Here is a 72,089-nt window from a genome sequence, read left to right as displayed (position 1 = left end):
TCCCAAGAAGAAGAGGAAGGGGGATAATGAGGGGACGATTAATAAAGACCCCAAGAAACCACGCCAACAACTCCCATCGGCCCAGCAGAAGCTGGACAAGGGCAAGGGTAGAGCCCGTTCGGTTGAAATCGGGGAATTCAGGGACGAGACTGAAGTGCGCCGAGCACCGACCACCTGGTCCCCTGATCTAAAGCTGGACGGCGCACCCATCTCCTGCCAGTCCAGTATAAGGGCGGTTCAACAAGGCCACGCCCACCACCTGGCCGAGGTCTTGGAACGCCCTCTTCTGCTGCCCAAGGACATGGAGACCTTGGAAAAGATGGGCCAGCCACAACTATTCCTCTCACTAAAAAGAGACTTAGCCCTAGTAAGTTTTTCTCCTTTTTTAGGAAGGTTCCACTTTTGATAATATTTATAGGTAAGTTTGCTTTTTTATTATTCCTAACTCCGTCATACTTTGTTACAGGCTATTCAGGAGGTCTTTGTAGCTGAAAAGCTTGTTGAAGACACTCAGAAAGTAGCCAGAACGGAGCTCGAAATCAGGATGGAGACTGAGAAGTCTTTGGGCACAGCCCTTGCTGAGAACGAGAAGCTGACCTCGAAGGTGTCAGATCTGAGGAGAGAGAAAAATGGGGTCGAGTCAAACTTGAAGACCATGAAGACCCAGATAGAAGGACAGGGCAAGCTCCTTCATGCAAGAGATGAAGAGCTCTCCCAAGCTCAAAGGGAGTGCTCGGATCTGAAGAAACAGCTGGCGCTGATGAAGGAAGAAGCCAGCTCCTTCCAACTCTCTCTTCAAGCTGCTAAGCAGGCAAGTTTTGATGAAGGGGTAGCAACCACCGAGGAGCAGCTGACAGAGGAGTTCACGGCTTTATGCCACGAATACTGTCAAAAAGTATGGGGGGAAGCTTTAAACGCAGCAGGAGTTCCCCAATCTTCGGATTTGAGGAAGTCCGAGAACGTTTGGCTTCCCCTAGAAATACAGGAGATTGAAGAGGCTCCTGCTGCTACTCCTACCTCTGAGACAATTCTTCCTGCCCTACCTCCGGTGGTCCCACAGCAAATTCCTAATCCTACAGAACCTTCTGGTTCCAACAAAGAGAAGGAAGGAGGAGGGGATGCAGAGAAGGACTTAAGCCAAACAGTTGAACCCAACGTCCCGCCAACGAAGACAGCAGATAAGGGAAAGCAGATCTTGACTCCCTTTGAGATGGAGTTGAGAAAGACCGAGGGCACTAGTACCTCTCAGCATGAGCCTCCTCCAAAAGCTTAGGACTTAGCTTAGGGCTTCTCTTTTTCCATTTTTGAATTATCTATGTAATGCATATTTAACTGATTAATGAAGAACAATTTCATTTGCTTTTCACTTGGGTTGTATCTGTTATACTTTACTTTACTCTTTTTTTTTGTATTTGTTATAAATATTGCCATTAATACATAACCAAAATTTCTCAGAGTAAACAAATCTAACTCCAAGGATTGCACAATCATAACTTTCACATAATCTTATGTACATCATTAAAGATTTAATAAAAAGTGACATGGTTAATATATTTAAACAATGCCTTGATTAAAAAGAAAAGAGGACTTCATATATGATTAAGCCCTTATAATGCACAACACTGTTTCTAGTAGGATGTAAGATCCGAGGACCATTCCTTACACAAAATTGCTTAACACTTAAAGACATGAAACTTAAGGTCAGAGTTTAATAAACAGTAACGCATTAACATCCAGACGTAATAAGGAGATAACCTTGATCAAAATTGTGGTCCGACGATAAGACTTCACCAATTTTACGTTTGATTCTTTAAAATTATAACTTCAAATGTTAATTTTCCCAAAGTAGGAGGTCCGAAGACCTAACATAACTAAGGTTCTGTTTAACAAATGACAAGACATCAATTTCCACAAGGTTTGTGGTCCGAGGACTGCACTTAACCAAGTTTCTGTTTGATTCTTAAAAGTTGATAACTTCAAATGTTAATTTTCCCAAAGTTGGAGATCCGAAGACCCGGCATAACTAAGGTTCTGTTTAACAAATGACAAGACATCAATTTCCACAAGGTTTGTGGTCCGAGGACTGCACTTAACCAAGTTTCTGTTTGATTCTTAAAAATGATAACTTCAAATGTTAATTTTTCCAAAGTAGGAGGTCCGAAGACCCGGCATAACTAAGGTTCTGTTTAACAAATGACAAGACATCAATTTCCACAAGGTTTGTGGTTCGAGGACTGCACTTAACCAAGTTTCTGTTTGATTCTTAAAAGTTGATAACTTCAAATGTTAATTTTCCCAAAGTTGGAGGTCCGAAGACCCGGCATAACTAAGGTTCTGTTTAACAAATGACAAGACATCAATTTCCACAAGGTTTGTGGTCCGAGGACTGCACTTAACCAAGTTTCTGTTTGATTCTTAAAAATGATAACTTCAAATGTTAATTTTCCCAAAGTAGGAGGTCCGAAGACCCGGCATAACTAAGGTTCTGTTTAACAAATGACAAGACATCAATTTCCACAAGGTTTGTGGTCCGAGGACTGCACTTAACCAAGTTTCTGTTTGATTCTTAAAAGTTGATAACTTTAAATGTTAATTTTCCCAAAGTTGGAGGTCCGAAAACCCGGCATTACTAAGGTTCTGTTTAACAAATGACAAGACATCAATTTCCACAAGGTTTGTGGTCCGAGGACTGCACTTAACCAAGTTTCTGTTTGATTCTTAAAAATGATAACTTCAAATGTTAATTTTCCCAAAGTAGGAGGTCCGAAGACCCGGCATAACTAAGGTTATATTTAACAAATGACAAGACATCAATTTCCACAAGGTTTGTGGTCCGAGGACTGCACTTAACCAAGTTTCTGTTTGATTCTTAAAAGTTGATAACTTCAAATGTTAATTTTCCCAAAGTAGGAGGTCCGAAGACCCGGCATAACTAAGGTTCTGTTTAACAAATGACAAGACATCAATTTCCACAAGGTTTGTGGTCCGAGGACTGCACTTAACCAAGTTTCTGTTTGATTCTTAAAAATGATAACTTCAAATGTTAATTTTCCCAAAGTAGGAGGTCCGAAGACCCGGCATAACTAAGGTTCTGTTTAACAAATGACAAGACATCAATTTCCACAAGGTTTGTGGTCCGAGGACTGCACTTAACCAAGTTTCTGTTTGATTCTTAAAAGTTGATAACTTCAAATGTTAATTTTCCCAAAGTAGGAGGTCCGAAGACCCGGCATAACTAAGGTTCTGTTTAACAAATGACAAGACATCAATTTCCACAAGGTTTGTGGTCCGAGGACTGCACTTAACCAAGTTTCTGTTTGATTCTTAAAAATGATAACTTCAAGCGTCAGAGCTTCTCATAATTTTGAAATACACACTGACAAAAGCTCATTTCATTAATAATAATACCTTCTAAGATTATTTACATTCCATGGACGTGGTACTATTCGTTCGTCTAGATCAGCTAGCCTATATGACCCTATGCCTGCTACCGAGACAATGCGATAGGGGCCTTCCCAGTTTGGTCCCAGCTTGCCCCAAGCTGGGTTCTTAGAAGTGCCTACAACCTTCCTTAACACAAGATCACCAGGTGCAAGTGGTCTTAGCTTCACATGGGCATCATATCCTCGTTTTAGCTTCTGTTGATAATAAGCCATCTGGACCATTGCTGCCTCGCGCCGTTCCTCAAGCAAATCTAGGCCCCTTTCCAGGAGTCCATTGTTATTCTCAGGACTAAAGGAGCTGGTCTTTAAGGTGGGAAAACCAGATTCCAGAGGTATCACCGCCTCGGCTCCGTAAGTCATAGAAAATGGAGTTTCTCCAGTGGACCTGCGCGGTGTTGTCCGATACGTCCACAGAACATGAGGGAGCTCTTCTACCCATCTACCTTTCGCATCATCCAACCTTTTCTTTAGCCCACTGACAATGACTTTGTTAACGGCCTCGGCTTGCCCGTTTCCTCGAGGATAAGCTGGGGTAGAATACCTATTTATAATACCCATGTCACCACAATACTTCCTAAAAGCCTTACTGTCAAACTGAACACCATTGTCCGAGATGAGCGTGTGTGGTATACCGAATCTGGTAACGATGTTTTTCCAGACAAACTTCTTGGAGTCAATATCTCTTATATTTGCCAAGGGCTCAGCCTCAACCCATTTAGTGAAATAGTCTGTTCCCACAAGAAGCCATCTTTTATTGCCAGCAGCTCTCGGGAACGGCCCTACAATGTCCAAGCCCCATTGTGCAAAAGGCCAAGGGCTGGAGAGAGGGTTAAGAACCCCTCCAGGTTGGTGAATATTAGGAGCAAATCTCTGACATTGATCACATTTCCTGGCATAGTCTTGGGCCTCCCTTTGCATATTGGGCCACCAATAACCCTGAGTCAGAGCTCTGTGAGCCAAGGACCTTCCCCCAGTGTGGATGCCACAAATCCCTTCATGCAATTCTTCTAGAAGCCCCTCCGTTAAATCAGGGTGTACACACAACAAGTACGGTCCTGAAAAGGATCGTTTGTACAATTTTTGATCCTCGGACAGCCAGAATCGCGGCGCCTTTCGGCGTATCTTATCTGCTTCGGATTTGTCCTCAGGAAGGACATCATCCCTAAGAAAAGATACGACCAGGTCGATCCAACTAGGTCCAGGCCTTATTAGATGGATACGAGGCGCGTTGGTAATGACTAGAGAGGGCTCTAGCAAATCTTCAACGAGGATAACCCTAGGTAAACTTTGAGCCGAGGACGTTGCCAGCGTGGCTAAGGAGTCTGCATGGGTGTTTCCGCTCCGAGAGATATGAGTCAAGGCGAAGGAGCCAAATTGAGTTTGCTGACGCTTAACCTGGGCCAAATATTCCTGCATCCTTGGATCTCTAGCCTCCATGGTCCCCGTGACCTGTCCGACCACCAGTTGAGAATCCGAGAAGATGTGGATTTCCCTTCCACCCATCCTATGCACCATTTTCATGCCTACCAAGACCGCTTCGTATTCGGCCTCATTGTTAGTAGCCGAGAACGCCAATCTCAAAGATTTTTCGAAGACAATTCCCTCTGGGGACATAAGAACAAGTCCAACACCAGATCCTCTCTGATTAGCCGCCCCATCCACATACATTTTCCAAATCGGAGGCACGGCAGTTGTAATCACATCAACTGATTTTTCTTCCAGTAATGGCTCGGCAAATTCCGCCACCAAGTCAGCGAGGATCTGGCCCTTCACCGAGGTGCGAGGCTTATACTTTACATCAAAAGCCCCCAGGATGGTCCCCCACTTTGCTATCCTTCCTGAGTAGTCGGCGCTACGCAGAACTGCCTTGAGGGGCAATTGGGTCAGAACAACCACTGTGTGGGACTGAAAATAATGGGGAAGCTTTCGCATGGCATGAACCACGGCCATGAGCGCTTTCTCTAAAGGTTGATAACGTACCTCGGCGTCACCCAAAGACTTACTAACATAATATATTGGTCTTTGCACCCCGCTATCATCTCTTATCAGGACAAGGCTGACCGCGTGGACGGCCACTGCCAGATAAGCAAACAAAATCTCATGTGCTTCTGGACGAGAAAGGATGGGTGGCCGAGATAGATATTGCTTAAGCTGTTGAAAGGCTAACTCGCAGTCCTCGGTCCACTGAAACCGTTTCCACTTATTCAGCAGTTGGAAGAAAGGACGACACCGGTCAGCTGACCGAGATATGAACCTGTTCAAAGCGGCAATCATTCCCGTCAACTTTTGAATTTCTTTTGGGTTCCGAGGAGGCTGCAAGTCCTGAATAGCCTTAACCTGCACCGGGTTTACCTCTATGCCTCTATGTGTAATCATGTATCCCAAGAACTTCCCAGACCCCACGCCGAAAGAACATTTTGAGGCGTTGAGGCGCAACTTGTACCTTCTCAGTATCTAAAAAGTGTTGGCCAAATCTTTCACATGTGAGGGGATTGTTTTGCTTTTCACCACCATATCGTCAACGTATACCTCAATGGTTTTCCCCATCTGCTGTTCGAACATTCTGGTCATCATCCTTTGATAAGTAGCCCCAGCATTCTTCAGACCGAACGGCATGACCCTATAATAGTAATTCCCCGTCGGCGTAATGAATGCGGTCTTCTCCTGATCCTCCAGTGCCAAGGGAATCTGGTGATAACCCTGGAAGGCGTCTAAGAAACTCATCCGAGGATGACCGAAAGTGGCATCCACCAGTTGATCAATACGTGGCATTGGGAACGAATCGTTGGGACAGGCCTTGTTCAGATCAGTAAAGTCCACACATACCCTCCACGTTCCATTTTTCTTTTTAACGACAACTGTATGGGCTAACCACTCAGGGTAGAAAACTTCTTTGATAGTCCCAGCCCTTTTGAGTTTGAGCACCTCTTCCTTCACAGCCTCGGAATGTTCCCTGGAAGATCGCCGAGGTGGCTGCCTTCTCGGAATGATAGCCGGGTTGACATTTAGGTGATGACAAATGAAGCCCGGATCCAGGCTTGGAGTTTCATAAGGATCCCACGCAAAAACATCAACATTATCCCTCAAGAACTCTAACAACTCCATTTTCTCTTGGTGTGGCAAAAGTACACCGACTTGGAAGAATCTCTCCGGGTCGTCGGCCACAGGAAACTTCTCTAATCCCTCACACTGTGTCTCATCTCCTGTCACCTCTCCAGATGAGTCAGGAGCCGTTAACTGCTATAAGCCCGTGTTGACCAAAGCTGAAGACTCGGCTTCCGTCTGATGCAGTACCGCAGCCGATATGCACTGCCTGGCTACTGATTGGCTGCCGAGGATTTCCTCAACACATTCCCCCGAGGGGAATTTAATTTTAACATGTAAGGTAGAGGAGACGGCTCCAAGTGCATGCAACCAAGGCCTGGCAAGGATGGCCGTGTATGGAGAGTACGCATCTACGACGATGAAGTCCACCTCCACCGTTTCTGAGCCGGACTGAACGGGCAAACGGATCTGTCCCTTCGGCACAACGGCTCTCCTTTCGAAGCTTATAAGTGGCGAGTCATAAGGGGTAAGGTCTTCCAACTTCAATCTTAACCCCTTAAACAGATCAGGGTACATGATATCTGCACCGCTGCCCTGATCTATCATCACCCTTCTCACGTCATAGTTCCCAATTCTGAGGGTAACCACAAGAGCATCGTCATGGGGCTGGATGGTCCCTACCTTATCCTCCTCCGAGAAATCTAGGACGGGCAAAGTGCCCTTCAACCTCTTCGGCCTGTGACCCATGTCCTCGGTCTGTTGATGGGAAACCGCCATCACCCTAGTGGGACCTGAGCCGGTCCTGCCAGGGGCAGCGAAGATAACATTAATTGTTCCTAAGGCTGGCCGAGATATATTGTTCCTCTGGTTGTTTGAACCAACTTGACTGGCCTGCCCAGTGGGCTGACACAAGTGCTGCTTCAACTTTCCCTCACTGACGAGCTGCTCTAGATGGTTCCACAATGTCCGACAGTTCTCGGTAGTGTGGCCTACATCCTGATGGTACTGGCAAAAGAGATTTTGGTTTCTTCTCGCAGGGTCCCCTGCCATCTTGCCTGGCCACCTGAAGAAAGGCTCTTTACGAACTTTCTCTAGTAACTGATGCACCGGCTCTCGGAACACAGTATTTACAGCCTGAGGTGCTGCCGAGCCGGATTGCCCAAAGTAATCCCTCCTCGGCTTGTTGTTGTGGTATCTATCCGGCCTGAAATCCCTTCTCTCCTGCGGGATAACCTTTTCCTTTCCCTTCCCTTGCTGCTGGTCTTCTTCTACCCTCTTGTACTCATCAATACGATCCATAAGGCGGCGTACACTGCGGACGGGCTTTTTCGTCAAAGAGTTTCTTAGGTCGTGGTCAGTAGGGAGACCTACTTTAAAGGTATTAAGCGCCACCTCATCAAAGTCACCATCTATCTCGTTAAACATCTCCTAGTATCGGTCGGAGTATGCTTTCAGTATCTCCCCTTCCTTCATGGCCATGGATAGCAGCGAATCCAATGGCCGAGGGACTCTGCTACACGTAATGAACCGCGAAGAAAATGCCCTAGTCAGCTCCCCAAACGAGCCTACGGACCCAGATTTGAGACCGTTAAATCATCTCATAGCCACATGTCCCAAGCTGGAGGGGAAAACTTTACACATCAGAGTCTCATTGTGAGAGTGCACCGCCATCCTTTGGTTGAAGTGACTCACGTGCTCCACCGGATCAGTCCGGCCATTATAAATGGTGAAGGTGGGCTGGGTGAACCTCCTGGGGAGCCTCCCCCTCTCAATCTTCCGCGAAAACGGAGATTTAGAGAGTTGGTGCAACGCCCTACTCATGGTATCGTTACCTAAGCCCCTAGAACGAGGCTTCTTACGTCTGCGAGTTGGTTGGCTACCCTCCTCACTGGAGGATGTTGCACTGGTGGGAGTGCGCGACCTTGAGCTGTGGCCAGCTCCCCTATCCTCCTCTGAGGAAGAACTAGACAAGGACGGGGAAGCCTTACGTTTAGCGCGGCGTAACTTCCTCTTCAAACGATCGATTTCCCTCTGCATGGATTTAGAACCCTCATCATGGGTAGTGCTACCCCCTCCATGAGTATGGCCAGCACTTGGATACTCTGTATGGACACTCCTCTCACGATCCCTACGATATTCAAGACGTTGGAAATGATCTTCCAGTTGTGATCCTTGTGACTCTGCATGGTGAGAGCCTAAGCCTGCCATAATATCCCTACCTCTTCTAGACTAGATTTCCCACAGACGGCGCCAATTGTAAGTGCACAATTGCACCTGGCCCCAAGAACAGTTACGGGCTCAGGCCCAACGAGCCTTAAACAATGTAATTTGTAGAGTGTGGGCTTGAAACCCAGGTTAGAAGTGTTTGAGGATTAAATAGCAAGCTCAAGATTATAAACACTTAAAAACAACAAAGAATGCTCTGAATCAATCTGCTCGGACGTAAGCCGAGAACTGTTCTTATATAATTTCTCTCTCTTTCTTTTTCTCTTTCTTTTAGGTTACAAAAAGGGAGATCCCCCTTTCTGTCTTAGATTCCCCCTTAAATACTACTATCTTGAATACCTTTTACACGTGTTGCTTTACCTCCCCTTTAACCTAGATATTTCTTTTCCCAGTGCCTTTGAATAGTAACCAGAAGTTTCTCTTCCACTGTTCAGGTGTCACTTCCCCATCAATGCGGCCAGGGTGGTAGGTGCAGGTCTTTAATGTGGAGGTAGCAGCCTTTATCTTTGACATTTCTTCAACACCAGTGCTTCTGGGGCATTCTAGGGTTTACCCCTTTTAACCATTGGTCTTAACCGTGTCATCCCCTAATCTTTATTGCGAAACCCCGAGTTCTTCGGTGTCCGTTCGAGGATAAGTCCACCCTCGGCTGGATCCTCGGACCCTCGGCGTATGGGCCGACCCATAGTACCAACAAATTCTAAACCCAGTAGCAGGTCGGCCTTCCTTAACACGGCCCAAAAGGCCCACATTCTCATCGGGATCTTTTCGCCCCCCACATGTCTGGTGAGTAAATTTATAATCAAAAAAATGAAAAAAAAAATGTTAAATTTATTTCAAATTATTTGAAACTTTTAGTAATATAATTTAGTTGAATTATAATTTGAAATTTTCGGAAATTTAAAATAGAGTTTAATAAACTATCTTAGTAGTTCATGAAAGTGGGGACACTTGTCACTAATAGAAAATGGTCACACAACTAAGATTTCTAGGACCCAAAGTAAACGTGGTTGATTAAGCATTGTTTAGGAAGGTCTAATAGACATTTGGACCCTTCTTAGAAGAACGAAAATTGATTGTGATATTGTCCAATATATATGTACATATTTCGTATTAAATTGCATGGGTTAATTCTACTGGGCTCACACTCGCTCTGAACACCTCAGTCGTGCTTCTCATCTTCAATGGGCTTCAGCTTTAATGCTATCTACGGTCGTGCTTGTGATTATGAATGGCTGAGTGGCTAAGTTAGCTTAGCCACAGTCACGAAAAATTGGTCCAGTGAAACTGGGCTTGAGTTGCCCTTAAAAGGGTCAATAGTATTGGGTTTGAGAATTGAGGAACTAGAACGACCAACCACGGCTCATGATTTGTTAAGGGCTAAGCTCAATCTACTTATGACACTAGTTATTGGGTGCCTTCAGCTACCCTATCCACCAGTTACAGGTAGACGTTGTTCAGCTGAATCTCATTTTAAGTCCACAAGAATAGCTGTGAGGCTAGTTGTTGTCATAACTTTAATTTTCATATCAATTGAGGTGTTAGCCTCTAGCTAACGCGCGTGTTCTTAGACTCTACTATTTTTTTTAGGTAAAGCTTAATAATTTGTATCTATTATAATTAAATTTTTTTTTTTCAAACAAATAAAAAGGATAAACTTTAGAAATAAACAGTAACTGTAATATCTTTTTTAACCGCGAAGGGAAAAAAATCCTAAATTTTTAGATGTTCTCTTTTTAAATTCAAAATGAAATTTGTTATTTGACATTTATGACTTTATTTCTAAATGAAATTACCATTCATTAATGAAGCAATTTTTGAACCACAAAAAGGTCTAGCTGAAAAAGGAAAATCCTCTTATATATAGTATAGATTATGTTAGAATCCACCACACTGAAAGTAAGAATCCTGTAAAAATGTTAACATTTTGTTATGTTCCTAAACTTTCTTGTTGTTAGGCTTCTTAAGATAGACAACAAAGTTGACCGTTGGTCAACATGTGACACTTCTAGTTACCTTAGTGCAATTGCTTAAGGTAAAATTGTCACATCACTTTAGAATCATATGTGGCATAGTGCACACTAGCACATATATGAAAAAGACAAAACCTCTTCTTTGACTCTTGATTAAGCCTGTCCAACAAAACAGTAGACTCGACCCACCCGGCCAAACTAACCAGACTCGAATCATCTGCTGCTCGACTTGACTACCTGGCGGTTGATGGCAGGTCCTTGCCTTCCTAATACAATTCCGACATGTCGAGTGGTGGGTCTTCCCTTCCAAAACCCAATCTACTCGTCCGGATTGTGATATATAACCCTTACACTCCTCAGTCATCACTATTTGTTTCTCAGTCCTCTTGTTCTCTCTTAGTCTCTAGGATCGCTCTCACTATCAATCTCTCAACACTCAACAGCTAAAACCTCCAGCCCATCACTGATCTGCAAATCTCCATTGCCCATCGCCAAACTGCAAATCTCCTCCATCGCCCATCGTCGATCTACAAATACCTGGCTTAGGTTTGATTTTTAGTCATTTTCTCTCTTCATTTGAGTCACTTGAAAGTTCATATCTGCTATCATCTCTCTCTATTTTTGTTTGTGTTTTGTATTTGTGGGCTACTAGTGTTTGGTTTTGTAAATTTGTTCGTTAATATAGATTTTTTTATTTCAAATTTGTGAAATTTGTACAAAGTTTGGTTCTTGATTTGTGTTTTCTGGTCAAAGTCAGATCCGGCCATCTTCTACTCGAGCCCAATTCAACTTGACTTGCTGTTTTTCACAGTCGGTGGCAGGTTGGTAGTCCTGCAACCCAACAGGGTTGAGCCCAAACTTGAATCGGCCAAACCCTTGGACACCCTTACTCTTGAACTTGATTTATTACTTCGTCTAACTATTATATATGACATCCTTCTCACCCTTATGTGATAGGGATATTACATGCAACTATTAGTCTACTGTACATTTTACCCTTTCTTAATTTTAGCTATCTATCCATAACTATTATATATGACATCCCTCTCATTGGATTTTATTTTATAATTTTTTTAAAATACTAGTCCCATGAGGTCATAGTCACCTAGATGGCTTTTCCTACACTCGAATGTCGGCCAAAATGGACATTTGCCCCTTTCGCCAAAACTTTTTAGCAAAATTCCTCCTATTTGAAACTATTTAGGGAAGTCGAGTTTCAATTTAAAACTCGATTTTTGGACAATCGTGTTATATGGAATTGAAACTTTAAAAAAAAAAAAAAAATTGTGGAACCTGAATTCCTTGAAATTTTTTTTCTAGAACTTGAATTCTTTGAATGGAACTCGAGTTCCAGACGATTTTTTTTTTTCCTAAGTTCAATTTCGCTATAACACGATTGTTCAAAAATCAAGTTTTACATTTGAAACTCGATTTTCTAAAAATCAAGTTTTAAAACAGGAGCATATCCCTAAATAGTTTCAGACATAGGGCATTTTGCTGGAAAGTTTGTGAAAAAGGGGTGTCGGGGACATTTTACGACAAGGGCCAAAAATGTGAGAATGACTCAAATCTCCCCATGGGTTCTTTAGAAGTGTTTATTGTGGAGAATCAAGCCCAAAATTCCAAATATATAATGAAACAAAAGGTTAATGGTGCTTTTACAAGAGAAAATCAAAATGCTAATAACAAAAGTGTAGAAATGTATAAAAACATAATAGGTTTGAAATTTCGACCCACAGTCACCAAGAAGAGGAAAATGAGGGAGGTTGTGAGGAAGAGAGGGAAGATTCTCTTGTACCCCTATTTCCACCTCTACGGTTTGGAATTGTGGGAATGTTTACTGGCTCAGTGGGTTTTTGCTCTCAAGTTTCAGCTCTATGGGGAAAACGTGGTTCAACAGGTCTGAAACTTTGACCCACAGTCACCGAGAAGAGGAAATTGAGGGAGGTTGTGAGGAAGGGAGGGAAGGTTCCCCTTTACCCATATTTCCACCCCTAAGGTTCAGAATTGTGAGAATGTTGATTAGCTGAATGAGTTTTGGCTCTAAAAGTTCAGGTCTGTGGGTAGAACATGGCTGGTTTATTTTGAATTTGATTGGGGCCTTTTGTATTGAACTTAGGGTGCTCTAAGTGACTAGTTTTTGGTCAATAGAAGAGACTTTGGACCCCAAGGTGTCAATCAAAGAGGTTATGATCAGATTTGCTTTAATTGGGTAAGAGAGTTGGCTTGCTTTTTACATAATTTGGGAAATGGAGTGACCTAAATTCATGGGCTGATGTTTCCTAGACATGGCAAGCCCTTGGAGTCTGCATTTGATTGTTGCAGCAGACAAGGCCAGCCACTTAAGTCCAGCTATGTGTTTTAGGCAAAAAATGGTAGAGCATAAAAGTTGGGCCACAGTCGCCCAGAGAAAAAAACTGTTTTGGGGTGAAAATTTTGGATACAAGACCTCCTCCATGAGCTTGAGGTACTACCAGTGTCCCTTACCTACTTGATAGCACACATGGGCTGGGCTCATGCAAAAAGTCCAAAAGGAACCAACCCATACCCTCCAAACCACACTTCCTCAATTTCCCCCATATGTCGCATGGGCTTGGGTCATGCTTTAAAGAATAAATAAAATATAATACATGAATCAAGTTCATAAAGAAGTCGAACTTGGTTGAGTCAGGTTTTCGAAATGTGTTGTGAAAATGGGTATCAACAAGGGGTAAAACCACATTTTGGCCCTCGAATGTCTAACGTAAACAATTAATTTCTTTTCCATTTATATTTCTAACTCTAACCATAAGATAAGTGATTCGTGTGACATGAGTCATGACTATATATGGTTTCGTTTCTACTTTCTAATTTCTATTACTCTTGAGAGCCATATACTCAAAAGAATAGAATAAGTTTTTATAAGATGCGAGGATTCTAAGCCAAAGTTAAATAGTTTATCTTGATCGAAAAAAAAAGTTAAATAGTTTATATGCATTAATATAAGGAATGCGTACAGTATATACTATAAAACAGTAATCTATATCTATATATTACTAAAAGCTGAAGCGTAGTGTTTAATGTTGTTGTCAGCATCCACGTCAGCATCCACGTCATTATCTTTTTTCTTTCCATTTTCTTATAATTATTTTTGATTTTTTTTTATTTCATATTTACACTTCTCCAACTTTTCTCTCTCCCTTACCTTTTCATTTCCCCACTACTTCTCCAACCTTTCTCATTCCCTCACCTACTTATCTCTCCACCTACCCTCTACATTAATATTATTCTTCATCTTTCCCTTCATCTTCCTCTATTTTTGTCTCTTCTTATTCACACCCTCTTACTATAAATTTGTCACTATCTCTTTCATTCTATGCATACTTTTCCCTTTAAAAAAAAAGGTTCTCTCTCTCTCTTTCTCTCTCTCTCTCTCTCACACACACACACACACACACACACACCCACACACAATTTTTGGGTGGATTTTTATCTTTTATTTCTCTTGCATCTTCGCTTTAGGTTGATAATTTTTTATATTCTTTAATCTACTTTAGGTTAATGCAATTTGGTTTTGTTTTTTTTTAATTGTTGTGTTTTTTTTTCTCTCTCTGTGACTGTTAAATGTTATCCTATATTGTGTTATAAATGATTAAATATAAAAATATAATATTGTATTTAATGCTGCTATGCTTACGTTGAGCCACATCAGTATCCACGTCATTATCTTTTTTCTTTCCATTTTCTTATAATTATTTTTAATATTTTTTATTTCATATTTACACTTCTCCAACCTTTCTCCCTCCCTTACCTTTTCATCTCCCCACTACTTCTCCAACCTTTCTCCTTCCCTCACTTTCTCATCTCCCCCACTACACTCTACATTAATATCATTCTTCATCTTTCCCTTTATCTTCCTCTATTTTTTGTCTCTTCTTATTCACACTCTCTTACTATAAATTTGTCATTATCTCTTTCATTCTATGCATATTTTTCCCTTACAAAAAAAAAAAGGTTCACTCTCTGTCTCTGTCTCTCTCTCTCTCTCTCTCACACACACACACAATTTTGGGTAGATTTTTTTTTTTTTTTTTCTTGCATCTTCGCTTTAGGTTGATAATTTTTATATTCTTTAATCTACTTTAGGTTAATGCAATTCAGTTATTTTATTTTATTTTATTTTAATTGTTGTGTTTTTTTTTCTCTCTCTCTCTCTTTGATTGTTAAATGTTATCTTATATTGTGTTATAAGGGATTAATAATAAAAATATAATATTATTCTACTACATAGCATGATTTGGATAATTTAATTTGGTAGCTATTGTAACTTGATAGCATGATCTTTATAGTGCTCAATTTAGATGTTAAACTATGAGATTTTAATCATTTTTGTTTATTTTTTAATCCTTTGTGGTGGACAAAGTACTCTTAATAATTGTATTAGGAGTACTCTATAATGCCATTTATTTAGAGAAAAGCAAAGGTTGGCTAAAAAAAAATTATTGGATGAGAGACAAATATTATCTTTCGCAATTTTACTTTAATTATTATTATTTTATAACTATGCATATATAGAAATTTAATTCTTAGATTTTGCTAATAATTGTTTATTTGATAATATGTTTTGGGTGGATGAAATTACCTTTTTTGTGAAGAAAATAACTTTAGTAGATTAAAAACAACAAATTGTTTTCCTAATTGGTCCAATTAATCATAGTTAAGTTTTATTAATTTTTTTAGTTACTTTTTTTAGTGTTTTGGATTGTAGGCAGAAAAAATAAGTTTGAGAAAGTTTGTTTAAAACTAAAAGAATAATTTCCAAATTTTATATTCTTTTTAATGATTCACAAAAGTTATAAATAACTTTTATTAAAAAATAAAATTTTAGTACGACAAAAATTATTAAATTTATGATTTATGATTATTCCTACATTACATTTATGATTATTCTTATAATAAATAAAATTATAATTACAAAATGCATTACTCTTTATTAAATTAGTTTAAATTGTATAAAAATAATTAATAATTATTATGCGCAACGCGCAGGTTCGCGGCTAGTATTAATAATAACAGATGAGTTGGACTAAGCCTGCTGCTAATTGGTTCAAACTTAATACAAATGGCTCTTCATTAGGCAATCCAAGCAGAGTAAGTGGCGGTGGATTGATAGAGGGACGTGGATATATACCTAGATTCATCCGGAATATTGGCAAGGCCATGATGCGGGATGCAAAAGCGTTAAGAAGCAGAACACGTCTACTTCTAGAAAATAAGAAACAAAACATGTTTGCTTCTGAAAATAACCTCAAATCTATGAAGGTTCCTTGAATCCGCAAGGGTCCTTGAATCCACAATGGTCCTTAAATCAACCAGGAGAAAGGATTCTAGAATCTACTAGAGAAATAATAGAAAAAAGTCTGAATTTTTATTAATATTAATAATGTAGAGAGGGAAATTTTTGACCTATCACAAGCTAACACATCATATTATCAAGTCCATAAAGTACATTTAATTACAAAGTGCCATGTACTACAACTAGGTTCTACTATCACTATTCAGAATCAATAGAAATTTGCCATGTGTTATTAAAATAAAAGCATAAAAGCGTGCGAAAACCAATCACGCATCGGTGCGTGTAAGCAATGACATAAGCAATTCAATCGGGTGTTGACATGTGTCACCTTGAAAATCAAGACATATCGGCCAATCAAAAGATGCCACGTGTCTTGGAGAAAAAGTCTTAAAGGTCCTCCAATCAGATTGTGACACATGTCACCAATCAAACTCCACCATGTGTCGCTCACCCACCCCCAAACTCCTATAAATAGAAGTCTTCTTAAGGCATTTCTACACACCAAGACATCTAGAGCACAAGAAGCATCAAAGAAGATTCAAAAGCACTCAGAAGTACAGAAGCTCTGCAAGAATCAAGCCTCAAAGCCTTCAAGAACTTCAACTTCAAAATTGAAGAATGTTCGAAGCAAAACCATCCAAACTACCTGCTTAGATCTTAAAGTTTGCTGGAATCAAGCTCAAAGCCTCCAGAAACTTCAACAAACCACAAATCAGTGAAGCTCTACGGATTTAAGCCCTAAAAGCTTCGAAGAACTTCCACCATAAATCTTCTAGGACAAAGAACATGTGAAGAACACAAAGATCAAAGAATTTCAAACAAGTTTATAGCCAGAGGTTGATTGTAATTCTGTTTCAAGGGTCTTCGATTCAAGCAAATTGAAGGATATTTGGTGTTTGAGTCAAAATCACATTACCACAATTCCAATCAACAAGTCTTGCAAGGAGATCAAATCAGAGAATCACTCTTTTGAAATTATAGAGAATTGTACCACACATTCATTAATACAAATTCACATTTATGAAACTATTTTACTTGTTTGATTTATTTCAAACTCGAAATTTAGTCGTCTACAAATTATACTTAAAAAAACGTTTATAAACTTAGAAACCTATTTAAAGGCTTTGTAAAACTTGATAGACAAGAAAATATATTCTAAAATATGTCCTAATCAGTACCTAATCATAACAAGAACCAAATTTGACCTAAAAAGCATTAAAAACACCTAAAAACAAGGAAATAAATGTCATAAACCTAAAAGAACAAAAATTACATAAAAATACCAAATATAACTAATTACATAAATTAATTTGAAGATTTTGTCCTATATTAGGCTACTAGTGTTGAGGCTAAGTTATGGGCCCTCAAAGATGGACTCTTCTTGTGCAAAACTTTGAATATGGAGGCAATTAAGATTGAGCTGGATGCTAAGGTGGTTTTTGATTGGGTTGGTGGTATTCATTGTTCAAACAGTGCTCGTGCTGCATTAATTTTTGACTGCAGATTTCATTGTGAAGTAGTTAGAAGGCTTGAAGACTCTTTCCAAGTAGATAAAAAGGTTTGAAGAGACTTGTCGCTCAAATGGATGTAATCACCCCACTCCCTTGCTTTGTAGGTTTATGGGCATGAAAATAAATTCCAGCAATGTCTATATAAGGGGAAGGGTTTGCATGAAGAAAGACAGCAGCATTCAACACACATTAATATTCAACTTCAAGACAACATGCATGTCTTCTTTTTTATCATAGACAAAGGGTTGTTCAGTTCTTGTAGTTCATCTATAAGTAGGATTAGTGTAGTAGTGATCTTATTGTATTCGAGTTTCTGTCATTGTCTTGTTGTTCATCTTTAACATTTGCAATCGACTCTTGTATTATGATCTTCAATTTTATTCAAATGGGGTTTATCAATCTCTTAGTTGTTAAAATTTTGGCATGGTTTTTTGATTCATTATCAGCCCTTTACTCAACACCACTTTTCACTACCACCACAATTACAATCACCTTCTACTATTCTTTTATCATTTAATAGCTTGTAACCCCATACATATGCATGGACATACTTAAAAAATACATATTAAGATGCGAAGTATAATTTTTACATATATAATTTAAATATTATTGCTAGTTTTTTTTTTTTTTTTTTTACTCTTTAAAAAGTCTTGTAAGAATGTTATTAGGTAAAAAATGTAAATTGTCAATTTTTTAAATATTTTTATGTTCATTAATTCTAGACTCTTTCGTTTTTGTACACAATAACTCACTTGAATGGATATTTATAATATGGTCCCACATTTGATTCCAAAATTAAGAAATAAAAACATCTCTAAAAATAAATAATTTAGGATACATGACACAAAATTGGACTTCAATTGTAGAATCTAATTCAATTTTTTCTAAACTTTACCTATATATATATATATATATATATATATGTATATATGACTTATGTGGGGAGTTAAAGGACCTGGGCAGGTATTTGGGCCTTTGGGCTCTGTTAAGAAGGGTTAGTTCGTTCTTGACTAAAGGCCTATAGGAATGTAAGTCGGCTCACAGGCCGAGGGCCCGAGGATTCATCCGAGGATGAATCTCTCCTCGGACCAACCCGTGATGACTTGGAGATTCGCTAGAAAGATCAAGGCAGAGTTCTGGAAAGACTGTAGGATAAAAGGGGGATCCAAGTACCCTCTAGATGCACCGGTGTGAGAGAAATATCTCAGAAAAAGCTGCTACCTCCACATTAAAGACCTTGCACCTACCTCCCTGGCCGCATTAATGGGGAAGTGACCCTTGAACAGTGGAATTCAACCTTCTGGCTATTATTTAAAGATTCCAAGAAGGTGGTGGAAGGGATTTTTTGGTGACGCGTGGACAAAGGAAAAAGAAGAAGTATTTAAGAAGAGAAGAGAGCAAAGAAGAAGGAGGAGGAGTTATCAAGAGAGGGACTAAGAAATATAATCTTCAAGGAAGAACGAGTTATAATACAGAAACGGTCATCGGCTTACGTCCGAGGAGGTTCCTTTGTCATAATCATTTATTATTTGCAAGTACTGTAACACTCTAACTTATTGGCCAAGTTTCCAACACCTTAAACTAGATTTCATATCCACTCTCTACAAATTTTATTGTATAAGGCTCATTGGGCCTGAGCCCACGTTTGTCCTTGGGTCCAGGTGCAACTGTGCGGCTACAACTTATAAACATGAATTGTTTTTAGTTTTATAAAAAAATGGCTCATAAATATAAAATCATTCAAAAATTATGTTCTTTTTTTATGATTTATTTATATTAGACTCCTCGTTTTTAAAATTAAATTAACTCATTTGGCACAAAAATAAAAAAACTTAGATTAAATGGGACACATGTCGCAAAATTAAACTCTAACTAAAATCCAATTTTTACATTGAATTAACTCACTTGGCACAAAATTTTAAAAACTTGGATTAGATGGGATATGTGGCGCAAAATTAGATTGTAATTGAATTTCAATTTGAAATCTAATTAGATTTTCTCTCAGTTTTACCTATTATATATAATACACACACACACACACACACACAAAATCTCTTAGTTTTTTATTTTATTTGCTTTAGTTTTAAGTATTTGTAGTTGTGTTTATTTTAATCTCTCCTTGCTAACAAGTTCTCTTGATTGAGAGATTACCATTTATTGGGAGTTGAATTCATTCTCCAAGTTATATAGATTTCAAATTGGATTCTAATTGTTATATGATTTTGCGCCACATGTCCTATATATCTATATATATTTTTAATTTCTAGGCGAGTTAATGTTGTGCAAAAAACGAAGAGTCTAAATATATAAACCATAAAAACAAAACCCAATAAAAAAGAGTAAACTCATGTGTATATCCAAAAAATAAAATAAAATAAAATAAATAAAGAAGTACGAAAGAGTAAAACTCATACATATATCTATGACTTAAACAATGTATAATTTGAATCCATAAATGTATAATTGTGTAGTTTTTAATTGTATTGTGTATATGCACGGATTATATACTAATAATTTATAATATAAAAATATGGCAACCACGTAAAAAAACATATTTATTCAAACAAGGAGATAAAATATATAACCCAAGAAAAAGTGTTTAAAAGTGAGGAAACTTCTTACATGACTAAAAGCTTCCCTGAAAATACCGTGTCAAAAGAAGACTTGTTATAGATATTCTTTTTTTTTTTTTTTTTTCAATTGATATTGTTATTAATTAAAAATGGATATTTAATATTATATTTCTCATGCCCAATTTGGATATTTAATGTATTTCCTTTTTCCGATGCTAAATAAGAGATTTAATTCTTGCAACATTAAATCCTTATATTGTTTATTTTTTTGAGAAACAAACACACACATGCAAGGGAAAAAGAAAATGGTTCTAACACAAATACACAATTATCTAGGTAATACAAAATTAAAAGGATAAATCTAATGAAAATGAAATGAAGATTTTAGACAATTTACAAACATTTAAAACTATGTATTAGAAGCAGAGACGCTATAAGTTGAAACTCTATATAAAAAAAGAGATTTGGTTTACCTCAAGCACTTTCTTAAGTGGAAATCTCTTTTTATTTTAAATACACAAAGGCAAGTGGTAGTGAGTTTTAATTTCTATTTTTTATTTAGTTAGTGGGTGCTATATATAGTAGTTTTCCATTAAAATAAAAAGAAGATTCGAGTTAAAAAATTACAGTAAGCCAAACCCTAAAAAAAAAAAACTATGTATTAATATAGAAGTCTTTAAAAGAAACAAAACTTCTTTAACGAGACTTCATAGCCATACCAATATGGATACCTATATGAATCATAGGACTAGTCCTATATAAAGGTAACTAGGTGACTTTGATAAAAAAAAAAATTTGACAATCTCTTACTAGATGATTATTATATAATTCATGTTACATCAGTGTTTTTCAATTGCATGGGTTCTATATAGTCCCCACCCCAGACTAAATCAAGTGTTTATAAAATGTAAAAATTCCAACCCAAGTAGGATATTTTGAACGACATTTTCATCATTTTTTTTCTAAGATTAATTTTTGTCATGTCAAGAGATTGGAAACATTATTGCTCATAGTCTTACTAGAAGAGCTAGATCGCTTGATTTTACTCTTGTCTGGATGGAGTCAATTCTGCCAAATATCTATGGTGTTTATGTTAAGGGTTTTTTTTTTATTGAATAAATTTCACCCCTTGGGGGTTTCTCAATATATATATATATATATATATATATATATATGACACAAAAAAGAGATTTAAAATTGTTATTTTTATGTTTATTGTTATTGGTACTGTTCTTAATTACCTATTTCGGTATGATTTATGATTTTCTTATATTGTTTTTTTAAAACCAAATTTTGATTTTGGTATTTTTCTTACATTAACTAGGACAAAGTTAATTATGTTGAAAATCTTCTATTACATAAAGGTTCTACAATATTAAATGGATAATTTTCATATTTTTTGGGAGGCAAGAAATACCTGTGTAAAATGTTTGTCTAATTCTTAATGATTTGAAATTATGTATAATGATAAAATTGTTTTAAAATAAAATTTTAATTATTCTTAGTGTCACGCTTATATTTAAAAAATAAATATTTGAAACGTATGCCTTAAAAAAATGACTCAATTCATAATATTTTATATTTGCATTACTTTACTGGTTTAAACAAATCTTTTCCTTACTAGATCAAAATGTCTCAAGTAAGGAAAAAAGTCTTTTCTTTACTAATTATTAGAAAAGAAGTGGTTTTTTTACTAGTAAGATTTCTAGCATAATGAATGGAAACAGTAAAGAAAATTTGTCTTGCTGAAAAGTTTAAAACACTAATTCATTCAAAATCACGTATGACAACTAATACATAACAAAATGAAGATTGCACGAGAAATATTTGTAGTATATTTTACAAAAATCTAGAATCTAGCAATTATGTAAAAGGTATGTTTGGATGATCATGAGTACTAGTTTAAATTTTTTTGACATAATTACTAAAATTCCCAACATTAATGATGAATGATCATGAGTACTAGTTTAAATTTTTTTGCACATAATTACTAAAATTCCCAATATTAATGATGATCAAAATTTTATAAGATCTACTTTTATGACGGATAAATTTTCGATATAATTAGACACGTATATAACATTAAAATCTTATTGCATACTTTGGTATAATATACAAGTGCTTATTAGAAAGCTATTAAAAATATGTGGAAAATATGTACTACTTTTAAACTTACATCATAGTAAACTATATCATGGTTGGTAGATCGATCACATAGATCAATAGTGTTTAAAAGCTGGGAAATTTCTTACATCATCAAAAGCTAATCAAAGAAATTAAAGTGTTAAAAAAATTATTGTTACTATTATGTTTGTTGTTATTGATATTGTTATGACTTATGGGCTTTTGCCATTTTCGTGAAAAAAAAAATTAGCATGTTGCCCAATTTTTCAAACTAATTACGGAAATACCCCTCTTTTAAAACTTGATTTTCTCAAAATCAAGTTAAGTCCTATAGCGACGTTTTAAAGAGCTTATAGTGACGTTTTTAAGGACCTATAGCGGCGTTTTGTAACTTAAGCTCCATGAAGTCGAGTTATAGGTAAAAAAAAGAGAAAAACTTGCATGTATCTCAATTTCATGGAGGTCGAGTTACAAAACGCCGCTATAGGTCCTTAAAAACGTCACTATAGGTCCTTAAAACGCCGCTATAGGGCTTAACTCGATTTTGAGAAAATCGAGTTTCAAAAGAGGGACATATCCCTAATTAGTTTGGAAAATGGGACATTTGTCCATTTTTTTTGTGCGAAATGGGCATTTGCCCATTTTCGCCATATAATATATGACTCCTTTTTTTTTTTTTTTTTTTTTTCAGGCCAAATTTGGATTTTTGGTATTTGTATTACTTTGATTTGGATAAAATTAATTCTTTTGACATGATTCATCATTTTGTTACTTCGGCACTAGAAATATTAAAAAGATATTATTTGTTCTGAAGGTAAGAATTCTAGCCCGTGTAAAATAACAATCTCCAACAATTGAAGTTGCTTATCATGATAAAAGTACTTGAAAGATAGAAAAGTTCTTAAATGGCAAAAAAATCCAAATAAAGAAATTGTTAAAAGAAGGATTGTTATTGTTACTACTTTGGTTTTTTAGGTTTACGTATGCTACTTCTAAAGTGCATTTGTTATTTGGTTGAAGTTTAATGAATGAATATTTTAACACGTTAAATTGAAAATGATTTATACTTGGGAATGTAATGTTGGATATAGGACTTGTCCCATGAAGGGATTCATAAGTGGCTTTTACTACAATTTCATACTCTTATAATGAATTTTTTTTTAGAGTTTATACTCTCACTAAAACTAGAATTCCATGTCACATGAATAATTTCAAAAAACCTAAATAAATAAAGTTTTATAATTACTTTCTATAATGTTTCATATTTTGAAATTGTTACATGATTTCTTCATTATCAATTTTACAAGTTATGTCTCTTTCAATGTACAAAGGCAAGCAATCATTCATCTATTGATCTTCCTTTTGATTGATTTATTTCAAATTTGTTAAAATCTAAATGGGTTGTTTCTAAGGTTTAAGATTGGCACATTTCCACTTATGTTGTTGGACTTATTAATTTTTTTTTTCTAGATTTTAGATCAAATTGGTTTGTTATTGAGCTTGTTTTTTTGTGTTTAAAAATGCCAAGATATTATCAAAAGGATTATATTCAAACTTATTTTAGCTTGGCTTAAGAAAAAAATCTAGAATCAAGGTATTCTAAATTTTATTTAGGTGGGTCAAAACAAAAACAAAAAAAAATTTAAAAAAAAAATTATATATAGTTTTTTTTGGGGGGGGGGGGGGGGGGATAATTTAAAGGGGTTCACTTGAACCCCATGAGCTCCAAGTGGAGCTGCCCATGTGGCTAGATCAATAAGTTTGAAGCTTAAGGTGATGAGTTTAATAAATAGACATTTTTATATTTAAATATCAGTTAATAATATTTAATTAATATCCAGATTCAAAATTTTTCTTTAAAATCCATTTTTCTTATTTTTTAATATTACTAATTTACTTAATGATGATTGTGTTGGATTTATAATGCATATTTTTTACTTTTGGATAATGCTAAAGTTATTATAACTTTTATAATAGATAGCTTACGAGCTAATATAATAATAAATGTGATTGGTGGCACTTTTACAAAATGATAAATGATTATTTGATTACTTATTGTGCTTACTACCACATTAGTTTGTAAGACTAATAAAATTTGTAATATTCCTAAATATTACTTTTTTTTTGGGTCTTCTTAAGACCAGCGGAAAAAAATGTACAATTCACATTTTTTTTAAAAAAAAATTTATAAAAGAAAACACTTATTTCCCTCCACATTTGGGGGCTTTCTGTAGCAGGAGGCTTTAGGCCATGGCCTAGGTGGCCTAAACTTAGGACCTGCCTTGACCTCATGCGTCTACTTGCTCAAAATTATTAAGGAGTGAATGAGAATTAAATTTACTCCAAAAGTGCTTACCAAAACTTGTGTAAATGTAGTGAAGAAGACATGGCCTAGCATTGGAAATATTATAAAGAGTTTGTGGGTTTGTCTACCATGATGTTGGACATTGATCACAATTTTGGGGAAAAGGGGAGACTAACCCAAGTTGACCTCTCAATGTGGCTTGGTTGCAGGTTGGGCATGGTGCAATTTTTAAATTATTTATATATTTTTTCCAATACAACTTAAATTTTTTCCCTTTCAAAATAGTATGACCATTTTTGTGATAAGAGTCGTTTAGAGAGAAAGAGAAATATTGAAGTATATATCTTGGGAAACAAACGTCCAAAAAAAATTAAAGCGCCATTGTGACCAATGTAATCTTTTTTAAGGATATTGTGTTAAACACTAGTCTTGTTTCCATTATGTTTCTGTAGGTTTGTAAGTTTATTTGTTATCTTTAGGTTACGTATGATTTGATATTTAATCATTTTATAGAATCATAAATAATAAATAAATTCCATAAGAAATAAAAAATAAATAAATGCATTATTTTTATTTATAATTGTGTCGGATTGACTAAGTCCATGACCTATGATATTATCTTAGTAAGATTTCATGTTAGTCTTTCCTCTTATGAAGTAACACTCCTCCCAATATCTATCAATATATCTTCGTGCAGTAGTCACAGAAAATAATTAAAAGAAGAAGAAGAAGAAAAAGAGATACACTGATAGGAAATTAATTAGAGAAACAGAAAGATATCAATATATCTTTGATGCTTTGGAATGAATTAATTAATATGCATGCATAAATGAAATAAAGATTAAAAATTCATATTTTTGTGCTAGAGGGATGTTATGACATATATTAGGATAATTTAATCACATGTATCTATTTCTCATAATATCAATGCCATATTCTTAATTTCGGTAGAGTTCCGTGGCATTTAGAGAGAGAGAGAGAGAGAGGGGGGGAAAAAAACCCTAGTTTTATAAGTTCATGTGGAATTCAAAACTTTTAAGCCATTTTTAATTTGAACCGCTAATAAAAAAATTTGCTTATAATTTTTACATGGTTTGAAAGTACATACATTCCAGAAACCTTAAATCTATCAATTATGGACTTCAATTGGACTTTATATGAGAAAGTTATAATAATTTGAAGATTAGACTTGAAATTTAAGAAAATTGGAAAAAATAGCAACTGCCAAGATATAACTAAATTTCAGAAAATTTGAAAAAAAATAGAATGCCTATTACTAGCATGACTGATTTTAACAACAAACCTCCAATTCGGTACATGTCCATTAGCACCATCCTTGAGGGTCTTGTATAGGTGAGTTTGGTTCAGCTTTTTAAAACTGGGCTTTTTGAAAAAGTGGGGTTTTTAAAAAGTGCCATATGAAAAAATGTTTTTTGAAAAAGCTGAGTATTTGGTAAAAGCTGTTAAAAAGTGTTTTTTGAAAAAAACTAAGTGTTTAGCTAGCACTTATAAAAGTGGCAGTTTGAGGAATAAATTACTAAAAAGAACAATGTATATATAAGGGAGTTTATTTCATACTTTTTTTTTTTGGAGAAAAGTTTATTTCATACTTAAATCAACTACTAAAAAAAATTAATTAATAATTATAATAATAAATATATATTATTGGTATTATTTTAATAATGTTTGTGTTTAGTTCTTTTAGGCACTTACCCTTATCCTTCAAAAAAACCGTATTTATAAAGTGTAGATATTCGAGCTTAAACTTAAACTTAAAGTGAGTAAAGAAATTCCCCAAGTTATACCACATCTATCTCCAACATGTACTATTGGATTATTAAAATTAATTATTAGATTATAAACTTAAGGATTTATGTATGATCCAACTTTTGTTTTATATTTTTCTTTGTGTATTTATTTGTATCTGAAAGGAAATAATTTTTTATATAGTGCGTTCAAGTTTCTTTATTTAATTATTTTTTTATACGCAAAAAAAAAAAAAAAAAATCAAATCATAATGAGTTTACTCAATTCCCCAAAGACAAGGTACATTCTAAGCAGAGTACTTAATGAGTCATACCTAAACCCACTCTTTTATTCTTGGTCTGGCTTAAGCAATGGTTGATTAAGCTTTGTGTTAGGTCTCTTCTTAAAAGGAAAAAAAAAAAGAAGAAGCTTTGTGTTAGGTCCAAGCGACATTTGGACCCTTGTTAAAGGAACAAAAGTTGATTGTGAGGTTGTCCAGTGGTTCCCAATCAACTATAAAGGTTAATACTACTCTAAAGTCTAAACACCTTCGTCCTCGCTTCTTAGCTTCAAGGGGCATCAACTTTAGTTCTAAGTCAAGATTTGTCAACAAGTCATGATTTGTCAAGTTATAAGTTCTACAAAAAGTCTAAGAGACTAAAACCACGTACTTGTTCAAGCTCTTCGACACAATTTAGATATATGGAAAGCAATGATTAAATTACTTTTCATTAAGTTTTAATAGTGTAATTGATATAATTCAATCACACTGATAAATGTGTAAATTGTGTCAAAATAAGTGTGTAAGTGTAATTGGTATAATTCAATCACACATTAATAAGTATACTTCTATAGAAGAACTATAATCTCAACCTGCAAATGACATTGGATTATTGGGTGCCTTTCAATCTATCCACAAGTTACAAGTAGACCTTATTAGGTGTGGTGCTTGCTTCCCAAATGGTTCTCAATATATATTCTCCCTTAGAGTAAATTCCATATGCCATTAAGCCTTCCTTGGGTTCAGCTCTTTTTTCTAGAAAATATACTGTGACAATCCTTTTTGCTTTGTGATTTGAGGGAGGGTTATGATATATATTGGTAGAATGATCCGAGAGATCAATATTACCTTCTTTCATTCGCTTGTGGTAGAATTGTTGTGTCTTTGATGTCACATAGTACACATACTACTGAAATAGACTAACTTTTTTTTAATAATTCAATAGTTACAATGAACTAAGATTTTTGAATTTTGGATATTTTGAAAATACTAATAGTTGTTAATCAGTTGAGTTATAGGGCTCTTGGTCAAATTTTATTTTTGACTCTTGAACTTCTAGTCTTTTAGATACCCATCCATAAATTAATGGTTAACAATGGTGTCTCACAACTCTCACCTATAATCCAATGTCTAACTCCAACTATGAATCTCTCGGTCTATAATTCTACTCCAACTTTCAGATAATTAATATGGCATGAGTATCCTTTCTATTACTTGAAGGTATATACTCGAAAGAATTAATCACGTGTTTATGGAAATACGAGAATTATAAGCTAAGTCAAATATTTTACATGCATTATTATAAGTAGATAAAGATATATAACATTAGAAAAAGGTGTTTAAAAGTGAATACACTTCTCACATTACTAGAAGCTAACTTAAGCAAGTACTATGTCAAATTGACATGAACAATTGTTATCAAGATTGTTATGTTTAATAAACAATGTTTATTGCTTTTGTTATTAAATATGATTCTTTGATATTGTATTGTTCATGCCTAGTTTGGATATTCTTTGATATTTTAATGTTTACTGTTTTTGTTATTAAATGAGTGATGCTCCTCCAGTTAATTTGATGTTAATTGAAGGAATTTATCAAAATATTTAGTTGACTTCTTTTTTAAATACCTTGACCTTTTGATTTCTATTGTAATTATTTAGATTTTTTTTTCTGTGATGCCTTTTACGATTACACTAAACTTTTTTTTCTTTAGAAACAAACTATCTGCTAAACACCCACATTAAACTTGAGATTTAATATAAGATTACATTGGACTTCAATCTTTCTAGCTCTCTTGGTTGATTAACTGTACACTTAATATTTTAAAATTTACTCATAAAGACTGTTAGGTTGTACAAAAAATGGTATTAAATGAGACATTATATCCTACCAAGTAAGTTATATAAGACCGTTAATTCCGACCAGCACTCATTAAAGTTTACCCAAAGAGAAAAAGAAAAAATTATTTTGTAATATATTTTAGACAATTATTTAATATTAAAGTCATCTCCTTGGTAACATATAAAATTAGTACTACAAACTCATTACAAAGCTGAGTCACCTATATGGCTTAATGAGCATTCCTAAGAATTGGTCACGTTGGTGGTTTCATGATAGACTAGTCTTATAAAGTTATCAGCAAAGTCACCTAGGTGATTGTTCATTGTACCAATTTTCTAATTTGATCATGAATATTCTTTTATAGTTTATATATTTAGTCTAACTAGATGATTATTAATTTATGTTACGAAATGAAAAATATTATAGATATATGATAAAAGAAAAATTGTTTAAAAGTGAAAACATTTCTTAAATCACCCGTAGCTATCCAAATAAAGCATATTTCAAAAAATGATTAATGATTGTTATTATTATTGTTATGTTTATATTTATTGGTATTGTTATTACCTAATACAGTATAACTAATAACTTAGAATATGATTCTTTATTATTTTTTATGATGTTTTTAGATTTTAGTATTTTTCTTATATATTAATTTCGTACTTAAAATATAAGTCTTTATTATTTTTTTTACGAAAGATTTAGATTTTTAGTATTTTCCTTGTCCTAACTAGGATAAAATTAAATATTTTTACATGAACCGTCCTTCCATTACTTTATTTTTAGAAGAATAGTTCTACTACTTATGTGCTAGAATATTAACAGGATATATATATATATATATATATATATATATATATATATATATATATATTTATATATATTGTATTGTATTGTTTGGAAAGCACAAATTGATAGTGCAAACTAATTTTTGGGCAATCTACAATGATTTGAAGCTACATATACTCCAACAAAAAATAAAATGTGTGTCAAGATAAAATTGTTTGGCCAAAATGGGCAAATGCCCTTTTCGTGCAAAAAAAAAAAACAGCATTATGCCCCATTTTCCAAACTAATTAGAGAAATGCCCTTCTTTTGAAACTCGATTTTCTCAAAATCGAGTTAAGTCCTATAACGATGTTTTAAGGAGCCTATAGTAGCGTTTTGAAATTCTAGCTTCATGAAATCGAGTTATAAGTTAAAAAAAAAAAAAAAAAAAAAAAAACTTGCATGGAACTCGAGTTCATGGAGCTCGAGTTAAAAAACGCACTATAGGTCTTTAAAACGTCGCTATAAGACTCTAGAATATATATATATATATATATATATATTTAACTCGATTTTGAGACAATCGAGTTCCAAAAGAGGGGTATTTCTCTAATTAGTTTGAGAAATGGGGCATTTGCCCATTTTTGCCAAAATTGTTTAAAAGAAAGGAAATTTCTTAAATAGAAAAAAATCCAAGCAAATAAGACACAAAATTTTGAAAGTTGGCCCACACGCCCCTTGGGTTGGATCTGTGTTGAGAAAAAGTATTTTCCTTTTCCCCTATTAGGTCATGTTCTCCTCTATGAAAAAAATAACGTCATATGATGCAAACATATTTTTTTTTTCAAATGCAATACAAAGATTTTAATTAGAATAGGGTAGAAGAAAAGAAGAAGTGTGATTGATCATAGATTCCTAATTAGTCTATCAAGGGTAATAACCAATTTCAAAATTTGGGATAAGGCTTCTTGTTGTTTTTGTTGCAATTGTTAACCAAAAAACTAGCTAATGATACACAATAGCTAAGAAGCCGGTTGACCAAATAGCACACAAACTTGACCCAACCAGATCTTGCTATATGTAACATTGTGTTTGCTGATATATTTGAGGAAGAATTTGAATCATGGAAGACAGTGCTCTTATTCCAAGACCCAAAATGCCGAAGTTCTATGAACAAGATTTTGACATCAACAACAAATGTTTAGCAAATTTACCAGAAGAAATTCTAAAAATTCTCCTCTCCTTAATTCTAAAAAACATTTGAAGATGTTCAAACTAGCGTACTTTCTGTGAGGTGGGAATACCTTTGGACGTCCATTTCAAATGCTGAATTTAAAGAAGATTTTAAGAGAACATTTTTCTTGAATTCCGTGGAGAGTCGGAGAGTTCTTTTTCTTGGTAAATCCTCTGATTTACAAAGGTTCTCTTCCTCTTGTTATGTGTTATCTGAAAAATCTCGTGTTTTTTTTTTCTTTTGAGATAAAAAGAAATCTCGTGTTAATACATGGATCATTATTGCAATAAGGCGTAATATTCAAGAGTTATTAGTATATTCCTTAACAGCTTCAAATTGCCATTTTCAATTTTTCATTGCCTTGTAGCTTGTTTGGTTGTCTAACATTGATAAAAAGTTGAAGACCACATACTTGTTCATGCACGCACGTATACACAACTTAGATATACGGCAAATGGTGATCAGATTGCTTTTCACTAATAGTGCACCCATGTGTGAGTAATTTAGTCCAATCACACGTTAACAAATGTACAAATTGTGTCAAAGTGATTATGTAAGTGAAGAATAGTAAGATCAACCGACAAATGACATTAGATTATTGGGTGCCTTTAACCTATCCACAAGTTTCAAGTAAACATTAATTTTCTGTAGCACATGCTTCCCAAATGGTTCTCAATATTTAGCCCCTAAGTGTAAATTCCATATGCCATTAAACTTTCTTTGGGTTCAACTCTTTTTTTTCTGGGAAATATACCGTTGCAATCTTTTTCCCTTTGTGATTTTTGAGAGGGTTATGACTTATGATACATATTAGTAGAAATATTTGAGATTAATTTTATCTTCTTACATTCACTTGCGGTAGAACTGTTGTTTCTTTGATGTCACTGTTAAGGTTTGTGCCCTAAAATTCAATTTATTGGCATGTTATAAATAATTAAACTGTTTAATTATATGAGACTATTTATAAATGAACTAATGAAACATTATCATAGTCCTTGAGAAGCATTGTATGTGATTTAGTTATAGAAGATATAAATCACAAGTTCCTTGTAAACTCAAAATATAGTTTGTAGTCGGTGATAAAATTGGGCGTTTCATCTGCAAATACTATAACGCATTAATTAAGATGGTTTGTCTTTATCATGGAAGTGGAGACTTCTAGTTGATGTGTTGATATGTCTTAAGTGTGTAAAGCATATTGAATAGGACCGCTATAAGATTAATTATTCAAATAACAACTGTCACCTGAATAGTTAATCTCACGACTTCTAATTTCATAGACTCTCAATCCTGAGAGGATAGTGAACTCGATCATGAAATGTAGGTTACTTTGAAATATCAAGAGTGAGAAGTCTAACGGTCAAAACCTCAGTATGTTGAGTAACCACACGTAATGTTGAAGGAACACATATTCTTAAGATGAAATTCATAATCTCTTTCTATAAAGACACGAAATATCCCCTTGACTTAAAGTTTAATAGAAACTGGTTATTCAGGGCTGACCACTTTAGTAAAGAGTTACTAAAGTTTATATTTATTGAAATTAGATTTCATAAATATGAATAACTAAAATATTAAACCAGGTACTCAAGGAATAAAATAGTTGTTTACAAAGTGACAATTTATTATGACTTTATTCACTATAGATATTTCATGAAGGGGTCAAATTATATCATATTAGAGGCTTGGGATGTAATTTATTAATAAGGCCTAGAGTGCAATTATATTTCCATAGTGGTACTTGTTATATAATTAATGGTTAACTTTGGGCTTGTCAAGAGTTGACAAATAAGTCTGAGGCCCATTGGAGCTAGAGCCTTATTAGTCCCTTTGGTCCTATCCCAAGCTACACACTTAAGCCCAATTGGGTTAGCTCAAAAGGCTAACCCAATTAGATAACCGGTTATTTATTTAATAAGAGTTATTAAATAAAGTAACTGCCAAGGCAGTTAAAGTGTACGTATAATTAAAAGAAGAGAAAATAGTTTTTTTTTACAGGTTTTTGGAATACACTTTTCCAAAGGAAACTTAATGTATGTAAGAATTGATTGAGAGACCACTCATTTTGGGTACCATGTAGAATTGGAATGAAGATTGACGGTATTCTTAAGTCTTGTTTTTTAATTTTACTGCATCAAGTTACGCTTTCTCTTCTTTGTTCTAGAATTCAAGATTATATGTTATCTCTCATGAATGAAGTAGATCCTTATGTTACTTCCACTGCGTGTTTTGTATGAGATGCATAACCAATTTTTTCAACAATCACATAGTGCACATACTAATAAAAGAAACCAAACTTTTTTTTATTACTATAAATAATTCGATAGTTACAATAGAAAGAGGATATCTAAATCTTAGATATCTTGAAAATACTAATAAATGTCAATTAGTTGAGCACTTGAGCTACAACGGTCTTGGTCAAACCTCTTTTGATTTTAGCTATCCAGAGATGGACTCAAGAGGGGGCCTAAAGGGGCCAAGGCCTCCCTAGGCCTTGTGGAAAATAAAAATATTAGGTAAAATTAAAGCCCAAAAATATTTATATTTAGGCCCCTTCTTGTAAGTAGCTTGGCCCCCCTCTCCTCCAAAATCATCCACCCAAGTTAGACCAATCCAACCCAAACCCATGTAAATCCTCAACCCAAAATATAATAAATTATATTTAAAAAACTAAAAAAAAAATTACAAAATAAATTCAAATGGTGTTTTGTGTCTTTTATCTTTGTTAGTAGATAAATGCATATTAATATATTAAAAAACAATGATTTTGCATATTTGTCTAAGTTAATAGTTTGTTAATACTATATCAGTGTTTATTTCAAATTTTTTCTTAAACTCCACCCCCTTGCTCGAAATCCTAGGTGTGTCTCTATAGCTATCCATCTATAAATAAATTAATGATCTGTTTGGATTGAAGAGAAAGAAAGGGGAGTAGAGTAGAGTAGAGTATAATTGACCCAAAACTAGTCTATTTTCAACCAATTTTACTCTACTCTCTCTCCCTTTTTCCTCAATCCAAACGGGCCCATGGTCCACAATAGTGTTTTGCGACTCTCTTCTTCCTCTTCACAAGTTGATTGTCTAAATTCTACCAAGATTGTCTAAATTCTACCAAGAATCTCTTTTTGGTCTATATTTCTACTCAACCTCAAGATAATCTATATATATATATATATATAAACCGAGGGCTTTGACTTTTGGTTGACATCTTCACAAGTTTCCATATCAACATTTTTTATTTATATTTTTTAATTTGATTTAATTCTTTCGATTGTATATCACCAAATTACAGAAAATTTATTAAATTTCTTTTTTTTTAATTAAATTTAGTTGTTTAGCGCCATATAACCACTATACTTAAAGGAGACCTAAATTATCACCTAATTAGGGAATTTTTAGATATCCCTGACAAACTATATAATAATTCCATTAACATAAATCTATGCAAAAAAACAAAATATATCTCCATTAATTTGATAATTTCTACGTTGATGATATATATTTTTTTTTTAAATCTATCATATTTCCTTATTTCTATCAATCACGTTTTCTTTCTCTTCTTTTTTTAATTTTTTTTATATTAACGTTGATTAGAAATTATAATTTTAATAGGATATAAACTCTATAATTATATCAAATTAGACTAAAAAAAAAAATATATATATATATATATATCTTTCTAATTTCGATAGGATTTAAATTTTATATCAAATGGACTCTACCAACATATTAATCCCTTAAAAAAATTATATAACCAAATTTGATTAGGAATCCATAACCATATATTATATTATAAATAGCTTTTTTTTTTAGAAATTATTTGTTACAATTTAAACTCGGCTTTTCATTCCAATATTATATTTTAAATAGTTTTTTTTTTTTTTGGAATAATTCTTCCAACACCACTTTGCTGTATAGTCTCTTGCATTGCATTCTCATAGTTTATTCAAACATTCATTTATTATGTTGATAAAATTTAATCGAAGTAAAGAGACTATACACCACTTTGCTGTATAGTCTCTTGCATTGCCTTAGGCGTCAAACTATCAAGATAAAATTTATTGAAACATTCATTTATTATGTTGTTTAAGTGACACCGACCATATTCCTATCACATCACTTAGTAAGTACTTTTTTTCATAAAATTTGTATTAGCTTTAGCATTTTTTATTCACTTAATGGTGATTGGGTTGTATTTCTATTAATTCTTTTTTTTTTTTGGATAAAATTCAAACATACTACAAATTTTACTACAAGAAGCTTACAAACTGATGTGACAATGAGGTGACACTTCAACAAAAAAATCAATGAGTATTGAATTACCAGTACATCAATTTATAGGACTTATGTAATAAAATTTGTAATATAATAACATAACTCTAATATTTTTAGCCTTCTTAAGAGTGGAAAAAAAATATACACCTAACTCACATTTTTTCCTTAGTTTAAAAAATAATAATAAAAACACCTTACCGCCCCATATTTGGGGGCTTTTCTATGTTAGGGGGCCTTAGCCCATGGCTTAAATGGCCTAAGGCTAGGATCGGCCCTACTAAGGATAGTTTTTTATCATCAGATCAAAACACTAATTGGTTTTGGTATATGCATAAATTGAACTTCAAATCTCTTATTCAACCATCAGCAACTTTACTAGTTGTGTTAACTGAAACCTACTATGTTTTTTTTTATTGGTATAGCTGTTACCTATTACGGTATAATTAATAACTTAAAATATGATTCTTTATTATTTTTTATGACATGTTTGGATTTTTAGTATTTTTCTTATTCTTACTAGGACAAAATTACATATTTTGACTTGAACCATCCTTCTATTACTTAGGTGCTAGAATATTAAAAGGATAAATATTGTATTGTTTGGAAGGCACGAATTGTAACTATTTGATTCAAAGCTACGTAGTACTCCAAAAAAAAAAAAATTACAAAAAGCCATTTATCACGATAAAAGTTTTTAGAAGAAAAAAAAAGTAGAAAAAAATTTACATGTTCAAGATTTATTGTTATTGTTTCTGCTTTAGTTATTAGGTTTGTGTGTGTTCGTTCTACAGTTTTTGGTTGAAGTTTAATGAATGAATTTTTTGACTTTTTAAATTGAATTCTTTAATAATTACCTTTAAGTTATCTAGGATTGCTCTTTGTGCAAGCATTCTAGAACAACATTAGCATCCGGGGATACAAAAAGAAATATATTTTGCATCTTCAAATGCTACTTTATCTATTTTACCAACTTATTTTACAACTCACCCTACATTTCAGTTTTTATTTTTACATACAACCCAATAAAATAATATCAACTATCTAATAAAATAATAAAAAGTACTATTCTCTTTCTTTTTCCTCACACTCACTTTTTCTCTTCACACACAACCACAAGATTAAAATAATATTTTTTTTACAACCTATGAACAGTAAAGTTACATATATGCAACCTTACTATTTTTAGGTTGCAATTTCTTTTAAGTTTACAAACCTAGATGGAGTGGGTTTTGGGTGGTTTGGGTCATAAAATAGCAAATGGGGGATGTTTACACGCTCCAATGCTAGTGCTCTTACAATGAATTTTGTTTTGAGTTTATAATGTCACTGTAATTAGTAACTAGAAATTCATGTCAATGAATGTTATCTTTTCTATTACATAGGTCCATATGTGAGAAGATATGTTTGGAGAGTCATGAATTATTTGGTTAACTTTGAGATAATATAAAAGTGAGATCCACACATTTTTAGATGAAAAATTATAAAATACTTTAGAAGTATCATAAATGCATATTCTCATTTCTCACATAAATTGTATGAATTTAATTTGTATAAATAACTATAATGTAATAAGATGGAGTACATATTTATAACACTCTCATAGTATTTTATAATTATCCATTTTGGGTTGGGCCTCCGTTGGGTCATGTTCTCCTCCATGGGTCGAATAACATCATAAAATCATTTGCTCAAACCATTAAATAATGAATGAGAAATTGACTCTAACAGCCAGTTTGGATGGAGGGGGATAAATAATGAGTAGTATAGAGTTGGCCGAAAATTACAATTCTACGGACTACTCTACTCTCCCTCTCTCGCCCTCCATCCAAATTGACCCTAAAAGGGTAATGGATCATGAGTGAAAGTACTAAAAGTTGCAAGACGCACATTACAAAAATTATAAGGAATTTGTGAATTTATTTACCATAATGTTAGATACTGGGTTAGGCCCTAAGGGACACCACAATTTTGTGGTTTGAAGAGTACCTACAGGTAGGGCCTTTAACACACGTGCGTGCCAAACCTATTCGGGTCGGGTGAATGTGTGTGTGGGTGGGTCGGATTGGCCCAATATTTAAATTATTTTTATTCTTTGTAGGACAATGTCTCTATTCCATTGTCATTATTTTTTCCGAGATAGTGTGATCGTTCTCATTCAAGAATTACATCTGTTATGAACTGCTACAATTTCCCTATAAATATTTTGTCCCTCATTTATTCAGATTCACTTTTATCTTTGTATAAGAGATGAGAAACACTTTTTTATTCGTTGGACACACATAACGCACTACTTTTTCTATGTGTTAAAGATCATTGTATCATGAAAGGTAGATGTCCAAAAGACTCAAACCACCTTGATGAGGGACAAAATTTGCCTTTCAGAATATAGTGTTAGACAATATTCTTGATCATATATGATTTTTTTTTTTCCATCTTGTTTCTTCAAATCTATAAGTTTAGTTGTTATCTTTATTATATTACGTAAAAGAACTGTTTACATTTTTTTTTTTTGGTTGATATTTTGTCTACAGAATCACAAATTATACATATGTTGGGGCATTTCATATTAAATCGATATTTTAATAAATCAATTAATAAAATTTGGCAATTTAAATGAGAACATATGAGAGTTTTTTTTTTTTTTTGAGAAGGAAACCTGAAATTTTATTGTCTTAATGAAAGTTTGGCTAAATCAGCATGGTACAAAGAAATTAAAGGTGGTGGAACATCTTCCATCCACACTACATAGTCATCGACATTAATAGCATGCCAGGCTAAACTATGGGCAAGTTTATTACCTTCTCTTTTAGTATGAGAGTAAAGTAATTTAGTATAGGAGCCTAACTGGCTAAGAGCATCAAGGATAAGGGGCCTCACTGATGCTAAGTTATGCCCTTCATTCTTTAAGGCTTGCATGACAGCTTGACAATCACCCTCCAACACAGCTTCACTTATTCCAACCTCTTGTCCAAACACCAAGGCAGGGTGTGCTGCTATTGCCTTTATCTTCATAGCATCATAGGCTTGTGGCAGAACCTGTGATAATAACACTATCATCTGCCCTCTGTAGTCCCGAATAGCCACACCCACTCCACTCTTATTCTCTGACTGAAACACAGCTCCATTGAAATTCAATTTGAAGATGCCCCTTGGTGGTGGTTTCCATGCTGCCTTGGGTTGTGGACGAGCAAACATTGGTTGTGGAAGAATGAAAATAAACTCATTTTGTTTTTCCAATGCCACTTGTGCTATCTGATCCGTTTTGCATCTTGGCGAATTGTGTCGAATCTGATTGCGTTGGTGCTATATTGTCCAAGCAATCATCGCAAAGATTTCAGGCTAACCATGGTTGTCAAGGATCCATGAGAGCAATTCATGGAAATCTGCAAAACCAGTCCTGTTTCGCTGACCCCAAGCTGTCCACCCCGGCCAAACCTGATCCAATTTTGTACACGACCATAATGCATGTAGGCCTGTTTCTTCCTCAACCGAGCACCAATCACATAGCGTGGGAATGGGGATGGAGCGTCGTCTCAAATTAACTTTGGTTGGAATGGAATCTTTGCAAGCCCTCCATACACAATTCTTTACTTTATTTGGAACCTTCAGCATCCAAACCTTTTTTCCAGAAGCTTGTATCGAATTGTACATCATTTGGAGGGGGACCATCATGTAATTCCTTGAGAAAACAATACCCAGATTTGTAGGTGTAATTCCCGTGTTGAGTGAATGGCCAGTACATCTCATCTACACAAGCCACCCGAGCCAAAGGAATTCTTTTTACCAAGGCAGCTTCATTTGGGGCCAATAAACCATCAATGAAACTTGAATTCCAAGACCATTTATCAGCATCTATCAACAAGTCCACTGTTGCATTTTCCATAGACTCAAGGGGTGAGGAAATTCGGGTTGGGTGTTTGATTGGCAACCAATGGTGCTCCCAAATCTTAACCGAGCAGCCATCACCTATTCTCCATCTTACACCTTTCTCAATCACATCCCTACCATAGAGAATACTCTTCCACGCATATGATCCTCCACTTGATTCCTTAGCTTCCATGAGAGAGCAATTTGGAAAGAACCTGGCCTTGAAAACTTTGTAGAAGAGTGAATTTTTCTCATGTAATAACCTCCATGCTTGCTTAGCCAAAAGTGAGTCATTGTACAGGGCTAAATCACAAAAGCCCAATCCCCCAACCATCTTGGATTTTGTCATATCATCCCACTTGAGCCAATGTATTTTTCGTGAGTCTCCACGTTGCCCCCACCAAAACCTTCTTATCAAAACTTCGATCTCATTACACAACCCAATGGGTAGTTTGAAACACCTCATTGCATAGGTAGGTATTGCTTGAATTACCGACTTTATCAAAACCTCCCTTCCCACTTGTGATAAGAGTTTTCCTTCCCACCCTTGCAACTTCCTCCACACCCTTTCTTTTATGTAATTGAAGCTGGCCTTTTTACGTCTCCCAATCAAAGAAGGGAGACCCAAATACTTCTCATAATTATGCTCCTCTCGGACCCCCAAAATGTTTTTAATATTCTGCCTTGATCCTTCATCAACTGAACCACTAAAAAAGAGTGCAGTCTTTTCCCTATTCACTTTCTGACCAGACACACTCTCATATTTGGAAAGGATATCCATCACCTTGTCACACTCTCCAGGGGTTGCTCAACAAAACAAAAGACTGTCATCTGCAAAACATAGGTGAGTGAGTTTAGGTCCTTGTCTACAAAGTGCAAAGCTAGTAATATCACCACTATTTGCAGCTTGTTTGATAAGACCATGTAACCCCTCTGTGCAAAGAAGGAATAGGAAAGGGGAGAGGGGGTCTCCTTGTCTAATACATCTTGACGGAGTAATAAGCCCTTTAGGTTCACCATTGACTAACACTGAGTAAGTCACAATTTTTACACAAGTCATAATCAGACCCACCCATCTTTCATTAAAGCCCATCCTCATCATCAGTTTCTCCAAAAAATTTCATTCAACTCGATCATAAGCTTTGCTCATGTCTAGTTTCAATGCCATGTAACCAAAGGATCCAACTTTATAATTTTTCATACAATGTAATGTTTCAAAAGCAATTAAAATATTATCTGTTATAAGACGGCCTTTAACAAAGGCAGATTGATGTTCAGTGATTATTGAAGGGAGCAATTTTTTTATTATGTTGGCTAAGACTTTGGAAAATAATTGTAAAGGACATTACACAGGCTAATGGGGCGATAATCTGTCACGTATTTTGGGCTTTTTTTCTTGGGAATAAGTGTGATATGGGTGTGGTTTAAAGGATGAGGTAAAGTACCTAAGTTCAGCCAAGCTAGCACAGATTGTGTTATATCACCTTCCATCATTGGCCAATAGTACTGAAAGAACAAAGGAAGCATTCCTTAAGGTTCGGGAGCTTTCAAAGGTCCCATTTGTTTCAAGGCATCAGCAACTGCAGATGCACTAAATTGTTCATTTAATTGGTTGTTCATACTTGCTGTGATGACAAAAGGAATCTGATCAAGTGCCGAGGAGGAAAGGTCCGAATTAATAGTGGTGAAAAGCTCTTGGTAGTTACCTGTGATAATGGTTGCAATGTTCTCCACATTCTCTGTCCAAACATTGGCCCAATCATATATACCAAGCAAGCTATTTTTCTTGAAACGATGAGATGCCCGTGTGTGAAAATACTTGGTGTTGCCATCCCCCTTACTCAACCATTGAATCCGAGCCCTTTGCTTCCACATTCTTGTTTCTTGGTCCAACAAAGTGTTTATCTCCCCCTTCAAGGTCCTTACCCGAGTATTATCCCCACTTATAATAGCCAATTCTTCCTCCTCCCTTAATTGTTTTTTCTTTTTATTCAGCTCCCTTTTGACATTGCCAAAAATGTTATGGTTCCACCACGTCAAATCTTTCTCACATTGCTTCACCTTGCTTATCACAGCTCTATCCAAATCATTATCAACACATGAATACCATGCTGCCTCCATAACTTCCCCACACCTGCTATCAGAGAGCCACATTTCTTCAAAGTGAAAACTTTTTTCTAAGAAGGCAGATCAATACCTGATGGATTTATTAGTAATGGAAAGTGATCAGATGACAAACAAGGAAGGTGATGGATCCGAGTTCCTGGAAATCTCAAGAACCATAAGTTTGTGGCTAAACCTCGATCAAGGCGCTCCCAAATAGATTGGCCATTTGTAAAATGCTTGCTCCATGTAAATCTTGGACCGATGAACCCCAGGTCCATGAAACCACACTCATCGATGGTATTTCTAAACAATTGCATCTGATTATGATTCCTTGGTGCTCCACCAATTTTCTCATCTTGCCTAGTAATCTCATTAAAGTCACCCACACAAAGCCATGGGATAGTTGGGTATGTATTCAATGCACTGAGCTTCGACCATGCCTCATGCCTCCTCCATGTTACCGGTTCTCCATAAAAGCCAGTGAAACGCCAAGCTTGTTTTGTATGCCTATCGATAAAGGCATCAATGAAGTATTTGAAGGAGTCAACTACAGTTAAATTTATTGAATCCTTCCACAAAAGCACCAAACCGCCCCCTCGAGTCTCACTTGGTACTAACTACCTATTATTGAAATCAAAATTCTATAGTGCAATATCGAGCCTAGCATCATCTGTCCATGTTTCGGCCAAGAACATAACAGAAGGATCTTTTGCCCGGATGTAATCTCCAAGCTCTCGAATTGTTCGTGGGTTCCCAAGCCTGTGACAATTCGATACTAAAAGACTCATTGTGACTGGCAGGGCTGATGCTTAGCCTCTGCCACTTCAGATTTTGCAACTTCATCTCCAACAGCAACCCCACATTTTTTATTGGGTAAACCATTAGGGATCTCTGGACCATCAATAGATCTCTTTTTTTATTGTCCTCCCACGGGTATGGAAGATTCTGCCTCAGTGCATAGCCTGCTGCCAACCCTTTTCCAAGTTGCTTGCTTCTGTACTTGCTTCTCTTCCCAAACTTTTTTGGTCGTGTCTTCATTCTGCCCTGCCTTCCTTTGCTCCCAGTGCGGCGTTGGCTTCTGCATCCCTGCCACTTCAGCATCATTAACTCTTGTTGACTCCGTTACCCCATTAGCTGGCAACGAGATTTTTTCCTTATCAGGACTATTGATTGCATTAATCCTACATTTCTATGCTAGCTGGTTGGTAGATGCCATATCGGGTTTAATTGTCCGTGCCAATAATGCCTCATTATTCTCCTTTATTTTTGCCAAAAACGTCTCCTCCTTTATTTCCTCCACCGAATTAGAAGGTTCAGTAATTGTGTTGGACTCATTGATGATTGGCGTGGATTTTGGCAACACTAACTCCTCAATAATTGTGGGCATTGAAACCGTATCCATCTGAGTGATTGAGGGCAGAATTGATGAGTGATTAACTTCAGAATTTGTAACTGAAGTAACGTCCATGTGCACCACGTCAGCACTGCTGCCCTCCGCCGAGCTTGCTATCTTCCTTCCTTCGTTCCCAGTCTCTGCCGTACCACTCCCTGTTGAGCGAGCAAAGTCTCGTTCATAATACCCAGGCACATAGACTGCTCCTTTCCCTGCTGCCTGATAAGGTGAAGCCCTGAGAGAAGGTCCAAATTGATGCTCTGACACCGGTAACGTACCCTTGCTTTAGATCCAACATTCGCAGCTCTTGTCATCATGATTTAATCTGCCACACCAGTAGCACAGATTCGGCAAACGTTCATACTTGAATGCAACCCATCTTTTTTCCCTACTTTCAAGTGTGACTACCCTCCCTCGACATAATGGAAGGTTGACATCCAGAGTGACGCGAACTCGAATGAAGTTACCACCATCCTCATTCACCTCCCCCGTAGACTTTTGAACCTCCCCCACTGTCTCCCAATTATGTTCTGCCACCTTCTTAGTAATGTACTGAATTGGTATATTATGTACCTGCACGCAAAATGTGGCTCTGCTAAAATCAAGATCTTGGATTGTGGATTGGTGTATCGTTGACATACCTCTACAAAACAACCAGGTGCTTGTCAAAACTCCAGGGTTGATTCTGAATTATTTTGTAAACATCCGCTGAAGTGTTAAAGACAAAGAGCACGATATGTTTACTGAGGTTCCTAATATTGAAACCATCAATCGACCTCCAAACCTGTTTAAAGGTTTGTGCCACAATATCCATATTCAAGAAACGAGGAGTCATGAATTTTGCCGCTAGGATGAACTCCTGAGATCGTTGTTCTCCTTGAAGGGCGAAGTCTGAGTCTTCCCTCTCAGAGAGAGACATCTTTCGCCAAGTATCTGTGATTTCCTCCATAGTTGTCAACGTAGAACAAGTAAAAGGCTCCTCACAAAAAGTGTTTCCCCAACCCCACAACAAAAGACCCCACAAGCTCCACGGATACACTTGATATCCCTAGAGAGACAAAAGGAAAACCACAAACAAAACACTCCTTTGTGTAGAAGGGACAAACAACTTCTACTGCTTAAGACAGGAAGGAATATCCCACTTTCTTAACAACAAAGAGACTAATCAGAACATATGAGAGTTTGATGTAGTAAATTTAGGGTTTTAGCCAAATTTGGAATCCCAAGTTGATAAAAAAATAGAGTATTTATTAATTTATTAGTGTGGAATGTGGATATTTATTGGGCGCAAGTGTAAAGTAGGAGAATAGGGGGAATGCGCATAAGGGGAAGGGGAAGGCGAAGGTGAAGGGAGGAGGCCTAATAAAAATCCTAAATATCTCCTAAACTGTCCAATTATTTTGAGATAGTCAAGTAAATTTTTTATAATTTCTATTTAGTCTATCTTGTATTGTATAAATGTGGGCGCGACTAGTGGGTTGTGTTCAACTCCCCTTGCAGCGCACGATTGATAGGAGTCGCCACCTAGATAACAAAGTCATGTAACTCTAACCCACCTTCAGTCCAATTATTTGAGATATTCAAGTAAATATTTTATAATTTTTATTTAGTTTATCTTGTATTTTTTTAATTGTATAAATGTGGTAGCGACCAATGGGTTGTGTTCAACTCTCCTTGTTGTGCACGATCGTCGTGCTCTAGGGAATACACCTCAACTGAGTGGACTGAAGGCGGAGGGCTTAATAGGAGTCGCCACCTGAATTACAAATAGAGATAACAGTCTTTGTATCGTTCTATACTAGAGTGAGAGAGAAAATTGTTTAGTACTTTAAATGTGTGTTTGGATACCGCTTATTTTGTTGAAATTTGAAAACTTATTGCTGAAAACAATAAAAATAATAATTTATTAGTTACTATTCACTGCTGAAAACACTGTAGTTTTACCTTAATGCTCTCTTCATGTCTCATGAATAGTGCAAGAGGCGTTGGTAAAAAAAAAAAAAAAAGGCAAAAACGCCATACGTGAAATGCAGCTGCTATCCAAACGGGGCTTAATTCTTTTATTTCTACATGAGATCCTTCTCGTACCCATGTCTAGCCATCATCCAAATAACTAAGTGTGGCAAACAAAATTGCAAAAGTGCTCGAGCCACTTCAATTAGAGGGTTTTTAATCTTTAGAGTAGGTTGATGCTGCAACAAAAATGATGAACATGTATTGAGCTTCAGTTCCATTTCAAGCATAGGAAAGCACAGTAAGGTGATTGAAGTGAAAAGCATTGGGGAAAAACTTACAAACAGAGGACCAGCTGGTGCGAATTCTATGTAAGGTAGGTAAGCAGCAAGCATATTTGACGCCATTCTTGTCGCTGCATGCACTGCGCTAACACGGAACATTCTTTTCTTTTCGTATCTTCTAAGCGTTGAGACAATTTCATTTGACTGTTGGACATCTGAGCCACTTTTGGCTAACTCATCAAGCTCAAGGACAAGCTGGTAACAGTCCTGCACATACAATCGCTAACATAACAAGCCTATAGGAAGTAGGAACTCAGAAGTTAGAGGAGAGATCTTTATCACTAAACTCCTGCGTCAATTGGTAATAATAATTCTCATAGCCACGATTTGATTTCAAGGAGAAACAATTTATAACCAACGCACATTCATACATGTGCACCAAAGTATTTTGACAATTTAAAATTTTAAATAATAAAAAAACCTTTCATGAGAATAAGTCATTTTGTGAAATTTTTAAAGACAAAATTCAACATATGATTCATATGAATTGACTTTTATTGGCTAGACAAATCTTAAATACAAGTCATGTGAATTATGATATTTCAGTTAATATAGATTCCTAAAATGATCAAAATCATGAAAATTTACTATGTGCATATATGCACTTGAAATTTCATATTTTAATTTGAAAACCATATTAAACTTTAGAATTTACTATGTAATTATCCTTATATTTTGTTATTTTTACAATTTTTTATGAATATATATATATATATATATATATATATATATATATGAGACTTTTTTCTTTTTTTTTTGAGAAGCAAACTGAATTAATTTTCATTAAAGAAAAAACTTAGCTGTAATCAGCTAAAAGAACAGATACAATATGGGGAGGGACTTCCTCCCTCCAAACAACTAAACCACTAACATGTTTCACATGTCTAGTAAGATTGTGAGCTACAGAATTCCCTTTTCGCTTAACATAAGAAACATTACAATTAAAGGTAAGTTGTTAGCTCTCTATAAATTGAACCCAATTGAAACCCTATAAATTGTTCCACCCAAAAATAAATGGTTATGAATGTATCAAATTATTATTACACCACTGTAAGTTTTTTTAAAACCTTCTCCTCTCTTTCTGTGTGTGTGTGTTAAAAAAATTTAGTATTCTCAAAAAAAAAATTATTAACAAGCTCGAACTTAGAGAAAGTGGAGTGGAGCGATCAAATGGTAATGGTGGTTAGGTTGCAGTTGGGGCTTGGCCAAGAGGTTTTCCGTGCATGGTGGCTTCTGCAGTTGTAATTTTAGCCTCTCTCTTTTTGGTATTTGGGTGTGATTGGATTGTGTACACGCTACAAGAAAATAGCCTTATTGCAACGAAATTTTTTGTTGCAATAAGTTTCATATTGTTGCAATAAACCTCTGTTGCAACGAAATTTTTTCGTTGCCCCACTGTTGTGATAAAGTCTATGACAATAGATTATTGCAACAAAAATTTTGTTGCAATAGATTTTTGTTGCAATAAGTTTGTTGCAATAAAAAAATTTTATTATTATTAAAAAAACTTTATTGCAACAAAATTTTTGTTGCGATAGGTTACTGTAACAATAATTTTTGTTGCAATAAAGTACTTCTAGAAACTTATTGCAACAAATCTCTTTGTTGCGATAGCTAACGCAACGGTAATTTTTGTTTGCAATAAACTTATGATGATTTGAAGCCCTAAATTACAAAATAAATTGCAATTAGTGAGTGAGTCAATGGATTGAGATAATACCTGCTTTTTGAACCTCCATGGCCACCGTGACCAAGAGCTCCATGGCCACCATGACCAGAGCTCTAAGCCCTTCTGATCATCACCCAAAATGTCTCTCTCTAGACCTTCTCTTCTCCTTTCTTCGAGCTCGCCTTGTCTCTCTCCACATCGGACCACCATGGCCGATTCACTTAAGCTCATCGCTGATATCAACGATAGTAGTTTTCTCCCCAACCTCATCAACCCTCTCTCTCTGAATCCACCCTGTCCTCCTTGCTTCGTTGTGGTGATCAACTACCTCCATCTTGAGGTGGCTTCTCACTCTCGAAATCTCACTCTCTCCAAACCCTAAACTCACTCTCCAATCTAAACACTAAGGTTGTCTAAGCTATTTGTGCACATGATAAAAAGGTGAGGGTTATTTAAAATTGGGGAAAATAAACACTATTAGTCTGGTGCAATAGTAAGTTATTGCAACAAATAAAATACTGAAGCAATATATTAGTATTTTAAGTTCTTATTGCAACAAAAAGTAATATACACACATATTTATGCTTATTGCCACTATCGTGTCTTTTTGTTGCAATAACTTTGTTGCAAAATAGCTTTTTTCTTATAGTGTAACAGCGTTCAACCTACTATGTTGATAGTTCTATTTTAGTGGGATTTAACCACTTTTTTGTTGATCTTAGATGAGATAAGTCATTACCCACTAGACTTTTGTCTCTATCTTCTAATTTCACTCACTTTTGACAATCTGATTCACTCGTTCTGCTACATACCCAAGATCAGTCTCTAGGAGGATATAATTGTGTGGTTTGCATGAATTTTATTCTATGAAACATTAATGTGATTATTATTATTATTATTATTATTATTATTATTATTATTATTATTATTATTATTATTATTATTATTATTATTATTATTTTGGTAAACATGGGAATTAGATAAAACTATATAGTAGAAATAATAGAAGAAACATAACGATCATCACTTCGAAAACATTTAAATTAAGCAATAACAAAACATCAGTAGGAGGTTCTACAAAAATAACAAAATCCTGGGTAAGATTAACCCCACTCCTTGCAAGAGCATTGGCATAATAATGTGTGAGCATTGGTATAATAATGTGATTATTTAGTCGTAACAATTTTTTTTTTAAATAGTATTCTAAATTAACTAATGGATACCCTTCTAAGTTGCTGCACTAAAGCTAAGGTAACAAAGTTTATTGAAGTTGCCCTACTATTAGTGCTTAATTTTGTAGATCATTTTCATAATTAACACTTGGTCCACATGACAGGGCCTACTAAAGTTACTGCCCCTATAGGAAAGAACTTAATTTTCAAATCCCCTTTGTGAAATGGTCATTTAGAGACATTAAACTTAATAACTAAGCTTGGAGACTTTGATTAAATCCAGATGGTACTTGGGCTAAAATTTTAAAACAGCAACATTTTCCAAAATCACACTTCTTAGATTCCACATTTTTCACTAATGGATCACATTCTTGGAAATTTGCAAACCAACACATTTCTTTAATTATGAGTTTCGTGGAACTCAAAAACTCCTTTCCATAGCCAAGAGCAAGAGTTGGGCTCTCACTATCAGTATATATAAAATATTAAAAAAAAAAACAAAATAAAACACTCATTTACATTCATTAAATAACATGATCATTAAATAATTAAAACAAATCAATGACTATTAAATAAGTCATGTAACTAAAAATAAATTTTCTCATTTATTAAAGATGCCATGTAATAGAAGTTGAAGGGCAATAGAAATCCTCACACCTAAAGTCTAAAAGAGAAAGTGAGAGTGAGAGAGAAGCAACTATCCCATGTTATATTATAAAGTAGAAAAACAACTAAAATTCCTAATATACACAGTTTAGAATCTTGTCTGAAAAGACTCCCCACTAAGCTCAAAGTCCAAACGCCTCCGTAACCATTTCATTCTCTGGTGGTGGTGGTGGGAGTGGGTTGACGACTACATGTCTAGCCCGATTTCTCTTCATTTTATGTGTCACCCAATGGCAGAGAAAACATACAAGAGCAATGAAGAGAAGGGCAACCCATATGATGAAGATGGTTATGATATCTTATGGGGAAAGATCATAAGGGGGCACGAATTGTGTTGAAGGAGTTTGGGAAGCGATTGGTATAGGGTGAGAGTTGTTGGTGGTAGAGAATAAGAAAGACATGTTTAGGGAAGACACCTATATAAATTAAATTGCAACCTCAAAGGACTAGGTGTTAGCATGGCCAACTCACTCGCTTTGCCTAAATGAGGCCATTGAACAATGTAGTGAATGTACCCAAACCAAGTCTAGTCTAATGTTTAACCATAAATAAATGCAACATTTTTAATATTTCATTCATGCAGCTCAGATTGGATAAGTTGACAATTTAGACCTAAGATTTGATCAATTAGGGTACCTAAATGCTACAATAAGGGATACATGATATTGGCCCGAACTAAACATAACTCAAAAGGTCCAAAAACTTGAGGTTCCACTACAAGAAATTAGCCTTATTGCAACAAAATTTTTTGTTGCAATAAGCTTCATATTGTTGCAATAAACCTCTATTGCAACAAAAATTGTGATAAAATCTGTGGCAATAGTCTATTGCAACAAAAATTTTGTTGCAATAGATTTTTGTTGCAATAAATTTGTTGCAATAAAAGATTTTTATTATTATTAGAAAAACTTTATTGAAACAAAAAATATTGTTACTATAATTTATTGCAACAAAAATTTTGTTGTGATAGGTTATTGCAACAACAATTTTTGTTGCAATAAATTACCTCTGGAAACTTATTGCAACAAATAAAATACTGATGCAATATATTAGTATTTTAAGTTCTTATTGCAACAAAAAGTAATATACACATATATTTATGCTTATTGCCACTATAATGTCTTTTTGTTGCAATAACTTTGTAGTAAAAGAGTTTTTTCCTTGTAGTGACGGTGGCTTTGTTGCACAGGAGTTTCAAAAACTTTTTGTGGTTTGGATTAGAAGATTTAGGGGATAGTGTAAGGTAACCTGGCTTCTTGATTTTTCCTTTTAATATTTGTTAGTGCATTATAGAAATTGTGGAAAATAGTAGAGAATTATAGAGAAATTATTAAATTTTTGTTGAGAATTGTTATTAGTGCAGGTTTCTCTCTCTTTTTTTTTTTTTTTTATGTATAATAAGCTAATTGTTTTTTTCGTGCATAGATGTCCTTTTTTGTGTTAGAATTATTATTATTTTATTAAAAAAATTATTAATTGGTTAATATTATAATTTTAAAAATATTATTTAATGAAAAATAACAATGCATCTCCCAATAACACAACCAAACACAATTTCATTTAGCATAATCATCTTTTAGTAGAAGTTTTAGAAAATATATTCTCACGTAATGAACTCATTATAATACATTACAGTAGAATTCATTATGAGGGAATGCATTTTGTTAGTAGATAATCCAAATGTAGCTTAAAAGCATCTCTGGCAGTCTCTTTATTCCTCTTTTTCTCCAATTTTTTTTTAGAGCCAAACTCAAAATTCATGCTTCAATAGGCTCTTTTAAATGTTTGCATTTTTTCCATTTATCACAGTGGCTCTCCAAGCTCAAAGAGTCATTGTAGCTCTCCAAAGTTCAAACCAATTGTTTATTCATTTAGCAAAAGATTATGGGATTTTAGTTCATAAAAAATGAATTTTGAATGAATGTTAAATGATAAACCTTAGATACAATTCCTTACTTGCAATATATTAGATTTCGTAATAAAAATCAAGCACTGTTTCTTTGAATTTGTAAAGTTGTGATTTATATCTATGTTTTATGTTGGCTTTATTCCATGACAAAAAGTGTTGCAATTACATTAATTTATTTCTTTGTATTTTGTTGGATTTTATTGTATTGGGTTTAGTATTAAAGTTGATGAAGAATCAAGCATGCAATGAAGATCAGTACAATTTCGCGACTAGTTCGCAAAAAGTTTGCAAGTAAAGGTTCCCGCGAAAATGCCTCATAAGAAGCATATGCTGGAAGCTGAAGAGTCAAGTGTCAAGCTGCATTTTGCGAGCACTTCGCAAGACAAGCCATCTCGTGAGATACCCGCAAAACTCTCTGCTGGGAGAATTTTAAGTGTGACTTTCTTACCCTTCACCCATACTATATATACTCCCATTACCCACAAAAGTAATAAGAGGCTATTCAGAGAGAAAACCCTAGAGAGGTTTCTACAACACAACCACCTTTTTAGAGAGAGAGCTACTCATCCTTTAGTGAGAAATCCTTGTAGTCTCTTCTCTTTTCTCACTCCCATTATTATACCTTAAGAGAAGATTTGTACCCAAACACAACTCACACCTATTCAGAGTGTAGAGAGTGTTTTGGAGCTTGGGAAACGTTGAGGATTTTCCAAAAGAAGCCAGTTAGACTTGGCAGATGCAATCAGGCAATATTGTAGGATCTGGTAAGCTAATGAAGATAAGATTCCAAAAAGTCCATTGGTAGTAGGAGCTTAGAGGGTTCAAGTACATTAGGTAGACTAGGCTTGGAAGGTCTTTTGTTATTTATGTACTCCAACTTATTCACTAGTGGATCGATTTCCACTTGGAAGGTCGAAAAGAGATTTTTCGCCGAGTTCTTCGGTTTCATCTTCGATAACACATCTTGATGTGTTATCTTGTGTTTGCATCTCTCTTCCCTTACTCTTTAAGTTTTATATTTATTGTTGCTTGCTTGCTTATAGCTTAGAGAGTAGTTCCAGTGATCGCGCTTCATTTACTCTTGTTCCATACTTAGATAAGTTAGAGTAAAAGCAATTAAGCCCTTAATTTTAAATTTGGGGGTCTAAACAAGCATTCGTGTTTCACACTAATTTGAGCTTTCATAATTTAATTATCATTAGAAAGATTAGCGTCGTTTGTTCTATATTAATCATATGCAACCATATGTTTGAATTTACTTGAAAAAACTTAATGTATTGCACTTTAATAATTGTGCCTCAATTTTTTGCCCATATTTAATAATTTAAATGAAATAGATAAAGAATTTATTGAAAATTGAATTTGAAAAAGTAGTTAGCTAAACTGGGTTGTTATGTCAAATTTGATTGAGAATTTGATGATGGTGTTGGAGATCATGCCCTATATATCTAGAAATACCTCAATTGCCATGCAACCACCTTGGCCTAAATTAGGCGGCATAGGATGAGCGGCATCACCCAACAAGGTTACACGTCCAATACCCCAGCAGTAAATCATGTCTCTGTCATAGATGTCTCTCTGCAAAATCATGTTCTCTGGTGTTTCCATAATTAAAGTAATCACTTCATTACACCAATTTCCAAACAGTTCCAGGAGCCTCTTCTTTTTACCTACAACATTCAAGACATTCATTTTTTCAGATAAGTTGCAGATGTGAGATGAATTTAGTTAGCCAAAATAATAACTACAAGAGAGAGAGAGAGAGAGAGAGAGAGTTGCCTATGGGAGGATCAGTATTTCTTTGGGGCTCCTTGTGAAAGGCATACCATTGCATCTTCCCATTCCCAACATATAAAGCAACAAAGTACTGATTCAATCCCAGGAATACCTGATACCTTCAAACAGAGATCAAGACTCAAATATAAATATATACTGAATATCTTCATACTTGAGTCATTTGTGAGTATGAAAAAAGGTACGTATACATACCCAACAGTATCTATGTATGGTGCCACAATGTTTGTTACACCACTATAGCACGTATAACTTGAATATTTCGCTTCCTGCACCCCAAATAATTTTGAACGCACCTACAGGGAAAGTTGAGCAATATTATTCAAAAGTTAAAGGTGAGGAAAACGAAATATTGCAGTGGAGATAGCTAATAGAGGAGGGATAGTTCATAGAGGAAAACATATTTCAATATCTTGTTGATTAGCTATTCTTTGCACGACAATAGAAAACTATGGAAAATGATTCTTTTCATTTGAATGGATCCATTTTGATAGGTTCTTAGATCCCGATTGATGAACTACAGGTTGGTAGGTTAGACAACTATGCCAAATATCAATTTGAGCGTAAACAGTTAAAGCATATAAATGGCCAATCAAATAGAGGGTCACCTATCCGACAAAATCAACCTCAATGGAGACAACAATATGATGGCGATAAAAAACCGAACGAAAATTATCCAAGGAAAAACCACTACTGGGAAAACCTTCTCTAATGAATAAAATTCATTATGATAAGAGAAGATTTACAATTGAGGACAAACCTTTATTCCTAGAATCTACTGACCTATATAGACAATTTACAGAAAAACATTTTACTATTCTAGAACATCTGGACTCTTCAATCATATGAATTGCTTTCATGAATGACGCACTCATGATCATGACTAGAACATCTCCAAGAACCTTTTGAAGGTTTATCATAGCAGTAAGTCTGTTGTAGGTGCTATATATGGCTTCAGCTTTTTCACTAGTTGATCTACTTTGATATCTTTAGCATGGTGAAATTGAGAGAATCATGGTTACACAACCCTAGGTTCACAAATGTAGATTTCTCTCCTCTAAAAAACTTCACTTTCTTGGGCTATTCTTAGGTCTTTGTTTTGATGTACTGAATTACAAATATAAGATACAACAAAACTTACAATTTGAAACTGTTTATCAATAATAATACATATAGGCCTAATATAATGATTTTACATCAAATATTGCTACTAATTTAAAATTATAGACTATAATGTTACTTAAAATTTTAAATAATGCGGCAATCTTTTATATCTAAGGAAATAAAATATTTTTTTTTACTGTGAAATGGAATTTTCCATTAAAATGGGGAGAACTAAAAAAAAAAGGTTTGATTTTAACATACGGTTGACCAAATTCCATCAGCTCCAACCAATATATCTCCATCATACTGCTGTCCGTCTTCAAGGATAACTGTTACCTAATAAAACATGAAAAGACAATGAACGTAGATGCAAGAATTGCTTTATTATGATTGAAATTAGTTAAAACACCTCAAAACCTTGTTGGGGTCTTCAATGAAGTCCACAACCTTTGACTTGTTTCTCACAACTTCAGACCCAACTGCATTGACTAAGATTTCTTGCAGTGCCGTCCTACATATTACTTGAGTTATAGGAATTCTCCTCATTACAGCAGGAGTCAAAAGGTCAAACTTAGTAAACCTGAAGCAGAAGAAGGGGTATAAAGACAAGTTTACCATCGATTGCTGGTAATTAAGTAAACACTCATTAAATGCTCATACTGATATTTGCGGTTCTTAAATTTATCAGTAGTTGAATTTCAGCCAGCTCAATTGAAGGAGATCAAGTCGTATTAGGATCCTCTCTATTTTACGGTTTAGTTTAAATATTATAAATTTAAAAGTATATTCAATCATTCAATATCATATCATTTAATCTATACACCAAGATCCAAAAAATAAAATCTCAACAATAAATAAATCTCTCCATTTAAGCCAGTCAACCTCCCCCTCTAAAAAAAAAAAAAAAAAGTAAGTCAACCACCGCACACCTTTGGTACAATGATCACTCTATAAATATAAGTGATTGTAAGATGTTTGGGGCAAAGACCGGAGTTCAAGTTTTTAGAAAGGAGTTATCACACACATACATAATAGAATTTCTATTTTGTATAAAAAATAAAATAAAATAAAATAAAATCCAGTTATTAAAATTTGATATTATGTATCATCTGTGCAATGGTAGGCGTATATCTTTGTTGAATAAAAATCCTCTATCACATTTTAAATGCTTTACTTTATACTCTACAATCAACATATCATAAATTTTTACGCATAATATTTTTTTTCTACTTATAAATAACTAAAATTTAAGAGGGAAAAAAATTAAACATATGTGATTTTATGATCGGTAGAACTTAAATTGGAACACTCCGAGTAGAATAGAGCATTTATATTCATTTCCTTATGACATTTAGCAATCAAGTTGAAAGATATATCCTCAACTTCAGGAATAAACTAATCTAAGAAATTGGAGCAAATTAACTAAATGAAAAAGACAACCAAAGAGCTAAGCAATTAAAGAAGATCGAGCATGCTAGAGAAGAAGCTTACCATTCACCTGAGATACCATCTGCAAAGCCACTGATCTTATTTCCAGTAATATGACCTGCTTTGATTATTTTCTCGGCTGCATTCTCATCGATCGCTTTCAACACAGCCAAAGCACTACTTGAGAGTTGAATTGGGCCACGTTCCCTACCTTCCCCTCTCACTGCACTCAAATCCTTCTCAAAGGCCATTACTTCAAACCCTTTGTGCTTTGCAGCCAGAGCCAAGACTAGGCCCCCAATGCCCCCACCAGCTATCAAAATCCTGAGTCTCTTCCTTCCTTCACCATTATTCCTTTGTTCTGACTTTAAATCATTACCACCTTCACATCTCACAGAATAGCATCTCATACTGTCTTTTTTCGCTCTAAGGTGACGGATCTTACTGTATTTCTGCTTTTGGGGGCATGGTTTAATGTAATACAAAAGAGATGCCATATTCGTTCAAGAAACAAAATATTCTGATAACTGATGATAACAGATGCTTAATTGGGTTTCATTGTGTACGTTAGTGTGCTTTATTAAACAAAATTCATGATGGCTTCTGCAAGACTTTGGAGTGATATTTGTAGTGTCTTTAGATATAGCTTATTTGCTAAAAATTAAAAATTTATTGCTGAAAACACTGTAACAAAATAATTTTTAAAGGTGTAAATAGTATTGTGGGACCTAAAATTACCTAAAAATTTATGAAAAAATGAGTTTAGTGGTATGTAAATAGTACTCATAAGATCCACTAAAAAAAAGCTGAATGCGCAAATTTGGCAAAACGCCCAATCCAAACTTACACTTGTTTCTTCATGGGTATTAATTGTTTCAAGAGAAAGAACTGTTTGTAAGAATTTCTTATGGAGTTATGGGTGATTATGGTTTCACGCGCGTTTTGCGGATGTGAAATGTTTAGCACAATGTTCATTTTTTCAAACAATACGTTCACATGTTAGATTTTACAAAAAGATTTTGTCGTTGCTAATTATTAGATTTTTCAAACAATACAAAAGAACGTGAACATAACGTGAAAGAGCATGCATGAACATGGTTGGATGTGAATTAGTTAAAGTTTTATTTAAAAGATGTGAACATGGTTAGATTTTACAAAAAGATTTTGTTGTTGCTAATTATTAGATTTTTCAAATAATACGAAAGAACGTGAACATAACGTGAAAGATCATGCATGACCATGGTTGGATGTGATTCAGTTGAAGTTTTTTTTTTTCTTAATATATGTGAAGAAGGGCAAATGAAAATTGTTTGGATATCAGTATATTAAAATATTCATTAAAAGACAAAACAGAAAAAACAAATGAGTGTGCACTAAAAACAAATGTTTGCGGTTCTGTCCACTGTGCTTCTCACCCTAACATTGTACATTACACTGGCTGATTAGCCTGAAATATAGGGTTACGTTAAACAAAAAAAAAAAATGTAGCTGTAAAATGTTGGGTGCTTTGCACCGGGTCCAGCCCCAACAAACATCTACTCTTTGTCACTGCCACGGCCGGCCCTAGGCGTAGCCCATGGCCTAAGCCCACCTGACATTAAAAAGGCCCTCATAAGTTTTTTTTAATTAAAGAGAAAGTGTACGGAAGTTTGGTATATATTTTATTCTAATCTTATGAAGTTCTAAAATACTAGTGTTGTGTCGTCAAATTACAAGTTTTATTATATAGGTTTGACGAATTGATATATTACTAATGAAGTAATTTAATATTTTTTATTTTTTTTATTAAAATGTCACTTTATTGTCATATCAATATGTAAGTTTTTTGTAGTAAAATTTGTAATAAATTTAACATATTTTCTATAAAAAAAATTAATTAATAAAAATACAACACAGTGACCATTAAGTGTATGAAAAATATTAAAGTTAATACAAATTTTAGAAAAAAAATTTACAAACTGATATGACATGAATATAATCAATATTATGTAAATAATATAATAAAATGAATGTTTGAACGACTTTCTTTTATTGGTGATATGCCAATTTGTAAAACTTATATAATTAGCTCATTTTGAATGAATTAGTCATATAAATAAATAAAAATTAATAATAAATTTAAAATTAAATAAAAATAAATAAATATTATTTAAATAATATTTAAATATAAAAACACATCCATAAAATTCTCGCCCTCAAACAATCTTGGGCCAGCTCTGGTTACTTCAGCCAACTTCAAGCCAGCCTTTTCATTTATTGTGAAATAACTTGGGCATGTGGGACACGCTGAAGCTAGTGAGAAGAAAAGAGAGAGACACTCACACAGACAGAGAACTTGAGAGTCCACAGTAAGTGAGTCTAAAAACTGTGAGAGAAACACAGTGAGAGAGGTGCAATCCGAAACAAAGAGAGAGATATACGGTGAAAGTGAAAAGGAAAAAAAAAAAAAATTTCTCTGCTAAAGCTACACATAGAGTTCTTTTAGAGGATTTTTGATTGCTATAACTATAGAAAGTTGAAATATTAAAAGGGAAGATCTTTGCTATTGGTTTTCTGGTGAGATTGTGTTTACTCATTGAGATTTATTTGCTATGAAGCACGGGTGCGGCGTTTGGGTCGCCGCACCCGCGTCGGACGCGGCCCAACGCGGCGACGCGCAGGCGATGCCACTGTCTACGCGTCCGTGCCACGTCGGGCAATAAAAAATCATTTTTTTCAGCGCGATTCGCGCCGATACAGCGCCGATTCTGGCCTACGCGCGCCGATTCGGCCTGAATCGGTCCGTATCGGGCGCAACACCGAAATCGGCCGAAATTAAAAAAAAAAAGAAAAAGAAACAGGTGCGAAACGCACCATTTTACTTATCCCAAAAAAAAAAATGCCAAACGGTTGCGTTTTGTAAAAAAAATTTTGAAACCCTTATATGCCTAAGCTCCCTCACAGATCACTCGTCCCAGAAGCCATAAACCTCTCTTCATTTTTTTTCAAGTCTGGTTCTGTACTCTCTCCGTCTCCCCTCACTGTCAGGTATCATAGCTGATGGCTCTCACACTCACACTCTTAGTTTATTGTTAATAGATGATTTTTTAGTTAGTTAATAGCTAAATTTGCAACTATTAGTTATTATGATTTGTGATTGTGTTGTGGACTGTGATGAACTGATTTTTTTCTATTTTTTATTTTATTTTTTGTGAGTCTTGTGACGTTTAATTTTTTATTTAGTTAATACTTAATAGTTATTATTACTTAGATTTGTGATTGTGTTGTGAATCTGTGATGATCTGTTTTTTTTTTTTTGTGAGTCTGTGACATTGGGTTTGATTTTTTATTTAATTAATAGTTATTATATATTTGGAAATTATTTGTAGGTTAAATTGAATCGGTTGAATTTGAAATGGATGAAGCTACTAGCACAAAAAGTTCACCTTCATCTAATGAAGGAGTGCCAAATGATGAAGCTCCTCTTTGGCAGTATGTGACTAAAATAGAAAAACCATCTGGTTCTACTGTTAAATCAGGTGGAAACACACACTTTAAGTGCAACTATTGTGGTAATATTTATTTGGGATCCTATTCTAGGGTTAAGGCTCATTTATTAAGAATTGTTAATAAAGGTATTAAAGTATGCCCTAGTGTGACACCGAGCCATAGGTTGGAAATGCAGCAAATGCATGATCAAGTTGAGAATGATAAGTTAGAAAGAGAACGGAGAAAACAAATTCCCTTACCCCCACCTCCCCCAAGCTGTGGGCCTATTGGGAGTATTCCCCCATTTCGGACACAAGAAGAGAGTGATAGTACAAATCCCTTTGATGGTAATAAGAGGAGGAAGGTTGTGAATCCTACGATGAAGAAATTATTCCAGAATAATGCTAGACATGAATTGGATAGTCAAATTGTTAGGATGTCTTACACCGGTGGGATTTCATTTAACTTTGCAAGGAACCCATATTATCGTAGTTCCTATTCATATGCCGCTACTCATAGCATTCCAGGTTATATTCCTCCTGGATACAATGCTTTGAGAACAACACTTTTGCAAAGAGAAAAAGCTCATGTTCATAGACTTTTGAAACCAATTAAGGACTTTTGGGTTGAAAATGGTGTAAGTATAGTTTCTGATGGATGGTCAAATTCACAAAGGAGGCCTCTTATTAATATTATGGCTGTATCAGATGGGGGTCCAGTGTTTATTAAGGCAATTGAAGGGTCAGGTGAGTTCAAAGACAAACATTATATTTCTGGGGTGTTGAGAGATGCTATAAAAGAGATTGGACATGAGAAAGTTGTCCAAGTCATCACTGATAATGCTAATGTGATGAAATTTGCTGGAGCTCTTATTGAGGGTGAGTATCCTAAAATATTTTGGACATCCTGTGTTGTCCACACTCTCAATCTAGCTTTGAAGAATATTTGTGCAGCGAAAAACACTAAAAAGAATGAAGTTACATATGAGGAATGTAGTTGGATTACACGTATTGCTGATGATGCATCCTTCATACGTGTTTTTATCATGAACCATTCAATGAGGTTAGCAATGTTTAATGAATTTTGTCCATTAAAATTGCTCCAAGTTGCTGATACTAGATTTGCTTCGGTTGTTATAATGCTAAAAAGGTTGAAGTTGATAAAAAGATGCCTTCAAGCCATGACTATTAGTGAGCAATGGGCTTCTTATAGGGAGGATGATGTTGGAAAAGCTCAAAAGGTGAAAGAGATGATTCTAAGTGATCTTTGGTGGGATAAGGTTGATTATATCCTTGAATTCACATCACCTATTTATGATATGATACGAGTAGCTGACACAGATAAGCCTTGTCTTCATCTTATGTATGAGATGTGGGATTCAATGATAGAGAAGGTAAAGGTAGCAATATATCGACATGAAGGCTTGGAAGATGATAAGTATAGCTCATTTTGGAGTGTGGTGTATGATATACTTATTGATCGTTGGACTAAAAATTGTACTCCACTACACTGCTTGGCTCATTCCTTAAATCCTAGGTAAGTACATTTATTTTCTATTTTCTATTTTCTTTAGTTCCCCTTTCTAGTAAAACACACGTTTCATTTATATTTGTTTTTTAATCTTTAACTCTAGGTATTACTCTACTGAATGGCTTTTGGAGAATTCAAAACGCATCCCTCCACATCGAGATCATGAAATTTCTATGGAAAGGAGCAAGTGTTTGGATCGATTCTTTGAAGATGTGAATGAATTAAATGTGGTGAAGTCTGAGTTTACTGCATTTTCAGGAAGGAGGTTTCCTTCACCAGCTGTCTTGACAGATAGGTGGGTCTTACAACCTTTGGTTTGGTGGCAATACAATGGCTCCGCATTTCCAACTCTTCAAACCCTTGCCCTTAAACTTCTTGGACAACCTTGTTCATCCTCATGTGCTGAGAGGAATTGGAGCACATACAAATTTATTCATTCCTTAAAAAGAAACAAAATGGCTCCTGCACGTGATGAGGATTTGGTATATGTGCATTCTAATCTTCGACTCTTGTCAAGGCGCAATGCGGAGTACATAAATAGAGATACAAAGATGTGGGATATTGCAGGAGACTCTTGGAATGTGAGCGACATACATGGAGGAGCTGGAATTCTTGAGAATGCAGCTCTTACACTTGATGAGCCAGAGTTGGAGGCCATGGTTATTGGGAATGTTAGCACTAGTGTTACTACTAGTGAAAGTGAAGTTCAAAGTGAAGCTATTGATCTTGATGATGATGAAATTGGTGTTTGATTGTCTTGTTGATTGTCTTGTTGATTTATCTTTTATTTTGTTTTAGTTTCAAACTTGTGAGTTGTATTTTAATTTTCGAACATCATAGAATGTTTATATAATGAAGTTGTATTCTAGTTATTATTTACTATTGTTCTTAAATTTGGTATATGTTTATATAATGTGAAAAAAGTATGTTTAGCAATATATTAAAAATAAAAATAAAAATATTTTTAATAATTTTTTAATCGCCGCACCCCGCTGCACCCGCACCCTACTTTTTCAAAAATTGCCGAGTCCCGCACCCACTCCCGCACCCACACCCGAATCCCGAAACGCACCCGTGCTTCATAGTTTATTTGTTATATTTTCAATTTATTTTGAACTCAAATTTGGCATAAACTTGAGAGTCATAATCTCTATTTTTATAATGGAATTTTTCAGAGCTATCCCATGATTTTTCCCTCTAAAACAAAGAGTTTTCTATATAAGATTTAGTATTCTCGTGTGGTTGTATTTTTACGATGTTTGCTAAAATTTTTGTTTCCATAATATTATTATTGCTCAATAGTCATATAGTTTAATTCACACGTATACATCAAGGTGATTTTATTAATATTAATATTATTATTATTATTAAATTGGAATTTGGGATCTAAGCCATGTTTGCTGAATTCGGGGTCTTAGCCATTGCCCATTAAAATAGTAGGTAATCAATTACAATAGATGTTAATACAATACTTTCGTTTTTGTAATTTTTAGACGTAACTTAGTGGACTAAAATAATAATAATGATAATTATTTATTATTATTATTTATATATACTCTATGTGGACGACTAAATTTCTAGTTTGAAATAAAGTCAAACAAGTAAAATAGTCTCACAAATACGAATTTGTATTGATGAATAGGTAATACAATTCTCTGTGATTACAAAAAAGTGACCCGCTGATTTGATCTCCTTGAAAGACTTGTTGATTGGAATTGTAATAATGTCATTTTGACTTAAATACCAAATATCCTTCAATTTGGCTGAATGATGGATCGAAAACCCATAAAACAGAATTACAATGAATCTCTGGATATAAGCTTGTTAGAAATTCTTTGTTCTTCGTGTTCTTTGTGCGTTCTTCATTTTTGAAGGTTTGTGGTGGAAGTTCTTTTGTGCTTTGGAGGCTTGAATCCGTAGAATTTCGCTAATTTGTGGTTTGTTGAGGTTTCTAGAGACTTTTGAGCTTGATTCTAATGAACTTTGAGATCTAGGAAGATGATTTGGATGATTTCTCTTCGAATGTTCTTCGTATTTGAAGGTTTGTGGTGGAAGTTCTTTGAGTCTTTAGAGACTTGAATCCATAGAGCTTCACCAATTTGTAGTTTCTTGAAGTTTCCGAAGGCTTTTGGGCTTGATTCCAGCAAACTTTAAGATCTAGGCAGGTAGTTTGGATGATTTTACTTCGAATGTTCTTCGTATTCAAGGTTGAAGTTCCTGGAGGTTTCAGAGCTTGATTCCAGCAGAGCTTCTGTATTTCTGAATCTTCTTTGATGCTGCTTATGGCATGGATGCCTTGGTATGTTCCAAGATCTCTTGGTGTCTAGAAATGCCTTAGGAAGGCTTCTATTTGTAAGAATTTTGGGGTAGGTGAGAGACACGTGGTAGAGTTTGATTGGTGACATATGTCACAATCTGATTGGAGGATTTTTAAGACTTTTTTCTCCATGACACATGGCATAGTTTGATTGGCCAAAATGTCTTGATTTTCAAGCTGACACATGTCAGCACCCAATTAGACTGCGTGTAATTGCTTACACACACCGATGTGTGATTGGTTTTTGCATGCTTTTTGTGTCTCTATTTCAATGACACTTGGCAAATTTTTGTTGGTTTCTGAATAATGATAACAAAACCTAGTAGAAGTACATGGCGCTTTGTAATTGGTCGTACTTCATGGACTTGGTAGTATGATGTGTTAACTTGTGATAGGTCAGGAATTTTCCCTCTCTATACTATAAAACTAAAGTCTTTAACTTATGTTTGACTTTTTTTTTTTATAACTTCCTTAGAGCTTACCACGTAGGATTAAATTTGGAGCTCTCACATTTTTTCACATCAACACTATTTTTTTATAAATTAAAAAAAAAAAAAAACTATTTCTTACTAAACAAAACCTGATCAATTCTCTCTCTCTTTCAAAAGCGATCAAAATCTCTCTTTCTTTCAAACGCAGGGACCTAATATGAACCAAATTAAACTAAATGGTCATTGTAAAAAGTAGCCCCAGTCCTCACCAATTCAAACTCTATCCATCTCTACCTGCTTCATTGACAGCGCGAGGTACTCTATCCCTGGCTCCCAGCCCAAAAGGCCCTAAATTTTCATTGATTTGCATATGGCCATCTCAACATAGCCCAATTGCCCTTGGTGCAGCCCAAATATTGCAATTAGGGGTATTCACCAAACCATAAACACTGCACCATAACCGCCCGCAAAATAGCGAAACCACACCATGCCTCAAATAGCAGTGAACCACACCACATCGCACTGCACTGCATGGTGGAGTGCAGTGTGCGATTTTATAACAATAAAACTGCACCACACCGCATCCTATATATATATTAATATATTTATTTATTTTATATTAAAATTTCAAAATATATATTATAAATATATAATATAAAAAAGAAACACCCTAGCTAATCGCCTCTCTAAAATATCAAATAAAGTTTGTATCACAATATCAATACATCACTTTCACAGTCTTTCTCAAATTCATGCCATTCAGCAATTTCAGCCTTTCTCAACTCATTGTGTCAAACCATACGCACTACAAGAAATCTAGGTTTAGGCGACGTTTTCTATAAACAAAATATACACCACTATAACTATACTTTTTGCGGTGTTTTAAGAAACCCTGCTATTGTTTTGGGTTACAGTGACATTTTTTTAAAAACGTCGCAAAAGGATCACTCTTTAGTGGCATTTTTCAAAAACGTCACAATATACTACTTATAGCGACGAATTCAAAAACGTCACACAAAAAAAAAAAACGCTGCCTAAACCTAGATTTCTTGTAGTGACGCTCCCACTCATCAAGCCCTAGCCACCACACCTTGCCACACTGCCACCACTGAGTATTGATCTCACCGCCTCTCTCTTTATCGCTCACAATCTTTTAACTTTAGATTTATTTCTTTTAAGTCTCACACTCCCACTCCTCTCTCTATTTTGGTTACAACGTTCATTTGTTTTGTGTGTGTGTGTGTGGATTGGGTATGTAGGAAGAGGAAGAGGTGGGAAAAGCTGAATTTTTAAAAAATATAGCAACCCGAAACCGTTGAAACCACACCTTGTACACCACACCACACCACATCTATAACTGCAAAACTAAGGTACAGTATGGTTATGGTTTTTGCCAAACTCCACCACAAAGGATAGTGCTAAAAATAGCCAAAATCCGCACCAATCCACACCACGAACAACCCTAACCACAATATATTGATATTTGTGGGGTGTTCGCGGTGCGGTATGGTGAGATTTTTGGCCATTTTTAGCACCCCACTTTGCAGTGCGGTTTAGCCAAAACCATAACCATACCACACCTCATTTTTGCAGTCACATGTGTGGTGCGATGCAATGCGGTTTAGAGTTTAGCCAAAATCATAACTACACCACACCTCATTTTTATGGTACATGTGCGATATGATGTATAAGATACAGTTCGAAGCTAGTATATTTTTCAAATTTTGGATTTATCTTGCCTAGTCCAAAACTGATTTTTCCCTTTATTTTAGGTCAAGTTTTAAACTGTTGAGCTTGTTTTTCTTTATTTTGAGTCGGCTTTCCTAATCAACACTTGTTTGGGTTATTAAACTTTTTTTTTTGTTGAAAACTAGGGTTATTAAACTATTAATGATATATTTAATATTAAAAATAAATGTATTAATATATATATATAGAGAGGGTGCGGTTTATGCGGTTTTCTTATTTATAAAACCACAAAATGCACTGCACCATGCGATGCGGTGCATTGTTAGTTGTAGTGTTGTGCGATTATGCCATTTTGTGGGTGATTTTGATGCGGTTTTGCAACTTTTGTGGTTTGATGAACACCCCTATTGGTAGTATTTTGTAGTCTAAAAATTTTCACTAAATTCGGATTTATTGTAGAAAACCTCGGTGTGTGTGTATATACATATACATATATATATATATATATATATATATATATATATATATATATTAAATCGAGTTGATGCTTTTGTGGTATGTCATTCGAAGTTGTAATTTTGTTTATTATTGTTTAGGGGTGTGATGCCTAGGTATAATTCTTTGTTGTATTGCTGTAATATCACCTCTGTTAAGGATGTAGATTTGGATCTATGTAAGCTTGTGGCATGTTTTATTCTTAGTTCAAAGCCTGTGTATTGTTATAATAGTGTCTATGTGATATTGTGATTTAAAGATGACTAAAATTTTGGTAATCTATAATACTCAAGGCTAAGGCTAAGTTGTGATATGTTTCTAGCATTATATTCTTTACATGTCTTTGTTGATTTCTTTTTAAGTTTTAATTTTGCTTATATAAAACTGTTATCATTTAGATTTGTGCATGGTTATCTTTATAATAATATATAGATTATGGCTGTAGGAATTTAGTTTTTGACCTAAGTAGTTTATAAATCTTGGGGCTTTGAAGCTTTATTTCATCATAGTTTGCCGTAAATCCATTGTTTATGTATAACATATTATCTATCCCTCTAAAAGAAAAGTTCTATGAAAGGGGTTTTTTGGCCCTGTTTAATGCTTTCTTAGTAGGTATCAGCACCTCCGTGCATTGCCGCTGTGTTCTGCTATACTAAGGGTTGATGCTGCTGTTTGTGTATAGTTGTTGTTGAACATGCTTATAAGCATTCTGCTTCTGTTGTACTTAATGTGAGCTATATTGTGATACTTGGTAGCTAATGCATTGTACTAGGAATTTATATAAAATTATAAAGTCTAAGGAAGGTCACATTTTGTAAAAGATGACCTGGCTAATTAGGCATGTGCTCAACATATTATAGAGCATGTGATAGATTAGGAGTTAGTTAATTAGTTTCAGTTGCAACTTAGTTTAAAAAGGTGTAATGATTGTAAGGAAGAGTATCAAAAGAATAATATTCTAAGTTTTCTCTTTTTTGTTCTCTAATCTCTCCTCCCAATTCTTAGGAGGCACAGCTACCTCAAATTGTTCATTACAATTCACAATTCATACACTTCATTACTGCAATTGATCAAGAACTGCAGGTTCTTAACAAAAGGACTTAGTAAGAAATATTAATAAGGGTTAAGGTTGCTTGCTTGATGCTAATAAAAAGAAGCAGATTTATTAAAATGTTAATGATGGGTAAGAATCAAATTTATTGAAGTTTGCATTCAAACTCTACTAACTAACCTATGCAATATATAGTAGAATTATGGTAGGAAGAATTATGACAGGAATTTGTCCAAAAAAATTCAAGAATTGTCTAATCTTAATGTTATATTGTTATTCTAAGATGTCACAGTTGAGTGGTTGGAGCGTTGGAGGCTTTAAATAGTGCACGATGAGATGATAGATAAATATAGACAAAATGAAATCATTTAATAAATTAAGGTTGAAAAATAAATTTTGAAATGTGTCATTACCCTGCATCGCACTATTTAACGATTAATTATTATTATTATTATTATTATTATTATTATTATTATTGTTATGAAAGTTGTTAGTGTACAAATAGAAGAGCTTTCTGATGAGTCGCTTGCTTGATACACCCCTAAAGCACTCTATAGAGGCTTCCTCAAGGATTATAAGGGAAGAAGATTGAAGATAGAATGTGTCCGTTGGGTTAGCTGTTTTAAAATGAGTTGTTAAAAAATAGCAATTTTAAAATGTGCTTTTTGAAAAACATAAATTTGAAAATCACACTTAAGCATTTGATAAAACTTATTAAAAAAAAATTGTCATTTTTTTTTCAATTGAGCATTTGGATAAGAGTTTGGCTTACTTCCAATACTTTTTTAAAAAAGAATCTCATTTTGTTTTAATGAGAGATTGTCACATCACCCACTAACTAAATAAAAGATGGAGATTAAAACTCACTACTACTTGTCATTGTATATTTAAAACAAAAGAACATGTCTAATTAAAAAATTACTAAAAGTAAGTTAAACTCGGTAGATAATGTCGATCTAAAGTTTTTGTTTCGTGTAAAAATTATCCAAAAAGACTTCAGCATTATATAAAGGTTATCCTGTTTCTTTTTTCTTTTTTCCTTAAAAAAAAGGTAAATTGTTTATTTCATTCGTAATTGAAAAAAACACAATACAATACGTATAGCTTTTGGGTCTAAATAATTGGTACTACACTTTGTCACAAGTGTTCTTCATTAATGATAGAGAAAAAATTGTGGTTCATGTTTGTTAGGTTCTAAGACCTTAGGGACTAATGTATTAGAACTTCAATGTGTATTGTGTTGGTAAACCATGATCAAAACATTTAGTCTAGGTTTAGACTTGCTCAAAATTTGGTTTAATGTAAGTTTAGAATCGAGTGGTTGCAAGAAATTATTGTTCTATTTCTGCACGGCTCGATCGATCGAAGAATAGACTCGATCGATCGAGAATCGTGCATCAGGAATTTTCTGCAGAATTTTAAGTCGGCCCAAACACAGTTCAAGTCCATTAAGGATTAGGATTTCTGATCTACTTCTCCCACTATATAAAGGAAACCCTAAGCATGTTTTTAAAGGCTTCTAAGAGAGAAGAGTGTGCTTCTTTTTGTATTTAGGGTTTGTACCTAAAAGCTCTCTAGAGTCTTTGTTGCTCATATTGCTGTTTGTGTGAATCTCTTGTGAGATCGGAGAGGTGCTTGCCTTCATATAAGCTTAGGATTATCAAGAAGGAGATTACTTCAAGAACTTGATGATCATTCAGTTGCTGCCATAAGAGCTTAAAGATGCACAAGCGGGAGTGTTTGTACTTGCTGGAGAATCCAAGAAAGAAGGAGTCCGTGGTCTCAGAGTTGCACGTGGTCGTGTCAATAAGTTTCTACTGGAGGATAGCAATAGGATGTTAGTGGTCTAAGTCGCTATTGTACAACTTCGATTCTTTCATAGTGGATTCAGGTTTACCTTGAGGATAGCTAGGTTAAATCCTTCTCATGTTTTTTACTTATTTGGTTTTCCTAGGTCATCATATCTTTGTGTTTTTATATTCTGTACTTTGCATTGATATAATTATATGATTGTGTTAACCTAGATCTGGAATTTGGACTAAGTAATAACTTGGCTTGTTAACTAGGTTAATCCAATTGTGGTTTAAGGGGTCTAAAAAACTCTACAAGTGGTATCAAAGTGGGTAGCTCTTCTGTTGTAGATCTTTTGATCTCTGAGCTGATCTTTGACTCCTGTTATCATGGATAATTCTAAGTGTCTTACTGTTTTTTATTGTGATGATTTGAATAAAAAAGACACTATTGTTTCTCTTGATCTTTTTGATGTTTGTGAAACTCTTCGTAAGGAATTATCTAAATCTTTGAAAATTGCTAAGAAATTCAAGAAAGAGTTAAAATTGGCAAATTTTGGAAAAGAAAAGTTGATTGTTAAATTAGATGAATCTAATAAAAAGAATGAATTTTTGAGAAATCAAATTTCCTCTCAAGATGAAAAGCTTGGAACAAGAGTTAGTTGAATCTAAGGCTAAAATTGAAAATTTAACTAGTACTAAGCTTGCTATTGATAACAAAAGTGTTTCTGTTTCTCTTAAGCCTAAAACTGAGAAAGTTTATATCCCTCCTTTTAAGAGGAATAATAAAGAAAATGTTTATTTTGTTAAGATAGACGAAGGTAAAAATTCTGATGTAGACGCTGAAGTTTCTAAACCTATGTCTAAACCTATTGCTTGTGTGCATAAAAAATCTGTTTTTGTGCCTACCTGTCACTTTTGTGGTGTTGTTGATCATGTTAGACCAAACTGTTCTTTGTTGAGGCAAAAACCAAAATGTTGAGACTGGGTTTGCTGTTAGGAATACTGATGTTCCTAAATTTGTTCTTGTTTGTCACTTTTGTGGTGTCTCCGGTCACATTCGTCCTAATTGTCATAAATTGAAATTTAAACATTCCGTGTTTCAATCTAGGATATGTGATGATATTTTTCCTGCCATAAGTCTAAATAAATTATTTCATACGCTTTTGAAAAATTTAATCTTGTTAGCTTGTGAAAGGAAATTACAGGATTTTAGTCTTTCTCAGAAGATTGGTGTAATCCCTCAAATACATTCTGCTTTTCATGGATTTTCACCTACAAAGCCGAATACTCGTGCTATATGGGTGAGAAAAGATTCTCTAAGGTGAGTGTTGTTTACTTGTTCTTGATTTAATTCTTTCAATTAATTATGGACATGTTTTCTTTTAGTTTTTGGTTGTTTTATTTTCTTAGGTTGTTTTGTTTTTGAAACGAAAAATCCAAAAAAAATTGAAAAATTTCATAAAGACAAAAATATTTTATTTTGTGTCTAGTTTTATTTTTCTTGAGGATTACATGAATTATGATATCTCTCTTTTGATTTAGAACATGCTTGACATTGTGGAAAAACTTGAATAGTAGGTGTCATATAAGTACTAAGTTATTTCTGATTTTTGGTGAGTATGTACTAGTTTGTACATGTACTCATGAGTTAATTAAGAAATTGATATTTCTTGTTTGTGTACCCTCTATAGCTTAGTTTTGCATTGTCATGCATTGCATTTGCATTTTTAAACATTTAGCATAATGTGTGTGTGTGTGTGTGTGTTTTTTTTTTTTGCCATAATTTTTTTAAAACCAAAAAGATTTTTGTATTTTGTATTACATATCATGGATTTGTAATCAAGGTTGGCCATATTATTTTTACATAACTTGTTTATGTACTTTGTTTAGCTTGGATGAGCTTATTTTAATGCACTTTACTAGTTTGAGCTTTATAGTGCATGTTGTGTGGGAAGATGTTTATAGTTTTTGATCACTTTGTCTTGATTTTGAAATCACATGCCTTTGATTGTCAGACTTGAACTTGTTGAGAAAGGTATAAATAACCATCTCACCACTATTTACTAGCCAATCATGAACACCTTAGTGCATATCGTAAGATTTTGTGCTCGAGAAAGTGTAGCACATGCACAAAAAGAGCATAAGGTGTAGCTTCGGTTTAAATGCTTAAATTGGTGTGTACATTATTGCACTTAATGCTAAGTCAAATAAATAAAATTGGTGTGTACATTATCCCAGCTATTTTTAATAAGTTTCTGAACAAATAAAATTGGTGTGTACATTATGAGGCAAATTCAAGAAACTTACATGATTGCAAGCTTTTATTCTAAGAGATGTGAGAGTTATATGATGTAACTCTTTAAGGAATAGTGTCTTTTAAATTTATGTGATAGATTTTGTAGAAATTGTGTTTGATTACTATTTACATATCACCTCACATGTATCTTGCTAGTTGCACACACTACACAAGTTACTCTTTGTTAAACTTGGTACATGATATTGTGTGTGAGTTTGGTTTGGCCATCCAGGATTATGTGTTTTATGGTGTTTGATGTAAAATATGGTTTTTGATGATTAAAAACTTTGTTTTGAAGTTCTGGGTTGAAAACTCATGTTTTTGAAAAACTTTTAAACTCATTCTCATGCATTTCATCCATGAAATAACTTGATTTAAGTGGTTTCTGCAAAATCTTTTGTTGTTTTTCAAAAAATTCTGTTTTCCAGAATTTCGATTGATCGAGGGTGTTTTTCGACCGATCGAAAATGCATTAAAATTTTTGGTTAGCTTCTGCCTGACTCGATTGGTATTCGATCGATTGAAACTGAAAAATTTTCAGTTTCTAAGTTTTTGACCAAATTTTTTTTCATGCATCATTTGTGTTTAGGATTCACTTGCATTGCATTGTTTTCTATATCTATCTTGCAGTTTTGCAGTCATATCTCTCATTGTTTTCACATATACCATACATACACTTTGCTAAATTGGGTACTCAACTTGATTTAAAAATTGATTGATTAATTTTTGAGACCTTTGTACTTTCTAGTATATGCTATTTTTATGAGTGAACTATAGAAACTATTTTTCTTAAGAGATATGATGGATAATCAATGTGCAAATATTTTCTCTACTCATGCAACTGTTTATGGGTCACATAGTGTCAAGTTTGCATTTATTGAAAGAGAGAATATTTTTCTTCATATGTATCCTCAACTTAATTTTTAAGTTTGGTTTGTATCTTTTTATTTTCCCCCACATCCTAAACTGTCCCCAAACCTGTTTTTCCTAAAACTTGTTTTGTTTTTCCTATTTTTATAGGGGGAGAAGCTTGTTTTTAAACTTTGTTGTTCATAAGGGGAGTTGTCTCTACTTTGTATAGAGTTGAATTGTTTTGTGTTCCCTCTTATCCTTTGTTCTCTTTGTTTGAGTTATCTTTGTCAATACGTGACAAAAATGGGGAGATTTAAATGAAATGTGGGAATATGTGTGGAAAATACAAGAATGTTCTGTTTAGGGGAAGTTGAAATTTTTTTGATGTATCTAACTTAGGGGGAGAGTTAGTTTGCATATTTGTTGTTTTACTGTTTTCTTGTCACACATGCGTTTATGCTTTTGTTGAGTGTTTCAGGAATATACAGGTTAATTCAGTCGTGGCTGCTGTCTACACTTGCAACTGATAGATAGTGGTTAGGTTGAATTGAGTTTAGTGCTTTTTAAATCTGATTGGGCTTTTTGTAACTTTGAGTATTTCATGTTTGTGATGTGTTTTGTCACGGATTGCCAAATGGGGAGATTGTTAGGTTCTAAGACCTTAGGGACTAATGTATTAGAACTTCAATGTGTATTGTGTTGGCAAACCATGATCAAAACATTTAGTTTAAGTTTAGACTTGCTCAAAGTTTGGTTTAATGTAAGTTTGGAATCGAGTAATTGCAGGAAATTACTGTTCTATTTCTGTACGGCTCGATCGATCGAAGAATAGACTCGATCGATCGAGAATCGTGCATCAGGAATTTTCTGCAGAGTTTTAAGTCGGCCCAAACACAGTTCAAGCCCATTAAGGATTAGGGTTTCTGATCTACTTCTCCCACTATATAAAGGAAACCCTAAGCACATTTTTAAAGGCTTCTAAGAGAGAGAAGAGTGTGCCTCTTTTTGTATTTAGGGTTTGTACCCAAAAACTCTCTAGAGTCTTTGTTACTTATATTGCTGTTTGTGTGAATCTCCTGTGAGATCGAAGAGGTGCTTGCCTTCACACAAGCTTAGGATTATCAAGAAGGAGATTACTTCAAGAACTTGATGATCATTCAGTTACTGCCATAAGAGCATAAAGATACACAAGTGGGAGTGCTTGTACTTGCTGGAGAATCCAAGAAAGGAGTCCGTGGTCTCGAAGCTTGCACGTGGTCGTGTCAGTAAGTTTCTACTAGTGGGTAGCAATAGGATGTTAGTGGTCTAAGTCACTATTGTACAACTTCGATTCTTTCATAGTGGATTCAGGTTTACCTTGAGGATAGTTAAATTAAATCCTCCCTAAGTTTTTTACCGGTTTAGTTTTCCTGAGTCATCATATCTTTGTGTTTTTATATTCCGCACTTTGCATTGATATGATTATATGATTGTATTAACCTAGATTTGGAATTTGGACTAAGTAATAACTTGGCTTGTTAACTAGGTTAATCCAATTGTGGTTTAAAGGGTCTAAATAACTCTACAATGTTATATATAGTAATAGACAATTAATCAAAATTTGTCATAGAAGACAATTATTAGAAAGAAAAAAAAATTGTATTTTAATGTACATTGAACTAGAATAATTCCTTGGCTCTTGGGAAACGTCACATGTTCCCTCGGCTTGTAAACATTAAAAAAAGAAAAGAAAAGCAAAGTCACCATAATTGGATGACAAGTAGCAAAAGCACTAAAATGTGTTCCTTCGTCTTAGCAGCCAAAATAATGCTTCCTCTATATAAAAGTCAAGCATACCCGATTTTTCTAGACCACAGATGTACTAGCCTCAGCCCAAAGAAACTCAAAAACAAGTCTCCATTGCGTGTAGCCTTTTCAGTTCTTTTCATTTCCAAACGATGATGATGGTATTGCGTATCAAAAAATTTAGGGAAACAAATTTCGCCACACTTTATCACAATTTGTACAAGTGTTAAGTGAGGATTAGATTATTGTTTTATCAAGTAGTGGCAGTCTTATATGTAAGTGATATAATCTAATCAC

General features: G+C 34.5%; 2 protein-coding genes across 2 annotated transcripts; one reads left to right on the top strand and one right to left on the bottom strand.

Annotated features, from left to right (window-relative positions):
• Nucleotides 1-44,112: 44,112 nt before the first annotated feature.
• On the bottom strand, nt 44,113-54,582 carry LOC142609225 (zeaxanthin epoxidase, chloroplastic-like). The gene is made up of 8 exons (XM_075780824.1): nt 54,149-54,582; nt 53,075-53,237; nt 52,919-52,993; nt 51,749-51,849; nt 51,539-51,654; nt 51,218-51,429; nt 44,341-44,550; nt 44,113-44,238 (listed from the first exon to the last, which is right to left on the bottom strand). Exons 1-8 carry the CDS (start codon nt 54,580-54,582, stop codon nt 44,113-44,115), a joined length of 1,437 nt encoding a protein of 478 aa, XP_075636939.1.
• A 2,897-nt stretch (nt 54,583-57,479) lies between these two features.
• Nucleotides 57,480-64,774, top strand: LOC142609224 (uncharacterized). The gene is made up of 5 exons (XM_075780823.1): nt 57,480-58,431; nt 58,660-59,089; nt 59,187-59,378; nt 59,532-59,794; nt 64,698-64,774. Exons 1-5 carry the CDS (start codon nt 57,480-57,482, stop codon nt 64,772-64,774), a joined length of 1,914 nt encoding a protein of 637 aa, XP_075636938.1.
• Nucleotides 64,775-72,089: the final 7,315 nt, after the last annotated feature.

This window comes from Castanea sativa, chromosome 9 (genome assembly GCF_040712315.1).
Source record: "Castanea sativa cultivar Marrone di Chiusa Pesio chromosome 9, ASM4071231v1".
NCBI classification, from domain to species: Eukaryota; Viridiplantae; Streptophyta; class Magnoliopsida; order Fagales; family Fagaceae; genus Castanea; species Castanea sativa.
The sequence above is the reverse complement of the archived record's forward strand: the minus strand, read 5'-3'. Positions and strand labels throughout refer to the sequence as shown.

Bases quoted from the DNA above. Each gene is read 5' to 3' on its own strand.
- LOC142609224 (XM_075780823.1), top strand. From the start codon at position 57,480: ATGGATGAAGCTACTAGCACAAAAAGTTCACCTTCATCTAATGAAGGA. The intron at 58,432-58,659 runs GTGAGTATCCTA...AATTGCTCCAAG, and splicing joins TGCTGGAGCTCTTATTGAGG to TTGCTGATACTAGATTTGCT. The intron at 59,379-59,531 runs GTGGGTCTTACA...TTCCTTAAAAAG, and splicing joins CCAGCTGTCTTGACAGATAG to AAACAAAATGGCTCCTGCAC.
- LOC142609225 (XM_075780824.1), bottom strand. From the start codon at position 54,582: ATGGCATCTCTTTTGTATTACATTAAACCATGCCCCCAAAAGCAGAAA. The intron at 53,238-54,148 runs GTAAGCTTCTTC...CTTCTGCTTCAG, and splicing joins GATGGTATCTCAGGTGAATG to GTTTACTAAGTTTGACCTTT. The intron at 51,430-51,538 runs GCAACTCTCTCT...TGAATGTTGTAG, and splicing joins AAATACTGATCCTCCCATAG to GTAAAAAGAAGAGGCTCCTG.